Source organism: Eupeodes corollae, chromosome 1 (genome assembly GCF_945859685.1).
Source record: "Eupeodes corollae chromosome 1, idEupCoro1.1, whole genome shotgun sequence".
Taxonomy (NCBI): Eukaryota; Metazoa; Arthropoda; class Insecta; order Diptera; family Syrphidae; genus Eupeodes; species Eupeodes corollae.
In genome coordinates, this window is record NC_079147.1 from 3216408 (window position 1) to 3288496 (window position 72089).

The 72089-nt window shown below is 33.4% G+C and overlaps 2 protein-coding genes across 2 annotated transcripts; one reads left to right on the forward strand and one right to left on the reverse strand.

Annotated features, from left to right (window-relative positions):
- Window positions 1–13748: 13748 nt before the first annotated feature.
- Window positions 13749–31231, forward strand: LOC129941436 (calcineurin subunit B type 1). The gene is made up of 4 exons (XM_056050062.1): window positions 13749–13872; window positions 13943–14200; window positions 14271–14552; window positions 31085–31231. Exons 1-3 carry the CDS (start codon window positions 13800–13802, stop codon window positions 14507–14509), a joined length of 570 nt encoding a protein of 189 aa, XP_055906037.1. The 5' UTR covers window positions 13749–13799; the 3' UTR covers window positions 14510–14552; window positions 31085–31231.
- On the reverse strand, window positions 24249–58257 carry LOC129941435 (homeotic protein empty spiracles). The gene is made up of 3 exons (XM_056050061.1): window positions 56991–58257; window positions 29789–29946; window positions 24249–24831 (listed from the first exon to the last, which is right to left on the reverse strand). Exons 1-3 carry the CDS (start codon window positions 57769–57771, stop codon window positions 24445–24447), a joined length of 1326 nt encoding a protein of 441 aa, XP_055906036.1. The 5' UTR covers window positions 57772–58257; the 3' UTR covers window positions 24249–24444.
- Between the last annotated feature and the right edge of the window lie 13832 nt (window positions 58258–72089).

Genomic DNA, 72089 nt, shown 5'->3' on the forward strand with positions numbered 1-72089 from the left:
CCTATTCGAACGTCTTCCTAAAGTGTGCAATTAACGTTACCTGCTTCATCTTTATTTATAGCCATCTCGAAAACCGAAAACAAACTCAAGATTAATTTATGAATGCTGTACAGTGTACACCTCACCATTACAATGGCAACAAACCCAGCAATGATCATCGTTTGTACTTTTTATCTGGTTTGGGAATACAATTGTCTTTTGATTAAGACTCTTTAAAAAAGATACTTCACTGAAGGACCTCTGACCGATTGCACAATGGCACAATACACATCACAAGTGTGTTTTTGTACGCTTCTGTTCTGAGATATATTATCTTTGTATTTTTTTATGGCATCGTTTCGACGCATAACTAAAAACAAGTAAACTGTTAAAACTATAAAACGGTTGTTGGAAAAATAAAAATTATAACGAACGAAAATGGACACATTTTTACGGCATATAGAATAAGAGGTTGCTTTTTCCGAAAGGGATTTTTTATGCAGACGTCATGGCGCTTGAGAAGCAATCCCGAAACGAAAAGATATTTTTTAAAGAGAAATAAGGATTTTTGTGTTGTTTTTAAGTAAAAGATGTGTAGGTAGAAGTGTGTAAGTAGGTACCTGTTGTGCGAAAGAACACCTGTGGAATATTAATCATAAACGACTCTGATTGTTCTCATTATTTTATTAGGTTTTGCCTCTTTTAGCTTTTTTTCGATTTCAAATTTCGGGAATAAAAATAATTTATGCCTTGATAAAAGTAGCTGCAACTGTGATTATTTGCACACTTCTGGCTCTTTTAAAAACCTTCAAATAAGTTAACTGAAGTGACAAACATATTATGCTAATATAAAGGGTGGTTAAATTTCAAGGGCCGATGTTGAATGTGAATCACACCTAAGCGTCTACATTTCATTTATAATTCCTCATCATCGGGCCGTGTCCGGCCAGACAGTTAGTGTGAATGGTGTTCGGAAATTTGTATAGCCCAAATGGTAAGTTTTGAACGATATGTGGTTTAAAAACGGCTGTGCCACTTGCCAGACAGCTAACTAAACAATCTCTCTTTTGGTCGGCAAGTTCAATGACAGTGTAACCTCTCGTGGTGGAAATGTCAATTGGCCGCCAATATCATGCGAAAGAAAAGGTTTATGTCGATAAATCAGAAAAATTCAAGAACTAAAGAGTGAAATAATTCGGTACATTAATGGTATAGAATCTAGAATATGCCTCAGCCTTATCGAAAATTTGGACCATCGGATGGATTTTTAAATGGTAGTGTAGGGAATAATCTTCGGCAAACGATTAAAACACTTAATTCGAGCTTGTTCAAGTATAGTTTTATTCGATAAAAAGAGGACAAATATTAAGCGAAGGTTGTATTTATAGCTTCAAATAATTTATGTATAACATAGCTTACGGGAAGATCATACGATTAGAGTATTTAACAATTGTTTTGCATGTTGTTAGTACTAAAAAGTAACGAGTTTGCACCAGGACAATCACAGGGTGTTCTTTTAAAATAAAATGCCTACAGCTCGGCCATTCTGACCGTATAATCGTCCCGATTACAAATTTTATAAAAACATCATTACGATTACTTTAAGTCATAAATACATAAATACAAAATTTTCGTTCATAAATGAGGTATACGAGTACCTTTGTAAAAAAACAAAACTTGTTACAGTAAATATTTCATGTTTTTTTTTTAAATAAATTGTTCATATTTCATAAAATGAAAAGTTAAGAAAACTTATTAATTAAATTAAATTGAGTTACATATAATATTATATTCGAAAACATAAATTTTTTTTTTGTTGATTGAATAGTTAAAACATACATTTTTCTTTTAATTAAATAAATTATTCAAGATATTGAATTGAATAATTAAAAGAATTATTTAAAAGCTTAATGGATAAAAGTTCATCGATATAATTAGCGTTTGTGCAGCAAGTGTAATCAGATTAATATCATAACTCATGTAAAAAATATTAATTTTTAGAAACACATTCATGAAGTTCATCACCTTTCAAGTCAATATTCGGTGTCACATATAATTTCATATTACTAGGAGAACATATACCCTTATACGGTAACCTGGTTAACTGTAATCCTTCTATATCACCTATGGCATACCTATGATTTGGAAGTATTTTTTAATTTCATATGGACCACGAAACTTAGCTAACAGTTTTTTGTTTGTCCCTGGAGTAGTGTCTATGTTCTTAATCATTATATAATCTCCTTGCTTATATTCCGTTGGACTTTTATGACGGTTATCGTAGTATAATTTGTTTTTTAATTGCTCTTTTTCATTTTTTTTCTCAGCTTCTTTTCTGATCTCATCTAAATTTATTTTATCAGAACCTAAATTGTTTACCAAAAACTCTTTAACTTTATCCCAAAATTTTCGTTTCTGATCTCTACCAAAAAGTAAAGTGCTTGGTGTAAATCCGGTACTTCTATTTACGCTGTTATTAATGGCGAACTCAACCTTTTCAAGATGCTTGTCCCAATCAATTGTAGTATGCGCTTCACATTCCTTTGCAAGCATTGGTGTAATTATGCGGTTAAGCCTTTCCACCAGACCATTAGATTGAGGGGTGTGCGTTGCAACCTTGACATGCTGTATGTTGTTGTCATGCAAAAACTCCGAAAATTCTTTGGATGTGAATCATGTTCCGCGGTCAGATATGATTCGGTTCGGCCTCGAAAAATTAGCAAAATATGATTTTAAGCATTCTATAGCTTCTTTACTTGAGGTACTTTTATTTGGATAAAGCTTAGTAAATTTGGTAAATCCATCAATCATCACGAAAATATGTTTTTTATTGGAATGCGAGTTGGAAAATGGACCAAGGTGGTCTATATGTAGCGTATCAAAAGGTATGTTCCCTTTTGGAATCGGATGGAGAACACCTTCTGCTTTCCCAGATTCAGGTGAAAAGTAGATGTATTTAAGGCAATTTTCGATAACGGTTCTAATTTTGTCCTTCATATGGGGAAACCAATAAATTCGAGATATGTGCTCAAAGCACTTGTCAACTCCAAGATGACAAAGGGCTTCGTGATGAGTCCGGACTACTTGCTCTTCCATGTGGGATGGAACGTAAAAAAGTATATTATCTTTTGATTTCCTATATATCAATCCATCAACCATATCATAGAGAGGACTTTCAGACTTAATCAACTTGCAATCGCTATTATTTTAGGATCTTGTTTTTGGGCAGCGGCAAGTACAAACTCAAAGGATTCGTCATCAATGTGCAAAATGTTAAAAGATCTACTGAGAGAATCAACATGAGACATTCGATCACTCTTTCTATGCTCCACAGAATAGTCATATGCTTGCAACTCAAGAGCCCATCGCGATATGCGAGGATTTAAAGTTTTTTTGTTTAGTGTTAAAACAAGAGCTTGGCAATCCGTTACGATTTTAAATGGAATGCCAAGTAAATAAATTCAGAAATGCCTTAGAGCATAGACTATGGACAAGGTTTCGAGTTCGTAGCTATGGAGCCTACTTTCAGCTTCAGTCGTACGTTTGGAGAAATAAAACACTGGATGGAATTTACCATCACTTTGCTTTTGCAACAACACGGCTCCAAATCCATGCGTGCTGGCATCGCAGTGTAGTTCCATAGGACTATTCGGACTATAAATTGACAAAACTGGCGCTGAAATCAGTTTACTTTTTAACAGGTTAAAAACGGCTTTTTCTTTTGGACCAAAGACGAATGTTGCATCTTTCCTCAACAAATCATAAAGTGGTTTGGCTTTGTTGGCAAATTGATTTATGAACTTCCTAAAGTAGGAACAAAGTCCAGGAAAACTATGAATGTCTTTAGTTGAAGTAGATAGCGGAAAATTTTCTATGGCTTTTAAATTTGTTTCATTAGGACTTACATCGTTTTCATTAATTTTGTAACCTAAATAGGTTATCTCATCTTTTAAGAAGACACATTTATCCAATCTGAGTTTCAACCCTTTAGTGACAACTATATTAACTACTTCTTTTAAAATATCAATATGTTCCTCAATTGTTTCTGTCGCGATGAGGATGTCATCAAGGTACGTCAACACTTTTGATTGCTGTATGAGTTTACCAAATAAATGCTTCATGTAACGCTCGAAAACAGAGGGGGCGTTCTTAAGCCCAAACGGCATTTTGGTGAACTCATATTGTCCAATAGGTGTCGTAAATGATGTGTATTTTCTTGATTCCTCTTCAAGTGAAACATGATAAAAACCATTTTTCAAATCTAGTGTAGTATAGTATTTTTTATTTTTCAATCGGTCGATGTTATCTTCAATTAAGGGTAACGGATAATTATCACGCAAAGTTATTTTATTAAGTTCCCTATAATCAATACATAACCTAAACTCTTTATTTTTCTTTTCAACGAGTACAATTGGAGACGCGTATTGAGAATTTGACTCGCGAATTATGCCTTTGCTTAAAAGATCCTTAAGAATTTTCTCTAGCTCGATCTTATGAGAGTATGGTAACCTTCTAGGAGGACTATGAAACGGAATATCTTTTGACAAAGCAATACTCATTTTAAATTCATTCTCATCAGGCACAACACAATCTAAACTCGTATCAAAAACTGGTCTGACTACATTTTTAACCCTTTCTTGAACACTAAATGGCAAATCTGAATTAACCCTAATATCTAACTCTGATTCTTCATCACATAAGTTAATGTTATAAATCTGTTTAATAAAGTTAACCTCTTCACTTAATTTACTTACATGCGGACACTGACATTGACTTGAGGACGACAAATTCATGCAAACATGCGTTTCTGGATACGAATTTAATTTAAAATAAAAACGTTTATATCACCTTCACCTTTAGTTTCACATCTTGTAAGCACCATACCAATTTTATCGATGAAATTTCGTCCAAGAACAGCTGGATAACTAATGGAATTGTTTTCAACTACTTAAAGAGATAAATTTGTGTTTAAATTTTCAAAAATTATAAAAGTATTAACACTTCCCAAGACTTGGAGCGGGCTGTTGTTGACTCCAAAATATGACTGACTATTTTTATCCAGAGGTAATATCAACGACGACGGCGGCAAGTATTTTTCCTTGATGAAGCTTATTGGACTCCCTGAGTCCAAGAGTGTTGTGAGTACAGATGAACATTCAAAGCCGCTCTCAATGAATCGATAAGAAATTGTCTTCTCAAAATTGTTGGTTTCTAGGCTGCATCGTTGTTGGAATCTGCTTCTTTCTCGATTAAATATTTCTCTGGCTTCTCGGTGAATTTGTTGGTTGGATATTTGTTGGTAATCTTCATTGCTGTTGCTGTTGGCCTTGAGTGTCAAGATTGGTTTATTTTCAAACAATTTTTAGCAATGTGACCACGTGTACCACATTTAAAGCAAGTGAATTCTTTCTTTTGATAGAAATTGCTAACAGGTGCATCGACTGCCTCTCTTTCAACATTCTTTTTTAATGGAATGTTTCTCTGCTTGTTTCGATAATTATGAGACGTACTTGGCTTGCATGTTAAATTGTCACGTTCACGGCTGTTGTTCTCAAATTTCTCGTACTTTCTGAGTGCGCTTTTGAGTTCTTCGATATTATTGGCATTATAGAGAATACTCTTATTAATCTCCACATCAGATATGCCCTTGATTATAAATTGGATTAAATCCTCCTCCTCGATCGGATTATGTGAAGCAATTTCTTGCATTGAGAGCACATATTGTTGTATGGTCTCGTCACTACGTCGTTTTCTCGCATTAAGCTCACTGAAAATATCTGCTTTAGTTACGATTAGTTTAAACTCACCCATTAGAGCATTTTTCAGTTCAGTCCACGTTCGAGTTTTTAAAGATCGTATGAAAATTCTTGCAGTTCCAATAAGGAGCCTTTTTCCGAAAATGAACTTGGTACGGTCGTCCAGATGGAGGGTTTCAGAATATTCCTCAAAATGTTCGACCCATCTGTCAATTGGAAAGTTGTCATCCCCACTGTTGTCTCCACATTAAGTCTTCCATGTCTTTGAAACTACTAGAAACATGTGGAATTTGACTTGGATTTTCATGAGCGGCGTCTTCAATCTGCAGTTGCTTCAGCTTACGTCTGAGTAGAATAATCTCTTCTTTCTTCTTGCATGCTTCTCGCAGATTATTTAGCTCTTCATCGATGTCATCACTTTGTTCTGCAGGTGGTTCTCCTTCCAGCTCAGACCCATGATCGTCAGAAGATTCTGACTCGTTGCGGTTACGCTCAGGCATGAAATCTTTTGCAAGCATTTGCAGGTCTTCCTTGGTATAACCTCTAACTGCGTCTTGAACTCTCATTTTTAGCATCGCTTTTGTGCCATCGTTTTTTTCATTAATTGATCGTAAAATGTCTTTAAGAATAGCAACTTTTGCTTTATTTAGAAAATTATCAAATTCTTCCGACATATTTATGCGAAACACTTTATAAGTTAAAACTTTTTATTATTTTTAAATAAACGTTTTGAGTATCAGATCCCACTTCTGAAATTTGTAGGGAATAATCTTCGGCAAACGATTAAAACACTTAATTCGAGCTTGTTCAAGTATAATTTTATTCGATAAAAAGAGGACAAATATTAAGCGAAGGTTGTATTTATAGCTTCAAATAATTTATGTATAACATAGCTTACGGGAAGATCATACGATTAGAGTATTTAACAATTGTTTTGCATGTTGTTAGTACTAAAAAGTAACGAGTTTGTACCAGGACAATCACAGGGTGTTCTTTTAAAATAAAATGCCTACAGTACACATGTGCATTCAAGAGGACACAAGCGTCCACAGGTTTTTCTCAAACGAAGCCCAAGACTGCTATAAAGCAGACATCGCCGCCATCCAGGAAAAACGATGGGATGGGTCGGGAAAAAAGAGGATGAAAAACTGCTACCACGAAAACCAACAACGCTTATTTGGATGCGGCTTTGTCATTGGAGCCAGACTTAAGCAAGAAGTCTTGAGCTATAGATGCATCAATGAGCGCCTCATGACCATACCCATCAAGGCTAAATTAGCCAAAATTAACCTAATATGCGCGCACGCCCCAACAGAAGAGAAAGTTGACAACACCAAACATATGTTCTTCGAGCTCTTAGACAATACATATGAGCTACGATATTAAAATTGTCCTGGGCGATTTTAATGCCAAGCTAGGAAAGGGAAGACATCTTTGGTGGAATGATCGGGAAAAACAGCCTGCACGACAACACTTCCGACAACGGATTCAGGCTCATAGATTTTGCTGCGGGGCGAAACGTCATGGTAGCCAGTACAAGTTTTCCACACCTCAACATCCACAAAGGAAATTGGAGTTCTTCAGATCAATCTATACCGTCAACCATATTGACCGTATTGCGATCGATGCCAGACACGTTTCCAGCATCATGGATGTCCGAACTTTCCGAGGAGCTAACATCGACTCTCACTACTACCTCGTTGTAGCCAAGGTATCACTTCGGACCCAAGGCAAAACTAAGAGGTGCTGGGAGAAGGTACAACGTCGAACGGCTACAATCGCAGTAGATCACCAAATCTTTTTACGACCGAGTTACAAGTAACCTCTCTCGAAGTTCCCTGCCACCAACAGAATGTATCGAAAACCAATGCACCAGCTTATCTGTAAGATATGGTCGGAAGAAAGCATGCTCGATGAATGGAACCTCAGTATTGTTTGTCCGATCCTGAAAAAAGGAGACCCTCTAAACTGCACCTAATAGAGGAATTTGTCTACTTAACATCGCCTATAAAATCTTCCCTGCCGTAATATGTACACCTCTAAAGCCTATCATCAACAACCTTATCAGGAAAATCCACAGTTTATCAAATATTCACACTACGGCAGATAATGGAAAAAACCCAAGAACGCCAAATCAACATCCACCATCTTTTCATCGATTTCAAGGCCGCATATGGCAGCATCTATAGGGACGAGCTGTATAAAGCCATGTCTAGTTTTGGCATCCCTGCCAAACTAGTCCGTTTGTGCAGGGTGACCATGGAGAATTCACGCTGCTCCATAAAGGTTGGAAACAACTTAACAGAACCTTTCGATGTCAAAAAAGGTATTAGACAACATCGTGCTTGAAAGAATAGTGCAGAGCTCACACGCCAACACTAGAGACACTATCTTTCAAATGTCTGTCCAATTACTAGCATATGCTGAAGACATTTACATAATCGGAAGATTCAGCGTGATATCAATGGGGCTTTGGTGAGTATTGAGGCAGATGCGGCAAAAATGGGTTTAACGATTAATGAAGGCAAAACAAAGTACATGCTGTCGTCAAGAAAGGACATACAACACCGACGTCTTGGTCAAAGCGTCGCTGAGATTAAACACAGAATAACTCTTGTTAACAGCTGTTTCTTTGGTCTAAGAAAGCAATTGAGTGGTAAAGTCCTCCCTCGAGGGACCAAAGTGTCGCTGTATAAGACCCTTATTAACCCCGTTCTGCTATACGGTGCAGAAGCATGGACATGGACCTTGGGTGGGTTCTAGAGAAAAGTTATTCGTGTGATCTACGATCCCGTATGCATCGAAGGGCAGTGGAGGAGAAGATGGATCGATGAGCTGTAAGAGCTGTACAGCGGCGCGGCGTAGACTTAGCAAGAAGAGCATGATATAGCAATGTCCTTCTTACTATACCTCAGTAGTTCTCCTTTGCACAGGTATATCAAAATGTGAAGAACTCGCGCATCGTTCAATGAAATTTGACTAGGGTTGACAAACTTTCGGTTATGTAGAACAAAAATTGTGTAACTGTTTTTTAAGGATAAGAACGAATAACTGCCCAGAGATTATTTAAAAATTCCCTACAATTGAAACTACTTTCTTTCCTGTAGCATGGACAATGTTGCGAAATATTGAAAAATATATTTTACCGCACCTACCGACCAATAAGGTTTTGGCAAAAAGTTTTCGAAAATGGTAGGTATGCTAAAAGAGAACACTCATAGTCCCCATAGTTCAACTTTGCGCACAGACAAGATTGTGTCTTCTGCTGAAAGTGTGAGATTAAATTCTCGCACTAGTTTGAGGGGAATTCTACACGAAGAACTATTATTTTTTATTAATACGGTTCTGTGAAATAATACAATTAACTGAAATAGAACTAATTTTTAAAATATGATTTTATTGAACTTTACAAAAGTGAAATAATGCGTCATTCCGCACAGACGACGTTATATCCGATCTTCTTCTTACCGCAAAATATTCAGGGCCGGCTTAGATTATTCTTTAAACGCTTAAGTAAGTAAGTAAGTAAGTAAGTATTATAAAGATTAGTTCAATGGTACAACCTTGTGACACTTCTGTTCATTAAATAGATATCGTTCAAAACACAGCAACTAATACAGTTTCTAGGTTTTATAACAAAAATGAATTGCTTATTTGATTTATTAATATTTATCTATACTTTGAAAAGAGCGGAAAGATCTTAAATTGGCAAAAACTTCGTTCGATATGTAATGTTGAAAATTAACCTACCTTTAATTTATTACTAAAACTCGCCAAGAAAACATAACTCTTTTCTCCGATACTATTCTACATATGATCTTAGATTGGAAAGTATCCAAAAAATACTCATTCTTTCATCATAGGTATATCTAAGTCAATATCAATGTGGTTGAAAACCATAGTTTGTTGACATATCAAAATTATTAGAAAATTGATTGGAGAGCTATAAATAGATCGTTCGAAATTGCTTGTCCACTTTTACTCATAATAGGAAATCTAAGCGAACTTCCTGCCGGTCCTTCTGTGACGCTATATCAGACATTTCCGAGGCTTCTAGGCTACAAAAAAATTGTTTCAACTAATCCAGCGATGCTAGGCTCTCTGAAAATGCAGATGGATTTTAAGTGAAGAATCGCTAAACTTGCTACTAGATAATAACTTTCCTAGTAACTCTCTAACCAAAAGTTGTAACAATTAATGTCTTTCAAATTCCAACGTAAAATATCATCATTCCTTCTTAAGACCTTAAAAAGATTGATTGATATCTAATATCTATATAAGGGCAAGTGTTGATACAGGACTTCTGTATATGTCTTAACATGCCTACTGTAAAAGTTAATTGATGGCAACGGCGTTACACACCTTGGTACGCAACATCGTTGTTTTCTTTGACATCGGAGCTGTTTTAAACGACGCACGTGGACGCATCTGCAATAAATCGCTCAAGGTGCTTGCTATCTCTAAGCAGATCGCATAAAAGCTCTATAATCGGTGTTATACTCTCAGCATAGTGTGCCCAATACATAAGAAAGGACACCCCATTTAATTGCGCCAACTACAGAGGCATCAGTCTCCTTAGCATTGCGTATAAGATCCTCTCTGCAGTGTTATGTGAACGTCTGAAGCCATTCGTCAACAACCTGATTGGTCCTTATCAATGTGGCTTCAGACCAGGAAAGTCCACTATCGACCAAATATTCACACTGCGGCAGATCTTGGAAAAAACCCAGGAGCTTCAAATCGATACCCTTTATCGATTTTAAAGCCGCGTATGACAGCATCTATAGGGAAGAGCTGTACCAAGCAATATCATGTTTTGGCATCCCTGTCAAGCTTATCCGTTTGTGCAGAATGACGATGGAGAATGCTCGTTGCTCTATGAAGGTCGGAAAAGATCTCACCGATGCATTTGATGTCAAAAAAGGTTTTAGACAAGGCGATGCACTGTCATGCGATTTCTTCAACATCGTTCTGGAAGGAATTGTGCAAAACCCGACCGTCAACACTAGATGCACAATCATCCAAGGTTCCATCCAGTTACTCGGATACGCAGATGATATTGACATAATTGGAAGATCAAAGCGTGATGTCAGTGGAGCGTTTTTGAGCATTGCGACGGAAGCGAAGAAGATGGATTTAGTGGTCAATGAGGGCAAGACCAAGTATATGCTGTCATCAAAAAAGGACACTGAACGACGACGTTTTGGACAAAACGTCACCATGGACAGCTATTACTCTGAGGTAGTTAAGGACTTTGTCTACCCAGGCATCGCTATAAATTCAGACAACGACACCAGCGCTGAAATCAAACGAGGAATAACTCTTGCAAATCGCTGCTTCTTTAGACTGAAGGCAATTGAGAAGTAAAGTCCTCTCTCGAGCATCTAAAATCACCATGGCACTGAGGCCTGGACCCTGTCAAAGAAAGCTGAGAGCGTCTTATGATGCTTCGAGAGAAAAAAATTCTTCCGTTGATTTTTGGTCCCGTACGCATAGATGGAGAATGGAGTAGAAGATATAACGACGAATTGTACGGGCTGTACAGCGACACTGACCTAGTTAGCAGAATTAAAGTCCAACGGCTAAGATGGCTAGGTCATGTAGAGCGGATGGACATCAACGCTCCAGCCCGGAAGGTCTTCGAATACAGTAAGTAAGTTGATACAAGACTTCTGTATATGTCTGAACATGCCTACTGTAAAGGTAAATAGGTGGAAACGGCGTTATACACCTTAGTACGCAGCATCGAGTACTCTCTCCATACCTGGACACTGTCTAATAGAAAAGCATGCCACGCGGCTAGGGGCGTATTTTCAAATGACTTTTGCAGAAGCTAGGAAACTGCTCTTGACCTCCACTGCACATGCCCTGCTCCAGCTCAAAAACTTAAGAATTACTGAAGAATTCTTCTATAACAATCTAAATGATATCAATCATATTAACATAATCAGTCTTTTAAGCTTTGTAACCGACCCAAACTGGTTTCATTGAGCTTAAAAGAAAGCTTCAAGATTCATGTGGTTACTCAATTGTTCATTAAACTGGCCTAAGTGTGGCCTACTCCATTACGGACAGCCACATTAACCTAACCCATTTTGTGGAGAAAAAACATAGGAAAAGAACCTACATTTGGGGAGTAGACCTAATAATTTGAAATGTAAGAATCTCAAAAGTCATTACTTTGATACACTTTTAAGAGGAAGTAAGCTGCTTTAATCTTCTAAAATTAGAAAAATCCACTTTTTAGTTCAATAACTTAATAGAAAACTTAAACATTTTCCTTAATCTTGTAAAGCTGTCCGCCGATATGTATAACACCTTTCACGTATTTCCATCTCCATTTATTATAATACTATTAAATATTTATGTTTTATTAATTGGGTACTAGCTCACCTGCCTGCCTTCGTTCGGTTAAAAACAAAATCTTTCAATATTAGTACTGCAATAATTGTATTTTCGAGTTCTTACGAAGTACTCAAATGAAAAAAAAATATAAAAACGAGTACCAAAAAGATCTTCCGAGCTCGTTCAAAAATAGGCAAAATGCATACAGCACGTATGGCAAGGCAATGCTGTATGCCAAACCCAAAAAGCAGCCACTACAAAAGTTCATATTTGATTTTTCAAGTCTTTTTTCGTTAACTAGAGTCTTGTAACATGAGTAGCTCGATTCTTTGGAAAGACCTAAAAGTTATAGTCGTTTTTACACTACCTTTATACATAGTTAAAGCCTACTGTGTCGGCAAAGAAAAGTACCACAAAGGAACCCAGGAGCTTGACAAGAGGAGTATTTATGATTAAGTTTCCATTGTGACACCTGCTTGAAGTTCTTCTTAATCTTTTGGGACTTCTTCAGATGTAAAAATGAATATGAGCTGAGCAGAGTAGAGCTGAATTATTTATTTGAGATTTCCTGTAGATACTAACATCTCTCATTAATGTCATCACTCGAGGAGACAGTAGAGTTAATGTTGGAATCCAGATTACTGACTTTAAAACTGGGTTGGCCCTTTGCATACTGGGACTTCTCTAGCAAACGAAAGACAACAGCAATTATCAATGTTTTTTCTGTCGGACAGTGTTTCGATGTCGCTACTGATTCAGCAAGAGGATAACACTCATTTTAGCGCGAATCCTTTGGAATTTATTGCCCAAATGTTTGTGTCGCAACATGTTCTATAGTTTTGCGGGATTCTTTCGTCATTTTCTCTCTTAGAATCTCAGAAACGGCAGCTTGTTTTAGTTGTGCTATCTTTATCGTTCATCAGCATCATCATCATCATCGTCGCGTCGCCATCTCTTTTGCTCATGTGTGTTGAACCCTTTTTAGGATTTTTGTGCGAGGATTTCCAACCCAAGATTTGTTTTTTTTTTAAGTTAACCACACGTCACCGCCACGCCATGCCATATCGTCATCTCCGCTGCGCTGGCCGTTCGTTGCGTCGAAGTTATAATCCGTGCAGTTAATTAATTTAATTTTATTTTATTTTCGCAGCGATTTTTTCGCACTTCAAAGCTAATGTCTACCAATTTGGGACGTGCCCGCAGTTTTTATTGTCCTACACAGATTATATGGGTTTAAAGCTATATTCTCGCAAGATTAAAATCAGTTTACTGATGTTAAATAGTAGTTTGTGGAGAAAATAACGAGCTTCGAGGTTAGCCTTTTCTTCTGAATGTTCTGTTTGGGGGTCTCCTCTCAGAGGATACATTTTGTTTGTTAATTATTTTTTAATTTTCTTGGGTTTTCTATATTTATTTTAAGATATTATGGGCACAATATATATTCTAATATAAATGTGATCTCTTTTCACATTTAGTTTAAGAAGCATCTTAAAATATAAAAGTTTATAGACTTATTTTCTAACTCATAAGCTTGAATAGCCTCTGAATTTGGATTGTTTAGTGAAGAAGTAAAACCATGGAAGCTTGTTTGTTATTTGGAATTTGAGTCTGCTCCACAGCAAATCTACACTTTACTTTAAAATAAAATAAATAGTATCAAAGTTGGCCTTTAATTTAATTTTATTGCCGGCAAATTATTTGTTTATTTAAAAATTAAAAATGGGAAACAAATCATCAAGTTCTGTCGCAGTTCCTAAGGATGATTTAATCGCTATTACAAATTCCACCAAATGTAAATTATTTTAAACGTTTTCTGTTTTAAATGAAATTTTTACAAAGAACATCGATTTAAACTTTTTCAGTTACTCTTGGGGAAATAGAATACCTCTATACTCGTTTCTGTGCCCTGGGTGCACCCCAAAGACGAACTGGATTCCTTGTGAAGAGAGATTTTAATTTTCCTTCATACGCATTACATTCGCTTATTTTAACTGAAATGTTTGGAAATAAATATGATATCACTTTTGTGGAATTTGCAAAGTTCTTGCACACTTTTCGACCTCTTGATTTTAAAGCATCGAAGGAAGAAAGAGCTGCTATGAAGACCAGAAAGTTAAAATGTAATTGTTTTCCAGAAATTATGACCATATTATAAATACGAATGAAATTAATTGATATTACTTTTAATAGTACTTTTTTCAATGTACGACATCAATAAGGATGGCAGCATATCGAAGGAAGATCTTCTGGACGTTGTTCATAGACTGTGTTCGGATTACACAGATATACATACTATGATAAAAATTGTTCAGCTTGTGATAAAAGAAATGGATTCTACAAAAACCAATCGAATTTTGTTTGACGATTTTTGTAAGTCAATGGAAATTTTTGACATGGACAACTTAGCGGTAAAATTTCCAACTTTATAAGAAAGATGCTTGTCTTTAATATTCAAGAAAATGAAAAAGATGGGTAAGTTTTAGATTTTAAGAAGATTTAAATTTATAGCACTTCATCATATTGCACTTTGACAAAGTGGAATTAGGTCAAATTATTTTGAGAAACAAGACGAACTTATTTGTACGGCTTTCGCCTGCAACATGACACTTTACAAAAAGTCTATTTTTCATATTTGGCCTCATTTCACGGCACCAACCATATTTTATTTTATGTTATTTTATCTCCATCCAACTTTTTATCAACCGTATTAAAAATAAACAAAAACTGTTAACATTGATACATCACGATTATTAAACTTGACTTATCGAAGGGCTTTTGAAGTAGATCACACAACCCTGAGCTCATCAATCGATTTTGATAAGCTCCATTTAACTGGAACCTTTGAAAATCATAAAACTGTTTACATAGAATTTTGTATGCTATGTTATTTTAAATAAAATTCAACCTTTTTGACATCGAAGAAGACACATTCTTTGCATTGATTCATACTTAATTCCATAGTTCCATAGCGATTTCAGGTGAAATTGATCCTAGAACCATTTCGTCGCATTCAAAAATTAAATCAGGTCTTTGATTTTCATCTCGGGAAGATCATCAAGATCTTTAATTAATCACCTTTCGAAGCTTAACATGTGGAACCGACCAGAGCAGGACAGGTACAAAGAAAGTAAATCACAGTTTGTCTTTCATGTTGGTCTCAATAGCTACGGCAGTGGATATTGTGAGGGATACCCAGCTTTGTTCCATTCTTTCCAATCAGCCAATGTCTGGTACATTTTGCAGTGACCTTCGCCATATTATGCATGGGTCTGCATAAAAGATCAAAAGAACGGTTCTTTTTATAGGTAGTCGATATCTTTAATTTTGCCCTTCATAGCTTCAAGAGGAACATTTACCCTTTCCACAAGTGTGCTATGAAGGGCCGATCTCTCCCAGGCCAACTCATCAGCCCATTTATTTCCATGAAAGCCACTATGACCTGGAACTTGGAACCTAAATAAGAGGATACGGGGGTTGATGTTGAGGCTGGATAGTTTATCCCTACATAGTCGGAAAGTATAGAGGATGTTGTGGCCGAATTGATAGCCATAACAGCCGTCTGATTGTCAGTGCAGATAGCTGATGGTGGTTTGAGTTTGAGTTTGAATTGAGTATTTTGCACGCTTATCGGATTGCCAGTAATTTAGTTTTCTTTTTTTTTTATAATAAACGGGCACCCAAAGGGTTGTTAATACCCTTAACGTGTTTAAAGTTTAAACACAGTGCAAGCTTTAGGAAAATAGGGAAGGATTAAAGAGGAGCTACCGATGCACATTGGTCTTAAAATTTTGAAGAGATGGGTAAAGCATTCCACATTCTCGATGTATGGTTAAAAAAGAATCCCTATACTTGACAGTACGTCCGAAATCAAGCTCAAGGTTAAACTGATGTACATTCCTTTAAGTATGAGTATTACGGCTGATTTGTTTTGGGAATGCAACTGGCTAATTCGATAGAACACTGTTTATAAAAATATCGGTAGAACAACGAAAGGCATGAAACATTGCGTTTAAGTGACGTAATTGTTTCTGTTATAGTTATATCAACTATCATTTTCAAAGATCTTTTTTGGATCCTAACCTGTACTTAAACTAGTTTTAGGGGCACCTGCCTAAATATTCGAGTTATATTCAAATTTTGGACGAATGAAGGCTTTGTAATTTACAGCCTGATCAGAAAAGGTGACAAATTTCTTGCACCGTCGGAGAAATCCTAAGCACCTAGCAGCATTTTTGGCAATATCGAATATGTGATCATTCAATAAGAGGTGATGTGTGATATTCATACCGAGTACTGAAAGTTGATTAGTTTCCTCGATGTAAGTGCCGCTCATGGATATCGGCATCGGGGGTGGGTTACGCTTTAACAACAAAAGAGAGCATTGAGTTTTTGAAGCATTAAATTCTAAACGGGTTTTGATTCCCCATTGTACAATGCTGTCGAGATCAGAATTTAATGAGCTTATCATACGCTGCCGTTGAAGTTCCATATCCGAAGGACAAGGATAATAATCTAAAAACGAACATGAAAAGCTAAGGGTACTATCATCAGCAAACAATTTAGTGGGTTAGAAGTTTCAGACAAAGGATCATTTTTAAAAATAAGGAAGAGCGTCGGAGACAAAACGGCGCCTGGGGCACACCAGCGTTTATTTTGTGAATATCAGATTTGAACCTGTCCAGCACTACTTGAACTAAACGGTTTGCTGCACTGGCACTATCAGGCAGCCAAAAAGACTTAAAGACATTTAAGGAATCAGAGAAGATTCTTAACCCAACTCCACACTATATCTTTGACCCGTCAGTAATTAGTTCTTTAGTTTTGAAATTCTAATATAGGGTCTGGTAAACCAATAGTATGTATCTTTTTTGTTAAGCGAAGGCACCACACTAAGGACAAAATTTTGTAGGCAAACAAAATCATCTTCGATTGAAGGCCCACTTTTTACCAAATGTTTTTCTTCAGGCGTAAAAGCCAAGGAAGGCCTGCTTAATCCGTTTTTTGATTTTTACTCTACAATTTAGTTTGGGATCTAAAATGACTTCTAGATATTTCGAAGAATAAAGGCGGGATTTGATTTCGTTCAGTCGGGTTGGTGTGAAGGCAGGTATTTCAGTTTTGGTCTCAAAGTGCATCAATTCGGTTTAGCTCTAAATAACGCCTAGTCCCAGCTGATTTCGCTTGTCACGGTGATGAACTATTCCGACACCAGTAAAACCAAATCTTCAGCATAATCTAAAACTTTTTACTCTAACTTATTTTTAAGAAACAGAATGAAATAAAATTAAAAAAAAAGAGACTGGGAATGCTACCCACACTGATAACTTCCCATCCCGTCTATCGATTCGTCTTGCTTAAAAGTGTGTAGGTTTTTGTGTTGAATTATTCTTAAAATCTTTAAAAATTACCAACAATATTTTGCATGATAATGAAATATTTTGATTTTAAAATCTATTTTTGTTGACTAGATTTTTAGATTATACAAAAAATCGACAAAATAATGAAGGCAATATTTTTAATTTTTGAAAAGATTATTGAGTAGAAAGTTAATTTTTACCAAGTTTTAATATTGTTTTTTTTGAGTTTTTTATTTTTTGTAGGAAAACAGTCAATTCGATTATTCTCAAAATTGTACCGAATTTTGAAAAAAATATTTCTTAGAACACATAATTAGCTTAAAGCCATAATCTAAAAATTTTAAAATGATATTTGAGTAGAAAACCAATTTTTGAAAAGATGTTTGAGTCGAAAATCAATTTTTGCCAACTTTGAGAAATATTTTTTAGGTTTTTATTTTTTTATAATAAAAACTATCAATTCGATTTTTTTCAAAATTTTACCAGATGTTAAAAACGTTAATTTTCGTTGCACAAAAATTATATTGTTTTCGAGGTGACAAATATTTGTTGTAGTTTTTTTAATTTAAAAAAAACCGTTAATTGGATTTTATTCCAAAAATATATTTGTTTGGAATCACGTTACAATATTTAATACAAAATTTAATTCAAGTCTCTAGAGTTCGTGTGATATTTAGGGTTAACCAAAATTTTCACATTTTTTTTAAATTGCTATAGTAAAAAAACATCCACAAAATTTGTTTAAGAGTCCTCTCTGCAGCTCTCTGCATTATTATCTGTATAACAAAATTCATTTGAAGTAAATATCTCCACTGGTTCTTGAGCAATTGACGCAAACGTACGAACGTAAGGACGTACGTACACATCTTTTATTTCGACTCTAGGGACCTTGAAACGTCGAGAAATGTAAACATTTTTTAATTAAAAAATCCTATTGGAAGTTAAAAATAAGTGATTGGAAAAATTGAGAAATCAGATTCTTGGCCGTAAAAGTTAGAGGGAAGTCACGCCAGAGATCTGGCTTTCTGTCTGCCGTATTACAATTAATTAGTTTTGGTTGCATATAGGTTGTTTTTTCGAAGAATTAAAAAATCCTTCAAGAGTAATACTTGTCAAGAAAGAGTACATTTTTTTAAAGTTTTGAAGTTTATATGGTTGGTTGTACTGACACGTGTGTGAATGTAGCACTTAAGTTAGTTTAAATTCAATTTAGAATGCGAGCTAAAGTCTAACTTGTTTAACGTTTTCATGTATTTCTACATAAAACTATCCTAATGCTATTTCTCTTCTGCAAGACTCACTGTTGACTTCTTGTTTCCTCCATAATATTTATATGTTTACATACACACCGAAACCTGACCACTTAATGAAGCACTTAAGCTTATTGCTCGATAAATTAATAGCGTCAATTCATCACAAATTTATTCTCTTGCAATCGACCACAAGAAAAAAACGATATTGTACATAATTTCTAAAAATTACTTCAATACGTTCTCAATTAATGTGCGGAAAAACGTGAGCTCTGACGTGCAACAGAAGGAGAAGTCCACATTGTATATACAATATACTGTGCTTCGATATGTACATATCGCAAGACGATGACGACGGAGATGGTGCAGACAAATTGCCCTCAGATTAATTTCCTATCCTCGGGAAGTAATGAAAAGCTCTTTCAAAACAGGCTAAAACTTAATTTTTCATCTGCAAACGACAACACCGTACATTATGTTGATATTGAAGTTCGATATATCAGGGCTTGGGGGAGTTAAGCGGGGTAAGGATCCAGACACATTGAATTTAATAACTTTGCCATAGCAAATCCAACCGGACACACATCATGGAACGGAATACAAACAGCCAATTTAGATTATCGCCATTGATCGAGGAGGTTATCCCAAGCTGAAGACCAACCTGGGCCAGCTATCGTCTGCCACAACCACCAACCGACCGACCGACGACGCTACGTTATATTGAGGAAAGACAAGAAGAATATCAGAACACGGGGTCCTAACCAGACAATAATAAAACTAAAAGTCTTTATGTTTGGCTTGCTGGCAGTTGGCACTCTGAAACTTGGACTGAGGTCGCCCTGGTGAGGAGAGACGTTAATCATCGTTCATTATTTGAAATTTCGTCGAGGGAAACATTTTTATTCAGGCGGGCACAATATCAGGAGCTATGATTATTACAATACCTCCTCAGGTGGACTTGATGCGCGGAGAGGGGGGAGGGATACACTAGGAAGAGGGCACAAATTGAGCAAAGAAATTACCTCAAGTTTGCTGGAATGCCGAAGCCACTTATCACCTCGTGTAATTTATCTGCCCCTTGTTAGCTTCGATTTGCAGCACGGATTCGAAGACTTCGTTCGGGTATTGTATGAGAATTTATAGTTTGCATTCGATTATATGGCTTAGAAATGCTCACGATCTTTTCAGGAAATCTATATTATACCTGATGGGTCTATATTTGGGCTATGTAACTTCGACGAGAGGAGAGAAATTTAAGAAGCTACTTAATGTACTAGTAGACACAGATGTTGCTATTTTTGTCCGTCTACCTTTCCAATGTCATTGCAATGGTTTGGTTAAATGTATAAATAAAAATTGTATTTTGAATCGCAATTATGAAGCTTGATGACTTTAGGCAGTTAACTTTCAATAGAGTGCAATCTGTTATGAATGAAATATTTAAAGCTATAATTAAATTGAAGTTATTGGGTGCATTCATTGAATTCAGTTTGAAACTGGAATTTGCTATCATTAATCATTTGACATCAAAAAAATTGTAATGTTTGTTTCCTACAATCATTCTAATACAATCAATTTATGGACATTTTTTGAAACTTTGTATATTCTTAAATTCATAACAAGTGTCAAATTCAAGCAATAGTTTTGCAAAAGAATGCAACTACTTCAATTAAATATGAAGCATCGCTGATTTCAATTCAATCGGGTTGTTGCAATATTTTTTGATTCAAAATGATTGGAATGAATTCATAGAATGCAAACTTAAATTGAACACATCAAGGATTCTCAAAAGATTACACTCACTAAAGATTGCATTCACAAAAGATTGCGTTCACAAAGGATTGCATTCACTACAGACTGTTTTCTTCCACAAGCCTGGTAGATACTTGTCTATTATACAATAACAAAATATAAGCGTCAACAACAGCGTGATAATATTGAAAAGAGCGCTTAGTTTTGGAATTATAATAAAAATAAGTTTCGAAGTGAATTGAAAATATAAAATCATCATTCAACACGAGGAATCATCATTTGTTTGTCAGTTTTTAAAAGTGAATATGACTCCCTTTGAAACTACAACACATATTTCTGTAACCTATTATGAGAATTCAGCTATAATATATATGTATAGAAGTGACCTTATATGCACTTGATTGCATTGTAAATCTTAATTAAGGGGTACCCACATTAGTACTTTATATTAAAAGATACAAACTAATGTAAAATAAAAGATTTTCCTTTCTTTCTTCAACTTTCATACATTGTAATGTAGTTGAGTATTATGAAAATGAGGCCCTCAAAGGGAAACGTATAACTTAAACTAAATGCATACTTCAGCTCCATACTTATATACCCAGCCAATCTAGGACAATACCTGTCCAATTATCGTGGATCTAATGGTACCTCAAATACCATCCACGGCATTATATTAATTTCAAAGTCACGAATTCCGGAAGCATTGCTACCCTCTGTTTTTGTTGTATCCTTCTATAAACCCTCTGTCTCTAGCAGCCAAACGAAATACTTAACAACATTTAGTAGGAAATTTGTAGATTTATTCATACCGCACATCACGTTGAAAATGCCCTTCGGCTGAGGGGGGCGGGGGCGAGTGGTAGCATTCTGCAGACTGCAGAGTGTATTCCCTCAACTGACAGTTGAATTTACTACAGGCACATTATTGCAATTTCACGATTATGCCTTCATGGATTATCTGGGCGTAGTGCAGGGCAGGGAAGCGAACGGATACAAGTACCTATATTGGTAGGTACATAAGTGGCTTTTATGCACGAGGATTATACTACCAGATTCCTGCAACGAGAAGAGTGTTAAAAGCACACACATGAAGTGATGATTGCTTAATTGAACTTTGCAATAAATTTTCACTTGAATAAGTGGCTGACACTTGTAAGGAAGTTGAGCGCCCAAACAATGTTTATGACGTGACTGTGGCATGCAGCAGCGTTGTGATAGTGCTTTAGTCTCTACTGTATGCACCAGGGCAGTGATGCAGGGCGACCGACCGGGCGGTTATGTGGAGCTGGTATTTGTTGCAAATAATATGTGTTGAGTTTAAATTGGCGAAATGGAGTGTAGACGAAAGAGGGCGAAATGGCACCTTTTGAGCATTTAATAGGTTATAAGAACGTTCAATAAAGTGATGAGGGCTTCAATTATAGGGTAAAAGCGATATGTCCAAAGAATATAGCACTTCCACTTTTCAAAGGTGCAATGATTTATCAGATATATTTAAACATAAGAACTGATCAATATTTTGTGTTCCAAGAACAACATGAAACTAAGAAACTATATTGAGTACGACTGAAAGCAATTGATTGACTTCATTTATATCATAGATTTTTCAAAGACCTTTTGAACTGAAGCACAAGTAGTTATTGAAGAAAAGAAGTAAGAAGTGTCTACATCCAAATTGATCCCCTGAGAAGTATTAAAATATACTCACACCTAAATAAAGTAGAGGGCAAAAAATCCTTTAATTTATTCCACACTATAGTTACTATTGAGTAACTTGCTATAATACTTCATAGGGATTTGACAGAAGGCCAGTACTCACAATTACTAGTCCACTTTGGTGATCAAGTATCGATCTCATATTTTGTGAAAAAGAACTTAGTACTTGTGCGATAACGTTAGTAAATCGCTGCTATTTAATGCTGGAGGAAATAAGGTGTATAGAAAACTGAAAGAAACATTACTTTTAAAATGACTTATTTAAATGTTTGTTTTGAAATTTCAACAAATTTTTATTGGTGTATAAATGACAGCCAACTTTACTCGGAAAAGCTGTTTTGGATGACATTTGAAACAAGACGTTACATATCCTATTTGCTTGAAACTATAAAACATAAGCGCAACATTTAAAACGATTTAGTAAAATGTTTAAGCAATTTTTATCAATTTACTAATCTTAAAAGCCAATTTAACTTTTAGCAATTTACTAAATTCATATGACATTTGTACAATTATTCTTATAAGAGCATTGGATGTAATGGGTCAGTCAACAGTAATGAATTCTAATGAAAAGGTCCGCCTATTTTTACGAACTGTTCATTTTTACGAACTGTCACTTTTTAGACATGCTCGTTTTTATAAAATGCAATTAAGACTGTACTAGTTAAATTTTATAGTTATTTATTACATTGGCAACTAGTAAATTGTTAAACCCTCAACAATAGGACATTATTATCAGGCTTACTTTAAGATTTGAAACCTTACAAATATCTCAGAAACATAACCATTAGAAGAAACCACACAAAAATAAACTATTGCAGGAGACGAAGAGGAGACACTGTTGCACGAGCTTGAAAAGATACGGAGTGTGCAGTTTTTAGACCCGTCTTGAATTTTGGCCATTCTTACTTCGGTCAAAATTGTGTCGTTAGTTTCAATTATTCAATAATTTTCATAAAAAACTTGTACTTACTTTCTTTGCGCATTTATTGTCGATTGTTGTTCATAAATATCAAAAGTTTAATAATTTTAATTTAGCCAATTACAAACCTTGAAAATGAAGGAAGTCAATAATGATCAATTAGTGGTCTAAGAATCTTAATATTTATCAACCAATTAAAAGTTGATACTCTAAAATAATGTTGTCTAGCCATTTGTTAAAGCTTGTGCTATTCTTTTGGCACTTATGTTAACTGTTTTTCTTTTTTACGAAGATTAGTTGCATTTTTTTGTAAGCCGAAACTTTCAAAACCAACAGAAGACAAGTCGATGCGCTGTCATGTAGCTGCTATTGTTCTTGAAATAGTGGTGCGCAACAAATCTTTCAAAAATCCACACAATATCTTGGATATGCAGATGCATCGACATTATAGGAAGAACCAAACGAGCAGTGACGGGTGCCTTCTCTAATATCGAGTCTGGGGCGAAGAAAATGGGTCTTGAAATTAACAAGGACAAAACAAAGTATTTACTGCCGTCAAATAGAGTCGATTCATACCGGAGACTTGGCCAAAACGTGACAATTGACAGGTATAACTTCAAGGTGGTAAACGACTTTGTTTATTTGGATACTGCTGTTAATTCTGCATATCAGTGCGGAGATCAAACGTAGAATTATCCTTTCTAATCGCTGTTTCTTTGGCCTAAGGACGCAGTTTGTGTCGACAGGCAAAGTAACATCCGGCAGAGAAGATATAATCATGAGCTATACGAGCTGTACAGCGACATGCCACTGGTAAAAACTGTTCAACGCTTAAGATGGGTAGGGCATGTCAAGCGAATGAACATAGAAGCTCCAGCCCGTAAGGTATTCAACGCCAAGCCTGAGGGAACAAGCAGCAGAAACAAGCCTCATCTCCAGTGGAGTGATCAAGTTGATACCGACGCATGTCAACTTGGTATTTAAACTGGAGGCAGCAAGCTAGATATCGAGTAAGCTGGCGAAAGTTTATTACTTGATTTCTAGGAGCACAATAGGCTGTAGTGCCAACTGTAACTAAAGTTAAGTAAGTTGGGATTTTCCATTCCATTCTGAAATACGAACACTTGCTCAATTTATACCTTAATAAGAAAATACAACTTGATTTTACTTTATGAAACGCAATCGACTTATTTTGGCATTTAATTGATAAAACCTAACTAAAACACATACATACATACAGTTAATTATCTTAAATTTACTTAGTTTTTGTTTATAAACAAAAGGAACACAAACATTTACAACTATATAAACCGAACGACACGCGTGAAACCTTGGCCCCGTTCCAATTCACTCCACTGTTTTTCTTATTGCTGGCCCTGCAGTTGCATCTGCTGCTGCTGCTGTTGTTGATGTTGTTGTTGTTGTTGTTGCTGCTGCTGCTGTTGGTGATGCAACAAATACGAATGCTGCAGAAATTGTTGATGTTGTTGATGCTGTTGAAAATGTTGAGCAAACTGTTGCTGCTGTTGGTGGAAGTCTTTTTCATCTGTCTCAACATCGCTCGAGCAATCGTCCATATCAATGACTTCATCTTCATCCTCATCAGCCTCCTCGGCGTCTTCTTCTTCAAAACTACTCTGGGTGTTGTCGTTCTGTGAGTTCTTTTGGTCACCATCGTTTTCGCTTTTACCTTCACCCTCTTGCTGCATTCGCTTATGCTTAGTTCGACGATTTTGAAACCACACTTTAACCTGAAACAAACAAGAAAACAAAAACAATAAAGAATCAAATGAAGGCTTTAATTAAGTGCATACTAAAGTGAGGATATATAGAGAATAGGGTGGCTAAGGTAAACTTCTTGCAAAGGCACGTTGCAAGTGCTTACTTTCACACAATCATTCAATTAACCCGCCCACACGGAATTTCCATCGACTGACTTTGAGAAATTTCAACCCTTTCGAAGTGAATGCTTAACGCCCTTTCTTGTGGTGAAGAAGGGTGGAAAATTGTTGATATTTTCCAGCAAATAAAAAACCAATAAATAAACTTAACGAGTATATTTATAGGGTGGTTATGTTTTGTAAGATTGAGCAACTAACGCCATACACTTCATAGGGTAGTTGAAGCAACACCCCAATTCTTCCATGACTGAAAAAAGGACTCGAAATGTTGGCGAAAACGAGGATAGGCAGAGGGTATATATGCAATACATGCTTTCGAACTATAATGTCTTTTTCGATGGAGGTCAAATAATTGAGCTAAAAGAGGGTGATAAATGGTTTAATGTTAACTACTGTTAGACATGCAATCAATTCTCTAAGATTCAAAGGAGAATCAAAAGCGGGTTACTTATTTTGCAATGTGTGCGAGAGATTCCTGTGGCGGAATAAACATCCCGGGTGAAGTTTTGAAAGCAAAAAAAATGGCAGCAAACTTCAAGTTAGCTCTATTTGGAATTGTCTCCTTCAAATAAATTGTCTGCATAATTAAAAAACTTGTTATTTCACATTGATATAATTAATGCAATACCAGTAATTAGATGACATTAATGGTAAAATGCCGGCCCCTAGGTGATACAATAGTAAATATAAATAAACAGGCAAATATTAAACAATAAAATTCTGATCTTGACAGAATTGTCCATTCAATTATCCGTCAAAATAGTGTAGAATTTAATTCTTTGAAAACTCAATGGTGTCTACTGAAAGCGTTACAATCCCCCAATGCCACTATCCATGGTTGGTACTTTGAGGAGACTGAACAGCTTTCAGTTCTAGTTATGTTCATCATAAACCACTTGTTCCGGAGTGATCATATTTGACATCGCAAAAAATGCTGCTAGTGTTTAGGTTTTCTCCGACGATGCAATAAGTTTTTTACCCCCTCTTTACAAAGCTTTAACTCATCCAAATCTCGAGTATAATTCTTAAATTCGGACTGGTGCCCCAATAACGTTTTTTTTTAATTGAAAAAAGGGAGCTCCAAACAAGATAGGAAATCATTCTCTTACCGATACATTTTCTTCTCTTGAAAACCACAGGGTCTCATTTCTATCATTGCGATATCGTTATTTTTAAAAACCATGCTCTAGTGAAGTATCCAGTTGCATTCCTTCCCTTAAACAATTCAACCGTAATAACATTCTTCTAGGAATTCTCATCAGTTTACACTTGAGTTTAAGTTTGGATGTATTGTTAAGTACAGGGATTCATTCTTGAACCACACTACACGAATGTGGAATATGTTACCATACTAAATATTTTCCACTCTTTGTAATGTAAAGACATTTCAAACAAAAAAAACTAGTAAAATTGTTTTTAGGGTTCTATCTTTTGATCGAATTCATAACTTCGAATATTTATCGTAATCCCTTCAATTAAAATTTTTTTTTTTGAATGTTTCTTGAAAGTTTTTGAAAGTATATTTTGGCGAAGATGTTTGGTGTGCTGAAAAAATCAATTAAGAAGCTTTTTTCGTTTCCTCTTAAACAAATTAGAGGCTGCAACTTCTCATGAATCAAGAAGGCGAAGTAAAACTACTACTATTTTCACGGTTTCCTCTTGTCGAATTCAAATCACTTGAAAGTTGCAAAAATCGAAATGTAGAACATGCAAAATCTCTTCGTCGTTGATTTCGAATAAGATTGAATTCTAAAACTCCAGTTTATATTTTAAGACGATTTTTACTATGTGTGAAAGCAGTACCGGACTAAGCAAGCGCGGGGCCCGTAGCAAATTATTTCAAAGAGCCTACTATAGTTTCGACAGTATAATGTGCTAAAAAAATAATTCAAAAACAATTATTTGTTATCTATATGTTACAATTTTGTGGTTAATTTATAGTGAAGGAAATTACTATAGGCGCTGTTAGGCTCTGACAAGTACAAAAATACTTAGATGAGATTTTTTGGGAATTTAGAATTAGAAAAGAAACTTACAACCAAAAACTGACGAATTTTTTATTTTCAATACATATTTCAAAGTTTATATTTAATACAAGGAATATTATATTTGTAGGCATAGTTAATGTTATATTTTATCAATAGTATACTTTAAATAATGTTTATATTTTATATTTATCCGTTTTCTTATTACTTTTTAAACTTTTATAAAGTAATTTTTCTAGCATATGAGCAAATTTAGAAATAATACTATTCGTATCAATTTCTCTGAGCAAATCATGTTCTATATTCATCAAAGCGAGAATTCAGACTTTCTTGACTCGTAGTGATCCTTAACTCATGCTGTATGCGCTTTAACGTCGAGAACGAGCGATCGCCACTGCAGTTCGTGATCATGAGAGATAAATAAATGGGCAAAGATCTAAATTGGGGAAATATGATTTTTATGAATTGTCCATTAGGAATTTATAACATTGAATTTCTAGAGCGTTTGTGTAAGGTAGATTGTGTGTTATCAATTAGACAATAAATACCTCAATTTCAAACTGTTTTCCAGGTGTTGCTTTCTCAACAAATTCGTCAATTGTCCTAGAACCGGTAAGATCGTCGTACTTTGTGTTCCGATTGCGTCATCTTGAAGTCTTTTGCTGATATTTATGACAGCCTGTCAGCTCTTTGGCTTCAATATTTGAAAATTTAGATCGCATTGTTTGGACAATGCATCCCGTATTAAGGTCTATTTCAGACGATTGCCGAGACGCACTAGTTGCGTGTATGCGTTCTAGGATTCCATTCTACGTAATTATCATTATTCCCGTTGTGAACTTATTCATTTTTGAAACAAGTCCGCACGCTTGATTACGACACTCTACATTTTGATCTACATTATTGGAAATGGCATGCAAAACTTGATTGATAATTGTCAAACCACATAAGTGCCCCTTCGTAGCATAATATCCCACCACCTTTTCAAAATCGGATTTTTCGAAGTAAGAGTTTCCGAAAGAAGACTTAAACGATGCATAGAAGCGGGAAAAAATATAAAGATTTTCAATAGAATCGAAAAAAATTTAAACTTTTGTACAACAGTCAGCAACGCGCTTAACAACTAAATTTAATGAATGTGAAAGACAGGGAATGTATTCTGCTTATTTATTTCTTTAATTAGTGCTTGCAGGCCGCTATATTTTTCGCTCATGTTACTTTGTCCACGACAATCTTTAAAATCAATGCCATTCTTACTTTGGGCGAGTTGGTCAGCAGTATGGCCTTCCATATCCAAGAACGTGACGAATCTCTCAACTGACACAAATGACACTGAATAGTACTTGGATCTCTTAATTTCGCAAATAATTTGATCTAGCATGCTTGATGTGATCTTACTAAAGGGTGGTTTTTTAGATATTACCTTTTTGGCAACACTGGTTTAAACAGCTGAATTTCTATCATGGTCTATAATTTAACCATCATACATCATCATTGGACCGTACTTCTTCAATCATGATGCGAATCGTAACGTAACTGTGAATGGTGAGCGTTACCGCGGGATATTATCCATCTTCCATCGCGAGGCGAGTTCGGTAAGCATTTTATTTCACGTTCAGGACAGGTCAATAGGCGGCTTAGACCCTGCGATTTAACGTATTTATATTATTTTTTGTGGGACTATGTCTATACAAACAATTGACTGCAAGACAATATATAGACAATTGACTGCAAGACTATATTGAAGCATTTGTTCGTGAGATACCGGCCTAAAATTGAACACTACTATACTTTTCTATAGTTTTTTAAAAAATCACCCTTTATATCAGGATTACGACATGGTTATGAAAAGTTCAAGTGGAGGAAATCTCTGCTACACATCCACACTAAGTGGCGGGTAAGAGTGCTTGCATACGTCAGAATTTTTCTAGAGCTGATTATCAGGCCGACTAAAATACTACACATTTATACAAGCAACTTTTTGTAAAACTAGTGCGTTTACCGAATGAAAGTACCGAGTGTCTGACGTGCATTGTCTTAGTAGGAAAAAGTTGTTTTTTACATCAAACAAATTCAATACACCACATCTTAATAAGCTTTGCTCAAAAAATTACACTCAGACAGATATATATGAGTGGGTTTGAATATGTGAGGCCTATTTTCCGCAGGCCCGTAGCAATTGCTACTCTTGCTACGTGGTTAATCCAGCACTGAGTGAAAGTGAAGTGCAGATCCTAGCTGTAGAAGAATATTATAGTATTGATTTGAATCAGGAACTCAGAAGTCATTTCATTCAAGAAAATTAGAAAAGAAATTAGCCATTTTGTAAGATTATAAAATCGTTTAAAATTGTAAAACTCCTCTCTTTAATTTAAGAACTAAAATGGATTTGATATTACAATTAATCATTTAACATTTAAGCCACTAGCTTTACAATTTTGTTCGTTCAAACTTCCGGTTGGAAGTGAAACATTCAAAATCATAAAATCGTTTAGCAACCAGTCTCCCGACAAATAAGTATGTACATACATATGCTAAGAACTGAAGAAAAAAAGACAGTGAAAGTTAACCCTAAGACATAACAGTTTGCGGGCTTTCTGTCACATATCATTTCCTTTACAATATTATTTCTTGTGCACCTCTTTTAACATGGACTTCCGCAGAGCCACCTTGTGGTTGGATTAAACTATATTGTAAGCTGATGCTGAAGCAGCATTTAGTGTACCCCGAAGAAACAATAAGATGTAACTCAAATCGATTAACCCATCTCACAACACAGTCCAACCTAATTAAGGCTCACTCACATCTCCAACAACACTCACCTGTGTCTCTGTTAGGCTAAGTCCTTGTGCCAATTGCTTCCTTTCGGCTCCGACCACATAATGATTGCCCTCAAAAGCATGCTCCAATTTAAGTAATTGTGTCGGCGAGAATGCCGTCCGGATTCTTTTCGGTTTGCGAAATGGTTGCAACAGGAAATCTACAATATAATCAAATAAAAAGTAAATTAAATCGAATGCAAAATGTCTGTCCATTTGTATTTCTTGTGTTAAATAGCAATAAAACTGTACCAACATAATTTTTTATAATTGATTGTGGTCTTAAAGTTAAACACCGAATCAAAAAGAAAGATTTGAAGAACTGGGTCACATCAGACACAGACATTGGACATTGCAAAGGAGGAAGAGCTTCAATGTTTTGTGGGTTGTGTATAACGATGTTCAATGCACAATTGCTCATGATTCTTGAAAATGTAAGTAAGATGCACGTGACCATTTTGGAATATGTAGTATCCCCTCCCGTGACCAATGATTGACGTCTGCCAACAGACAATGGGTAAATTCTTTGGCGAGTGAAGATGATTTTCGATAAAAATTAGATATGATTCGCAATGGTTGAGGCTGGCTTAACTAACTAGTTTCCCATGACCGCATTACAATAAAGCTTTTACTATTCAACAGTGGCGTTACAGAAAAATCTGAAAATCTACTGTTTTTTTTTTGTCAACAAATTGAAAACTAATTCTTCTATATTATGGCCATTTCAAAAAGATTTAAATTCATCTGACGATTTTGTTAGGTCCGTTTTTTGCTGATAGGCTTAATTGTTTTGCGGTTTTTACCTCATTAATGTATAACTAAATCAAATATTAATTACACACATTTTTACATATATTCTAAAATATCTTAGAAAAAGAAGCCTGCACTTCAAAGCATTTCAAAAATTAAATAAAGGAGGCTGACCAACAGCGTTTGCTAAGAACATACCATTTACGCCTTTAAAGGCTTGCATCTGATTTGTTTAAATAATTCAAAAGGGTTCCGTGAAATAAAACCAAGTGAGATAAGGCTAAAATTCAAGAATTAGCCTTTTCCCACTTTTGTAAAGTCTAATAAAGCCAATTTCTATATGTTGGTCTTGTTACATTCAAACAAAGTGAAATAAAGCCACCTTTTTTTTCACTTTCAAAAAACTTTGCATACCTCACCGTAAAAATAAGTTGGTATTATTTCTGAAAATATTTTGGCCTTTGTCAAAGTGCAATATAATCAACTGCTGAAAATTAGCCTTGTTTGACTTTTTTTAAGTGGAAAAAGGCACATTTTTTATTTCAATAGGTCTTATTTCACGGCACCATTCAAAAGAACTTTGGAAAAGAATGCACTCCGAAATTGAAGCTTGCTCTGAGATGTAAGATGTTCGCAAGTTGAATTAATTTTGTGGTATCCTTTTTTGTATAATAGCGTTAATTAGGTCTTCATGACCAATTATACAGATTTACAAGGTTTAAAGTAAATTTGTTCTAAAGATATTGGGATATCAATAAGAAGTTAACAAAATTGCAAAAAGCTACAACCTTCGTTTTTTTTTCATTTTGATCGTTAGCTATTACCACAAAAACTGATGACAAGTAGGCTCTGTTATAAGTATTTAACATAACTGTCATGATTTTATTTAAAAATAATTGATGAATTTTTTAAAACTGTTTTCATTATAAGTGGCATTACTTTTATTAACAGAGGCAGAGAGGCCAATAAAAAATCATTCACTACTTTCCTCTGCTGCTTAAATAAAAGATTTGTCCACAACTAAGTTACAGAGCTTTCGTCATTACAACTAAAGATTTGAACAATACTAACGAAAGAAATATTTTTTAAACTTAACATCGAAGAAGATTACTTCTTAACATTTTCCCGCCCATAATGTTTATTTGAAATGTTTTGAACACAAAAAGTCAATTGAGCGAATCAAAGGAACCCCTACTACTGCACAATACAAACTCTAACACGAACATAACATCATGACAATTTAACTGTCATCTCGTCCCTCAAACCAGACTCGAGGCTTCCTCTATGCTAGAGAATATAGATAGTCACATAAATAACTAGTTTGGCGATAGGATACGCATGACAAAGCCCGAAGTTAAGCCAGGCTTGTTTTTTTCATGGTTACCTATTTTTGAAAACTAATAAAAACACGTGCTTATTTTCGGGGTTCCTGACGTTTTTGAGATCCGAGAAATAAAAAACTAAAGTTTTAATTTCGAAATTTCGGATCTACAAAACCTGCGAATCAAACATTTAAAAAAGCGTTATACTATAATAGAATTGATTTAGAAGAATTTGTAAGTGCACACCGCTCTTAAAATATTTATAATCAAAATGGGAAACACAAATTTCGATAAAGCATTTCACATTCTTCAAGTGCGGCTGAGAAATCAACCTCAAGGGTTTTTTTTCTAGAAGTGAAAGTTTTAATTCAGATGTGTCTGAGAGGGCAGTTGTATATTTCGTTTAAATATTGTTTTTAAAAATATTGAATAAATCAACGAATGATATAAAACATTTCCACAATGTTCAAGGAATTCAACCTTTTCTAACGGCTATCATTTTGAAAGTACTTTCTTCAAATCTATTTAATGGACTTCAGTCTTTTTAGTAGTTTTTTCCAACACATATTAGAGCTGTGTACTCAAGGTTAACGGCAAAACTTGATGTAAGGAAGTGCTAGATTTTAAAATGTTTCCAAATGTTATAACTATTCAAACAATCTTATGATTTATTTGCAATCCCTCAATCAAATGATTGATGGAAAACAAAAAAAAAATTAATTCGTCTCATTGCCCTTGGAGCGTCACATGATAAGACTTCAAAATAAGTCACATCAAAACAGTCCAAAGTTAACAGTGCTACTAGTTTTGAAGTGGAATAGTTTTGAGGCACTCAAAGGGCTTTATTCCCCCTTTTTTTTGTTTTGTTTTTTTAATAAGCACACTCTTAAGGGGATATTACTACCCTTATTATGCAGACACAGTGTGAGCACTAGGAAAGGGAGAGAGAGGTTGAAAGGAGGTGTCGGTGCACATTGGTTTTGAATTCCTGAATATTGCAATAACTGGGAAAGACAGTGTGATAAGGCATTCCACATTCGCGTAGTACGGCTAAAGAATGAATCTCTGTACTTGACGGTACGACCGAAGTTGGGCTCGAGGGTATACTGATGAGCATTCCTAGAAGCGCGAGTATTATGGTTGAACTGTTTAAGGGGAGGAATGCAGCTGGCTATTTCACAAAAGCATAACGGTAAAAGAGGGTGAGACAGGTAACTTTACGACGGTGTTCGAGCGACGTAAATGATCCTACTATAGTATTATCACCAATCAATCTAAATGCTATACGTTCAATATTGTCCAAGAGGTTTAAGTCAGTTGCAGGAGTGCCCTTTTTATTTCAAAGAAGCATTATTTTTTGGAGTCTTGAATATTGCAGTGACATGCCTCAAACTAAACTTTCTGTTCTGATGCGCATAGAGTAAGATCAAAGAATAGCAACTAAGAAGTACCCGTGGCATGATGGTTAGTGCGTTGGACTGGATATTGATATTAGTTTTTTGTTAAAATTTTCTAATAAATACAAAAATAAATAAAATTTAAATGAAGTAAAATAGATCTTAGGGCCGAAAGGCATTAGTTTTAAGTGTTATAGTTTAACTAAGAGTGTCCGTATGGGACCATTAAGTTAGTTGTAAGTTATGGATAATTAGGCTAGTTTTATGAAATTTTGTCTAGCTTAAAGATAGGTTTAAGAATGAATTAATAAAAATGAATTTAAAAAAAAGTGCTTTGGAATGTCATGCTAGAGGTCTTGGGTTCGATCCCTGCCTACGTCATCTAAAGTTTTTTTCAAGGGTACTGCCTCTTGCGAGGAATTGACAAATTCTCCAAGATTTATTCTTATTATGAAAAGAGCCGTTCAGGTTCGGCTTAAAACTTTAGGCCCCCTGAATCCCTGAGAATATTACTCGCACACAGGAATAGTAGAGAGTTGTAAGTCACTAGGGCCCGAAATGAATTAAAAGTTCAAAAAACTTATTATGTTCAAAAGTTATACGTAGTTATTTTTATTATAAAATTGCAATTCAATTGCAAACAAATTTGTCAAGTAATTAAAAGAGAAGATGGCAACCATGTAAGAATGCTGCATTGCTGTTGTTTCTGTTGATATCTCTTCTCATCTGGCTCTGTGTTAAAAAATTTTGTTGTTGAACATTGAAGTTGCATAGAGTGGAACATGAGTGCAAATTAAAAAGAAATTACGACTAAATTATCGTTAATTTATTAGGACTAATTTTCTCATAATTTATGACGTTCTAATGTGTGTCTCGCCTTTATCACAAACTTCTTTTTTACCTACATACATATGGGCATAAACGCTTTATGATCGTATCTGTATTTCAAATATCTGCCACAGGCTAGAATTGGTGCCTGATGTCTGATCTCTGATGCCGATGCTGGCCGGTTCTGCCATGTTGATAGATTCAACCAACTACCATCAACCGGTTGAATAAGAAATTATTAATATTTAAAATTGGATGCGTTCGGAGTTAACAACTATTATATGAGTTTATAGTCTGTCTTCGTCTTCGATCGTCGAGAGGAATTTAATTGAAATTCAATAGCTACCGTTAGCGTTATAAAATTTTGCAATTATGTATTTCTTTTTTTATTTCTTGAGTTTCGTTTGATACGTAAGTATTAAGTTTTTATTGGCAGATACAATTGCTTTTAATTGCATTTTGTTACATTGCAGTTGTTGACATTTATGATATTGATAGATAATAAATATTGGTAAGGGTTTGTGCAATTTCCATATCTATGTATAATGTATTCGACACTTGTTTTCGATGCAGACATATGACAAGTTGGAGTGGTTGATTAACGTAAGTGTTACTAAAATGTGGAGTAAAATTTTTCTTAGTTCATTCTATATCAATAAAGGTAGGCCGTTTTCTTTAAGCCAAATTACATGGGCAAAGTACTCATAAAACTTATTCATGACATATGCAATGTTGAGAACATCTAGAGCTTTATAACATAGTATGTATGTATGTATATTAACAATTTCCTTTGATGCCTTTGACATTACACCGCTTACATTTCAAAAAATACAAAAATAAAACGACAGCGTCTCTGTTTCGTGGCTGATTACGAATACCTCATTACGAAACAATAAACAAATGCCATGATCCGCAACGGGCGGCAAAACCATTCAAGGTGCCTTTGCATCTCATCACCAAGCCAGCGAGAACAACCTAAATCAAAGATAAGACACTGTATAGGAGCGAAAACGCTTCAACCGCCAGCTATTTGCACACTTTAACCATTGTAGTGGCATGCCTGATGGGGTTTCCAACAACAGCATCAACATCAATGAAGTGCAGTATCATCTTCCAAAAGGAAAGAAAACCGCACCGATCGGTGGCTGATGTTGGATGGCGGATGATGCTGGTGGCATGCAACTTTACCACCACTGCGCATCATCTTTAACGTTGCTCTTTAGCTTAAGACACTGCCGCCGAAGCCATGGTGCATGCTGCTTTGCTTTAGTGATGCATATATGCAATCTTTGGCATTCATCGCAATTCGCAAAGGCTTTTATTGTTGCCATTGTTGCTATTGGGAATCATGCACTAACATATAACCTACTTTAAGGGGTAAAATACAGCTGGCGAAAGATTTGACATTCATCCACGTTTAATCTTGGAAAAATGGATGCTAAATAAAACACAAAGGTCCAGAAGCTTAATTTAAACACAAATAAAATAAATTATGCATACTTTGTATGAACTTTATCAGTTTTACACTTTTTCGTTAAGGGCACATTGTTGATGATTGATTAGTTCAAGTGTCCCAAATATCTCTACCTTACTCCACTTTACCCTATTTAAAAGTTGTTTAAAAGTAAAAAACAACGTTCGAAATATTTTTAGATAAATAGCTGCCAGTGTTTTGTAAATGATCCTATGAAAAAGCTATTTAATATAATTTAATATAAAAACTCAATAGACTCCAATTCAAACTGCTAAATATTAGTTATTAGCCAGAGTTAGATACGGTTGAAGGTTTCATAAGAAAATACGTTAACAGAGGGGCTTAAAAAAAATACATTCATATGTGTACATTTATCTTTCTCGCTTATAGATAAATATCTTGTTAATGCGATTTTAATTGAGGCATGCGGATATATGCAGCATGTCCCATGCCATTCTCTTCCACAGCCGCTCCCTCCATTCTTCCCAATTGCAGTGTAAAATATAACATCAAATCGACAGTTTTTATCCATTAGAATAAAAATAACATGCACGGCACGACACTCTATCTTGTTGCACGAAGTTAAAAACATATTCCTCTATTCAACATTCAACAACACAACAGAGTAATTTGAGCTAGATTTAAAAAATTCTACACCTTAAAAATGTGTATCGTTATTTAAAAAAACTAATTATGGGGTACATTTGATGTTTAATAACTTAATATTCAAAATGGTGCCAGTCTGTCTCTATTTAATGCATTAATTTAAATTAAATTGAATATCTAAAAACATGGTATTACAAGTACATTTACAAGTTAATGTTGATATAATTTCCTCGTTAATTATATAATGGATAATAAACATTATGAAAGAGTAGGTACATTTGTGGCTTTGAGTGCATGTACGATGGAATGAAAATGATATGGAACTATGTAGGAAAATAGTAAGGTAAGGTACAAAATTGTCCGTCTAAAATACAATGAGTACAGCCCTTCTTAAATTGCCTCAAATTGTGACAGTTTTAAAGGAAGTTCTATTGAAGATTGTCACTTACATAATTTGTTTCAATATAGTTATTAATTTATTTATAAGCGAAAGTATGTTTCCCGCTTAATTGAGCTGTTCATTTGCATTTCCTTATTTTCATTAACAACATTTAAAGTATTTGAACTCACCATGATTGACTTTTTGTGTAATTAAACTACACAAGCCTTAATTATCTGTAATTTACATTGAAATGAAAAATTCATTAGACACTTTACAGATTCACTTTGAACTTAATGTATTCAAAATTATATGAGCTGAAATATTGTGCAGTGTTCTGCCAAATCCCCCTAATTAAAGCATTATATAAATTGTAGTGTTTTATTGATGTAATTATTCACTTTTCTACATATTTAATCTATCAAATAACATCGAAAAGTTGAAAAAACGTTTTTACAAAATAGCTGAAATCTTTTATTAACCTCTTATTTATAAAAAAAAAAGAGTTTGCACAATAACTAATAATTTCCCTTACTACAATTCTCTATTGATACCCAATTTATCGATGATCTATATTCTCTATTTGGTTGTTTTCAAATTTCAATAAAAAGAGGTTCAAAGTCTTGAAATACCATCATAAAAAAGTAATTTTGCAAATATGTGGTTAAGTTAGAAAGGAAAGAATTCGTATAAAAAAAATTGTATTCAAATACTCTTAAGTGTTGCGTTTGTACGCAGTTAAAACAAATCTTTTCTGGAAAGGCTATGTGAGAAAAGCATCTGTTTTCAGAAAATAAACTTAATTTATTAAAAGAACTAAATTTATAAATTAAAATAAAACAAATCTATTGAAGGCCAATACTTGATCTCGTTCCTTGTGAACAATTATGAAAAGAAAGCTTTTTTAAGATATAAATAAGAATAAGAAAAAAATTATTAAAAAAATTGACAACTTGAAAAAAAAAAACATGGAACGATTTGCAGATTCGGATGATATTCGTAGATCACCAGAAAATGTATAAAAATATTTGTAACTTAACTCTTTGACAATAAGGGATGCCAAAATTCAGCAATCAATTAATATTAACATTAATATTTGAAAATCTAAACTATAGTGTGAAATCGGCCAAGGTTATTATTTATAAATAAAAATCAAATGAACGAATTTGTTCTATGTAACTTGTTAGTCGAATTTATAGTTAGTTAGAAAAACTTTATTAAAAATCTTCTCACTCACTAAGATTGCAAAGGTCGCGTAGGATCTAGTCGATGCGGAATGTAATTTAAATTGAATAGTTCGCCAGTTAACATTTATCATACTTATGTGGAAGCGGTTGAGGAGGGTCATATGTGCATTCTTGAAGATCTAAATTTAGTTGACTGTAACTCATTCCATTCCATGTTGCGAAGATTGAGCTTCCTCTTTAAAATTCTATACACGACATGGCTTAACTTCTCTATCATTGTTTTAAAATTGTCTTTAAGACCTGAAAGGCTTATTCCGGTTGAAAATTTGATACTTTCACCTAAGCTAAGAGCCAACTCCTCCCACTTTTTGACTAGATTACTCCTGGATGATAAAATCTTTTTAAGGACTTGTCTCTGCAATCTTTCTTCGTCCATTTCAATTACCTTAATAATGTAGTCAAAATGCAGCTTTAAGGTCTTTAAGAACAATGGAGGTTCAGTTGTATACCTGAGAAACCTTTTCACCTCCTCGTATTATGGCAACATCCCCAAACTTGCCCGCCATAAAGGATTATAAAAGCTGCTGTCACATGACAAATTTTTAGCTTTGAACTATGGATGCAACGTTTCAATACAGAAGAAACTGCTCTTTTCGATTACACTAGCTTGGACTCAAAATGCTTATGTTGAGGTTAGATGTTATTAAGACCCCTTAGTGTTTGTACTCTCGAACAATTGCAACATATTCATCTTTGTATATCCACTTTTCATTATTTACATACCTTCCTCTTCCACCCCGAAATATTATTATTTTAGACTTCTCATGTAAATTAACTGACAGATTCCAATTTTCACAGTATGTCTCCAATCTGTTCACCATACGCTGCATTCCTTCCACCGATTCAATAAAAAAAACAATATCATCCTCTAATATCAGTCCTGGTATCCGAGTACTTCCGAACTTTCGAATTCCTCCAAGATATCATTTATAAACAAAACAAATAGTAGTGTGCACAACACACAGCCTTGTTTAACTCCCATTTCTGTTGAAAACTCTTCGGGTATATGAGTACCTATATCCTATATCCATCCCATACGTAGGCCACATTATTTTCATAAATCGCTCTGACAAGGGTAACGACTTTACTTGATACTCCCAAGCTTATAAAGCTTATCAAACGCAGCACGAAAATCCACAAAAAAGGCGTAAGGTTTTTGTTTCCATCTTTTGAAGTCCTCTGCAATGTTTGTCAAACTGAATACTTGGTCTATAGTCCAATAGCTCTTTCTAAATCCTGCTTAAAATGCATTAATATTCCTTTCTTCGGTCCAATGTGTAAGCCTATTAAAAATTAGAGTACTGAAAAGCTTTACGGAACAATTCAAGAAGGAGATTTCCCTATAATTTTCCGGTACATCATAAGACCCTTTTTTGTGTAAGGGGTAAGGTGCGCTCTCAAAAATCCTGTTTTGAATCCTCTGTCAATACGGATAAGAATTCTATGGAACAGTTCCTAAAAACTCTACTGTAATTCGGTCTTCACACAGAGTCTTACCCATTATGGCATTTTCAATTACATTTTTTAGCTCAGTAGTCGAGAATGTAGCATCAAGATATTCACCTTTGAAAAACGGAGCCGTGTATTTTGGAAAAGTTGCGGCGCATTGAGTAATTTCTTGAAAGAAATACGGAGTTTAGACGCTTTCAGTGATGCAGCTAATAAATTGGTTCTTCCGTTGATATATTTTGCGGCTTTTCAAAATTCTGCGAATGATTTTGTCGTATTTAAATTGTTAATGTTTTGACGCTCCAGACTTTTTCGTTTATTGGCATCTGCATACATTATTTTGAAAAAAAAAGATGTGTTCAATATCCTCAGAAGCTTTAAGAAAGCGAACGAATTGATAGTTTAAAAGGTGTAACAACAAAGTTGTGATACGTCATTTTGCAAGAATAGAGCTACCATACGCTTACACAAACAAATGGACGTTGTTGTCAGTTACCCTTTTTTTCGTTAAACTTTAATTCTAAATATTGTTTATCGGATATAATTGATAGGTAGATATTATATTTATACATAATTACCAATTTAAACCCATCTTTCAACTCTTTTATATTTGGCAATGAATTTTTAAAATCATGATCATAAGAAAAAAACAAATACATATATGATTTCAAATTTTAACAAATTAGAATGCAAACTAAAGGAGAAAACTCAACATTTGTCTACAGCATAATTCAGCCTTACCTTTGGAGAACGTACAAAGTTTGTTCAAGTTGTTGCACCTCTCAGAAAAGCATGTCAGATTGAAGGTTATCAAAGCAAGATCCAACTTCTGAGAAGCGCAATTAACCAAATATGCGTTTTGTACAACAAATATAAATCTTCAAACCTGAATAAAGACCGGTCATAACCTAAATTGCTATAATTATATATATCAAAATCATTCCTTTTTCTAAAAATCAATCTTAAGAATCTGGAGCTTGCAAGCTTTATCATCTTTATTTATGTATTTATTTATTACATATTATTTAGTCTTGCACAGCAAGATACAATATCTTTTAAGGTAGTACTAGATTCAGTTTTACAATTGGTTTACATGAAATGAATGAATGCTAAATTTTAAGCAAGATGACTTGAAAAAAAATATTAATATAAACAAAACTGCTTTATACTATTTAATCAATGAAAAAGACTTTACTATAATACCTTATTGTATTGTATTGTATTTATTGTAGCAGAATATTCTTACATTTTTTCTTAAACTATATTGCACAATTTACAGAGTTACGGTATAAATCTACCTTACTACTGACAAATAATAAATTTTTTAATACAAGTAATGAAAAGCAACTAACAGTATATTGAAGGAAAAGCTACATAAAAACCTTCATTAAATTGTTTTGAGGATTTAGAGAGGAGAAGGGTGGGCGGTGAGGTATTTAAATCAAACCCAACTTAAAGTTTTACATATATTCATTATATAGTAAATAGTTAACAAATGGATTAATAAATAAATAAACAATTAAATAAATAAATATACAAACAAAATTAAATAAATAAATAACAAAATATATATAAGACAGTTCAAAAACAAACAAAGAAAAAAAAAAAAATTAATAGTAAATAAATTAATGAACAAACAATAATAAACAAAAAAATAATAAATAAACAAAAAATCAAATAAATTAAATAAATTAAACAAATAATTGATAAATAAATTAATAAATTAGCTATCAAATAAATAAATAAATAAATAATGAAATATATAAATAGATAAATAAATAAATAAATAAATAAATAAATAAATAAATAAATAAATAAATAAATAAATAAATAAATAATAAATAAGTTAATAAATAAATTAATAGATAAAGAATAAATAAATAGAAAAATAATAATAAATAACTAAATTTAAAGTAAATTATAAAATTAATATCACAAATCAGTCTTAAAAAGGAAAATAAGAAAAAAGAACGAAAATGTACTTTCAATAATAATTATATATAACTAAGAAGCTAGGTTTGAAATCAATATGTTATCTGAAGATAAACAAGATAAATTATAGCGTACATTGATTTTGTCAATTCTTTGCAGAACTGGTTCTATGTTTGACATAGCGTGAAGTTCAGCTGTTGAAAACGACCGTGGAAGCTTCAGAATCATTTTTAAAACTTTATTTTGAGCTATTTGAAGTCTACGAATATGGCTTTTTGCGCATATCCCCCAACACGGTGAACCATAAAACATAATTGCTTGAAAAACTGCTTTAAATATCAGGAGCTTATTATCATTACTCAGTTTAGATTTGCGGTTTATGAATGGATAAAGAGTTTTGATAGTTATATTAACCTTCTTGATTACTTCTTGTACATGCAAGCCAAAAGTTAAAGTTTTATCTAAATGAACTCCAAGATACTTAGCACTTGAACGCCATTCTGTACTTATTCCACCAACTTGAAGATTATTGCTTGGCAAGAAACAGGCTTTTCTTTTTCTTGAGAAAAAGATAGCCTGAGTCTTTGAGGCATTTATTTTTATCTTCCAATCAAACAAATAATCTTGAACTACATTAAGAGCAGATTGCAGATTTGTTTCAATAATGAAACCAACTGAATCTGATGAAAAGATACAAGTATCGTCAGCGAATATAGCTTTATCACAGTTTGTTAAACATGGAAAGTCGTAGGTAAAGATAGTGTATAAGATTGGACCTAGCACCGAGCCTTGAGGTACACCTGCCATTATATTGTAAGATTCAGAAAACCAATTATTTATTGAAACCTTAAACTTCCTTTCAGACAGAAAGGATTGAATGGTCTTTATAAGGTACATTGGGAAATTGAGTCTTAAAAGTTTGTGTAATAATGCATTATGCCAAACAGTATCAAATGCTTTTTCAATGTCAAGGAGTACCATGCCCGTACTTTTACCCATTCTAAAATTATTTTTAATGTGTTTGGTAATTCGATGAACTTGATGTACTGTGCTGTGGTGAGCCCTAAAGCCAAATTGCTCAAGCGGTAAAATATTATTTCTAGTCACTTGAGACACAAGTTTACTTTTTAGAATCTGTTCGAAACATTTGCTTAGTGAGCTTAATAAACTTATTGGTCTATAATTGCTTGGTGAATTTGCACTTTTACCAGGCTTCAAAATGGGTATTATTTTGGCTGTTTTCCAAACATTAGGAAAGTAGCTCACCTTTAAACAACAGTTAAATAAGAGTTGTAAGAACTTAATTCCCGATTTTGGCAAATTCCTTAAATACAAATTTTTAATACCATCAAAACCCGCAGATTTTCTTGTTTTAAGTGCCATAAGTACATCTTTGACGTCTTGAAATGAAACATGCCCATAAATATCGTTTGCAGTACTTGAGTTAATAAAATTGATTGAGTCACTGACCACTGACTCAACTGTAGTATTACAAGGGATACCTGTAGTAGTCAAATGGTTTACATAAAAGGTTTCAGCCAAGGCATTCGCTTTTTCAACACTTGAAATCATTACATTATTCCCAACTTTGAAAGCTGGAATATACGTATTTTTCTTTTTGATTATTTTGACTAAATTCCAAAAAGGTTTACTCCCTTTGTCTAATCTCTGTAATTTTTGATTCCATGCTTGGTTCCTATAAGCTAAAATTGAATCCTTTATTAAGATATTAAGTACCTTAACTTCTGAATTATAATGAGGGTCTCTTGTTCTTATCCATTTTCTTCGGTTGCTGTTCCGAGTTTTTATTAGACGTAAAATGTTAGGTGGTAATAAGTTGGCCCTGTCATGACATAATATTTGTTTTTTAGGAACTGAAATGTCAACACTTTCTTCAACAGCAGTCGTGAAACAAGAAACTGCAAAGTCTATTTGTTGCTGATCGACGACATCGATTGAAGGTGCATGTATACATGTCAACTTGGATCTAATTTCTTTTTTATATCTAGACCAATTAGCATTTTTAATGTCTAATATTTCATTTTTGTTTTCCATAGGTGAATCAAAAGATTTTATAAGAACAGGTAAATGATCTGAACTAAGCTCGTTTATGACCATAGGTTGGTTAAAAAGATTAGGCATATTACTTAAATAAAAATCTATAGTTGATGGGTTTGATCTATTATTAGTAGGATAGTAAGTTGGGTGAGGAGGGTACAAAATTTCAAATTGATGCCTGGAGTTAAGGCTAGCAAGAATATTACCCCATGTATTTGCTCTTAGACAACCCCAACTTCTATGCCTACAATTAAAATCACCCCCAATAAGATATTTATCATTTATACCTATCATCTTTCTCAAGTCGTTATTCAAATGAAAACGTTTTTCCGCACTAGCTGAACCTCCCGGAAAATAAACAGAAAATATTTTTAATGCACTTCCATTAGCAAAAGGTATTTTAATTCCCAAGTTTTGAATTATTTTTGTATTTACAATTGGAATTAATTCATGTCGTATTGTTTTTTTAACTAACACGGCAACACCGCCCCCCCTTCTCTCATCTCTATCAAGACGATAACAAGCATAATCTTGATTATTTAATTTGTCATTAAAACTTAACCAAGTTTCAGACACTAAACCTACATCTACATTATGCTTTTTAAGAAAAGCAAAAAATTCAATGGATTTGCATCGAATGCTTTTAGCATTCCAACATATTATATTCATGGATGTCCTATTCATTACTTATTACTACTATTATAAAGATACTTAATTGCTAATTGTGCAATAGTATTAAATTGGTCTTGTTTGGTCTTGCATTTACCCAACAAAATTATCATCTCCGCAGTAAGCTGGTTGATTTCATCCATAGAGAAGAGAGCACTGGTGCTATCATCAGTAAAAGTATTGTTGTTCGACCAAGCACCACTGCCAGTGGGAGCAGAAACAGGCATAGAAACCGGTTTTACTTGCATGGGTGCTCTCCGGTGAGTTGAGAGAGGTGGGAAATCAGAGGTGTTTGGTTCATATGATGACTGATGCGTGTGGTGCATTGTTTTAAGAACTTGAGTTTGACGTTTGTTCTTGTTAGAAAGCTTTTCCCTCATATCAAAGAAGGTTTTACGGCTCAAGCATGAGAGGTCATTGGACTTGTGTGTTGCACTGCAGTTTGCACACTTGATATTGGTTGATTTGCACTTACTTGTTTCATGATTTTCAGAACAGATCGCGCAGTGGGTCTTGATGTGACAGTTTTTTTCTCCGTGTCCGAACATCTGGCAGTTAAAGCATTGTGTATACTTTTGCTTTTGACGTCGGGCAAAGTCCCACTTCACTTGTGTTTTAAATACAGATGGAATTTTTTTTTTGAGATCTGCAAGCTTAACTGAACCGCGTTCGAGAAAGACTATATAGAAAACATCAAGGAAATTTTCATATTGTTTTTTTATTAGTTTTATGTTTTCACATTTTAAACCAAGTACGTTCAATTCAGTTTTTAATTCTTCAATTGGCATTTCATCGAGCCCAAAAAGAACAACTTTAAATGACCTCACTGTTTGAATGTCATGAGTAAAAAATTGCCAGTTTTTATATTTTAGTTGGGAACACACACTTGCATGGTCTTCACTTTTGTTGCAGTTTATTTTAATGCCAATGGACATTTTTTTTATACAATAGTCATGGACTTTAATTTCTTTAAGCATAGCGTGTATACTTTGGGTTGTTTGTTGTAATACACAAATAGAAGGTATTTTAATTTTTTTAACTGTTGGAGTAGCTAACACTTCTTCACATTCAATATCGGTGTCTGAGTCGGGAAGACATTGTAGGGGGGTAAACCGCCCATATTTAAGATTATGGTCATCCGCACTCATTTTACGATTTTTAACGTTGAAAGACAAATGAATGTCTTCAACTAAAGTTGGTGATCTATTTCTTTTTTGAATGTTTGCTTATTAGAATGTACCGCACAGAGAAACGTCTGATTAGATCACCTTATAGAACACCTTTAAAGCATACAAAAGAAACAAAAGTTAAAATCATCGCAATGACTCAAAATACTGTCTAAATCATATTCTAAACCGTGTAGTGCAGCCTATCATCTTTATAGTTTGAGGTAGGGAATTCCACAATTAAACTGCATGAACGATAAATTGACGGCTCGAAAAAAGATAGGAGTAGCGTATTGGTATCAGATCTCTGCTTCGATTAGAGCGTGGAAAAACGATTCTAATGTAAAGGTACGACGGTTGTTGGCAACTGTACCTAAGCTAAACATCATCGGCATACATATGTATGGACGAGTTATAGCTTAGAGACGGGAGCTCATTAACATACACTGTAAAAAGTAATGGTCTCGAAATAGACCCTTGGGGAACACCTCGAAATTCCAAAACTTGACCACATAAGTGATCAAACATAGATTTAAGATTATCCGTCGGTAAGAAAGGAACACCTTATATAAGTGCATCGCTACTAATTTCAATTTGTTGGAATTTTTCCTCAGTTTGTTCCTAGGTTCCATTATGTTTATTATGGCTTAAAATTGTTGTTCAAGCTGTTCTTTAAGTTTTTCATTTTCGTGTTTAATAGTGCGTAGATCGTTTAATTGTGTTTTAATAATATTTATTTCTTTGTTTATCTCTTTAAATGATGAGGAAAGGGAAGATGTGATAGACTCACTTTGTTTGAGAAGAGCCTCCTCCGGTTTGGCCCATACTTCCCTGTGTTGTCTATAGTTTTTTGTTTCAGTGTATTTACGATTTCGCTTGTCACTTTAACTTTGCGACTTTTAGTTATGTTACAGTTTATGATTGTTTATGTAAAAGCTTATAGTGTATGTTTCAAGATTCATTCGAGTTATATGAACGTATTTTAGCGCTGACAACAAAGAAATTATGAACTTCGAATTACAAGAAGTAGCCTCACAAAAATTCAATAAAAAGAATATAAAATATGTTTTTTTTTTGTATTAATTTTCACAGTCCAATTTTAAGGAAAATGTAATAATTGTTTTGTACAGATTTTAAATCTTGTAAAGTAATTTAGAGGCTATGAAAAAAGAAACTTTATCTGGCTGCTAACTCACGAACGTCTACCTAACTTAGTATCATTCATTTATGATTTCTATGATTTTTATGATGTTTAAGAACAACAAATCAAGAAACTATTACCAAAAAAATAATATACTAGTTACTCGACATTTGTACGACAATTTCTACTTTAGTTTAGCTATTGCAAAGTCGTTTTCTTCAAAATAGGTTTCTTATTGCCCTCAATAACCTTTGAAATGAGTCATTTTTCATGAATATCCGAAAAAGTGTAGCTTAAATTTTAAAAATTACTTAACAGTGAAAAAGATTAATTAGTTAAGGGATTTGGCTACTATTTCTCCGATGTAAAAGTCATTTTAAAGATTATTAAGAGCACTATAGCAAAAGTTTTAAGCATCAACTAAAAAAAACAAATTTGTTTAAAATTGAATATAATATCGAACTTTTAAACTTTCACTTGAAAATCTGTATTCTTCTATTCTTGACCAGGTCCCTTTATTTTTAATATATAAATAACATAAATTATTAATGATATTTACAGATATAAAATAAAGAATATTTTAAAAACGATTAAAACTTAGTTATGGTATTAAACATAATTATGAAAATATCTCTTTTAAAAAACATAACGATATCTTCCGTTTTTGAGAAAAATTTAAGATATAACTTGAAAAACCTATCAACAATTTATTTAGAACTGTGTAGAATATGTGCTAAAAACAAAAACAAATGTAAAACAAGAAAGAGATTAAAATCTAACTTAGTAAAATTTGAATAAGTTTTTCATAATGAATTGAAGACAATAGAATAACAAATGTCTTTTTTAATACTATCTACTGCAATTTCAGATTAATATCTTCTAAGATATTTCTTTAAGAAAAACTAATTGATATATACTCATTAATTAGTAAGGAATTTTTTATTTCAGTTCAATTCAAGAAACTCACTAATCTAATGCATAAATTTGTATTGTTTACTTTAATGCTACGTGTAATGATGAAAATATAGCAGAAATGAAGGCATTAATAAGTTAAAAATTAATTTCTTCGTTGAAATTTGTATAATTGAACTTTACTTTCCATTTTAATTAAAAAATTACACAGCAATCAGTGGTATCAGTGTTTTGTTTACAGTAATGCTAAAATTTGTGAAAAATATGGGAATATTGCCTTAAATAAATAATAAAATGTATTTTCTTGTTCTTTTTTTATATGAAATAAACTTTTTAATTCAATTGAAAAATTATTCTTTCTTTTAAGGAGAATTTTTATAGTTCATTTAATTCCAATATTTTTGAATTTAGCTTAAAAAAACTGAAGAACAAATGGAGAATTAAGGAAGGACAAAATAGCAAAGCGCCCTTCAGTCAGAGAAAACGAAGAACATTTCCGGATTTTAACAAACATCTAGTTCGACTTTAGAAGTAAATGCTTTCTTCAATGTCTTTTAAATTTAAATGAATGTATTGTATACAAAACTTAAATTATTGTCATAATGGGTTTTTATTGAACGGCACCGAATGGCTACGGCAGTTTTGCAGTTTTTTGTATTTATTTTTTGTATATAAAACTTCCATCGTCACCTTGAGGCTACGTCGAACATAGAAAAACCGCACCATGATAATACTTTTTCAAGTAAAACAATCCAAACCCAGGCAATTTTTTTTTAAAAAGGACTATAATTTATCTAGTTCTTTCTAATTTCTGAACTTAAATAGGTGAGGTAGCATCTTAATGCCTAATATGTGCCAATTAATAAGTGCGTTTTTTGGTATTCCATATATAAAACAGTGAGAAATTGCCAAAAAACTATTCGCAGAAGCCAGATTTTTGTATTTAAAAGTTGGTACAACTGAAAGAAGATTTGTCAGAATTATAATAAAAAACATAGCAAAAAAACTAGCTAAAACTAATAAAATGGACAGTTTTCAAGAAGAAATGTTAAGAAAACATCTGGAAATTGAGATTCTATACAAAAAATTTAATTTAACAATTGCTTCAAGCAGAAGCTTTGTTTGTAGACTACTATATTAAAATGTAGTGTTGAAGCGAGCTTGAAGCTAGCCTCAATTCTTTATATACCTGATTAGAGTTGAAAAGACACGAATCAAACTATCTCACTTGCACTTCATAAGAAACATCGAAACAAAATAAGCCAAGATAGTCCATTTTCACTAACAAAACTAAATAATATCAACAGTAATAGATTGATTTTTTCCCCCAATGGAAAACGCACATGATTATGTTTCCAAATGCAAAAGTACTCAACGAACACAGCCATCGAGTTACAAATGCAATATCAATCGTACCAACATTTTAAAACTAAATCACATAAGATCCATTCAAGCCTCGTATAAATGTCAAAAACCCATCCATTTTAAGATTCTACTCTAACTTTTATCGGTGTTATTCATACGAGGTATATTGTTTTTTTATTTTCATGTAAAATCCTACTATAATATTGATAGATTTTCCAACAAAACCCGCGTAATCAAGCAAGATAATAAACCGATGCACTCATACAAATTTGTTAATTAAATAAATATATTAGGTAACGCAACAGCCCGGAGAGAACCAGAACTTTTGACATATGTTGACAGTGAAGGTTGGTTACTACAGTTTATATGCCAAATTAGAACGGCTCATTTAAGAAAGCAAGAGGTGGCACAGGTAAAGATTGAACCCAAGACTTCTAGCATGACAGCCCTACGCACTAACCATCAAGCCATTCCATACATAAAAGTTTGTAGAAAGAATATTATTACCTCCACAGAGGACCCGTAAAAGTTGTTTGATTTTAAAATAATGAAATATTTGTGGGGTAAACTCAAAAGAAACTCCAGGACCAAAAAGGGACATGTTATGTTTACAAATTTAAAAAATTAATGGTTTTTCACAAATATTAAAAAATATGTTACAGTGGTTATTTCTATGGTGCAAGATACACGATTGTTTTACCAGAAATGAAAGGTTAACGTAATTGCATCATTTTTGATTGTCAATTTCTTTTGTTTTAGTTTAGACTAATTTAGTAAAGTGTTTCATAGTTTAAGCATCGAAAATTGATGATTGTTTTTAATTTATTTATAATACACTTTTAATTGCAAAAGAAAACTACAGACTTAGATCGTTTTCATTATTTGTAAACCTTTCTAAATGAAAATAAATGTAAGAAATATAATGCATGCCTTATTATTACTAAAATTAACTAATTTCTTAAGTTTGATGTTCTCTATTTTTAATTATTACAACCTTTCCTTCTATGAAAATCTCATTAACCAAAAATACTGAAAAGAATATCCTTTCCAGCTTAAACTGCCCAGTTTCATGCATATTCCTCCTGGTCTATGATTAACCTAAATGTCATTAATCATCATCCCATATTGTGTACATGTTATAATTTTGACAGCTGTACATCGTTATTAGCTATAGAGTCAATGTACTCCTACCTCTAACTTATCTCCTTTGATGAGCCAAACTGAAATGTCCATCACCTAATTTTCCATTATAATAGACGAGTCCGAGAAAACTAGTTTATATTTAAAGATGTTGTTGCTCCTTTTGACTGATGTTCCGTTCGCTATTGAATGCGTTCGTTATGAATTATATTTCTCGAGCGCCACTTTCTTTGGTAGTTTAACAAACACAAAACATATTTATGCCATGTCCACTTCAAAGGTAGATTATTATTCGTTTTAATAATAAAATTCTTTGTAATTCCAAGATCGAAGAGTGCAAGAAGAAGAGAGAGAAAAGAATCCTTAACCCATCATCGGGTAACACATCGTATACTCTGACAGCTGACAAGGGTGTCCTGGAGTCCCGATGCATTCCAAGAAGCCACCATACGCTCTCTTCCATAATAATTGGATGGCAGCAACTATAAAGGAGCAGTGACAATGACAAACAATGACTTTTAGAGTAGCTCAGCTCGCAATATTCCGCCTAAAGAAGATTCAATAAACCAACGATGGTATCATCCATCCGTTTAAGTTTGGTTTGATGTAGAGGTACAGATATTTGGTCGGGAACGGGATGGCAGACAAAAATAATTAACTTCTATTATGTGCCATTTGCTGTGAGATGCACCACATAACTAACTACAGGAGGAGGGTCACCCCTAAGTCTTGATACCCGCTGTCGATAAACGGAACGTCAGAAATCTGTAACACGGATAAGGCTCACTCATAACCAAGAGTAAATCAAAAACAAAACAAGGGACACATAATCGTACGTACAATAAAAAAAAAAACGAACAAACCTTTTATTAAGTTAATAAAAAATGGAATCAAAAAGTGATCAAATATCACACTTGGATGCATCTGTCAGTTAGGCAATCAACATGAGAATGGGCAATGCCATGACACGAGGGGTGTTGCATTGAAGAGCGTCGAGCACGTCAGATTCTTGTTTGCCATTTTGTTTCATATTTATTTTCGTGTCACTTTTTTAGGGTTTGACGCGATCAGTGCGTGTTAAAAAAATAATAATAAAAAATAAACATGATTTCAAAAGAAATTGTTTTTTGTTTTTGTTTCGTGTATTAAGGTCCGTGTGACGGAACACAATGAATGTAATTTAAAAAGGCATCTTTTAATTTTAATGGTGTCAAAGTAGGGCGTTTTGCTTTTGTTTTTTTAGCTGCCCTCGTTGCACGAATTTTTATTTAAGTCTTAAGATGAAATAAATTAAGCTTAGATTAACTTATGTTTATATTTCGTCAGTTTCAATTTGTATAGAGTATAATTAGTTAAACGTAACTTAAAATCAAATCATAATTAAAAACTTATTTTTTTGTTGTAAGAGTATCAGTCTTTTGCAATTTAGAACTGATTCTTGAATCGTTAGAGTATCAATCTTCTTTATTTCAATATTATTCTTATCTTTGTAAGAAACAAAAATTAATTTGTCAGTAAATATTATTTTTAAGATTCAATTCCCGAAAATCAAGTAAGAAACAACTACTATTATTTTCAATAAATAAATATTGACATTGGAAATTTCTCTTAGCTCTACTTCTGGAAAGGTCGTCTTAACAGTATAAAACATTTAGACTAACCTAATTTAATTAACAGAAGAAAATATTAACAGCCCAATTGACATTTTTCCCTGCGAAAACCATTTTTATTGTAATATACTTTTTAATCAAAGTTGTTTGCAAGGATGATAAGATAAGATTCTTTACACCTATTACAAGTTAAGTTGTATTTTAATAAAAACAAGCCCTAATATTCAAAATTTCTTAATAGGTGAATTTGAAAACACTGAATACTTGCTTTTATTTCGTATGATCCTTTTTTATATAAGTAAAACTGTCAGCTGGGAAAGTATAACTGTTGATATGATAAATTATGATAGATTTGTCCCTCTTATTTAAGGAGTCTTAAGACAAGTTTTATACAAAAGTAGGTAATACTCGTGGAGTTGTTGTTAGTGCGCACGACTGTCATACCTGAAGTCTTGGGTTTAATCCCTTGCCTTGTCAATTAAAAGTTTGTTTCACGGGTACTGCTTCTTTCGAAGAATTGACAAATTTTCCAAAATAAATTCTTGACAAATACTTTCTGAAGTTGTCGTTCGGATTTGGATAAAAATTATTGGTCCCCTTTATCTCCAAAAGAACAAAAAAAAGGCACGTTTTAGATTTGCACTAGGCCATAGTTTTTCTAATTTTTTGTATTTCTATGAAAATTAAGAATCAGACAAAAAAAATGACTACTAGTTGTAAAATGATAACGTTGTTAAAAGGAACACAAAAGTCACATGCTCTAAAAATAATTTTAGTCAATTTTTTTTGTGGAATTCTTTTCTTTATTCTGAACATAAACTAAGCACATCTATAAAATATTGACTTTACTTGAACTAATACTGGCCAATTTCTTGACAAAGTTCGAAAATAAAATAAAATCTCGATCTAGTAATTATCGGTTTATCTAAAAATAAATAAATTGGGTGGCGCAACAGTCCATTAAGAACCAGGGCCTAGTGACTTAGAACTCTCAACCATTCCTGCGTGCGAGTAATGTTGTCAGGAATGGAGGAGACCTACAATTTATATGCCGATTCCGAACGGCTAATTTGAGAAAGCACTTTTTCATGACAAGAGTTACTCTTGGAGAATTTGTCAATTCCTCGCAAGAGGCAGTACCCGTGAAAAGGCTTAAGATGGCATAGGCAGGGATCGAACCCAAGACCTCTGGCATGACAGCATGATTCAACGGGTCTACCACGATATCTAGAAATTAATTATCTAGAAAGTAAAAATCTCGAATACGAAAATCTCGAAAACAAAAATCTAGAATGGAAAAAATCTCGAAAACAAAAATCTAGAAAATAAAATCTCGAAATGCCAAAATCTAGAAAAAAAATATCGAATGCAAAAATCCAGAATGTATGTTAGAATTTTTGAGGCAATGTTTAAAATTCGCGCGAATTTTAAACATTGTCTCATACATACATACATACATTCTGGATAACTTACTTCTCCTTAACAAACTTAAAGTTGACAAGTAAAGTTATCAATCATATAATTACACATTTCCACACATGCACCTTTCTTATTGTTTGCAAAAAATGTTGTTCTTGCTCAGAAAATAAAATATTGGGTAAACTGGTGTATTTGTGTTTTATTGACTTTTAACTGTTAAAAATACAAAAAAAAATCTCGAATTTATATTTTTTTCGAGATTTTTTCTAGATAGAGTCTTTCGAGATTTTTGTTAATTCTGGATTTTTGTGGATTCGAGATTTTTGCGTTCTAGATATTTTTGTTTTATTTTCGAGATTTTCGGCATTCGAGATTTTAGGCATTCTAGATTTCGTCATGATCCCTGATTCAACGCACTAACCATCATGCCACGGGTACTACTCGGTTTATCTATGGAACTTTTATTTAAAATTTTTAGAACTCGAGCTTGTTCTTACATCGTTCGTGAGTTCTAGGAATTTTAGATCTCGGTTGAATGTAACTGCACAATGTAGATAGTTCTGACTCAAAATTCTCAAATTTTATGAAAAAAATAAAAAAGAAATATTTCTTTTAATTGGAGCGGATCTTTATGTACATATTTTACGATTTGGTTCTAATATTCAGTTTTTTTCCAAATAAAAGTTGTGTCTTCAAGTTTCAGATTTGTGTTATTTAAAATGATTGTTCTTTGATAAATGTATACATTTACATATACAAAGATTGGTGTGGCAATTAACAAATTACTTTGATAACATGGTTTCGAGTCCTGCAATCTCTAAAATAATCGAATGATATTAGCAATTATAGAGATAGATAGAAATTATAGAAAGTACAATTAAAAAGTTTCAAGAAATCATGTTTAGTAGATTTAGCCAAAAGATAATTGTCGAGATGAAAAATGTAACAATTCAATATAACTTTAGTATTTCTACATACATATTTCTTCAGATTCACATGATGTCAAAAAGGATCATTCTAAACAGATTTATCTTCACTTTTATCTGTATTGTCTTGATGTCCATTGAAATAATGACTATTTTAGATTGGATGTCCTTGTGGTCTTAAATACAATCCAAGGCTGGAATTTAAATATAGTAAAAACTTTTTTGAACCAAATTTGAGGGTCTAATAAATCATTCTTATCAAAATTCTCTTTCGAACTGGAATCTAAATCAGGTTACTAACGCTTGCGAACTAGATAAAGAAATGCGTAACACCTCAATCGTGTTGTAATTTATCAATAAACTGAATCTTAGGGACTAGAACTTTGTCAAGAAATTGGCCGTAATGTATGTAGTGCTAGGTTGATGTTTTAGTTGACTATTATTTGTTGTATAAATTAGTTGTTGAAAGAAAAAAATTCATAATCATAATCATAATTTATTTCATAGATTCGGAATCTAAAAGACCTTTTGGTTTAGCTGAAAGAATACAGCTTTAGCTTGAAATTTTAAATATTAGTTTTTTCGTTTTTGTGTGCCTTTAGCTATATTTGGTTGTGTTTTTGGAATACATTTTGACAGGAACTGGGGGAAGAATGTTTTGACTTGAAACATTTTTTGAATTTTTAATTTTTGAAAAAGGAGAGCTAAAATAATGCTTACAAAATAAACAGACATCGAGATTTTGGAGTCGGAAAAGATGCGACATTTAAGTTGCCTCAATCATCGGTATCCAAGTGCATAAAAATAGTTTAAAATAAACTAGAAGTCAAACTTTGCACAGAATGGATAAACTTCAAATTCCACCACGAGGAAAAGGAAGAAATGAGACATTTATTCGAAACATTACTCAAAAACCGCTCAGCATCTACGAGGTTTACAGGAAAACCCTTTGCTACCTCCGGATTCTCCTCCATCAACCTTATCAGGACTTCGTTTTGCTCCCTATTGCTCCAAATAGAATGTGACTGTGCCCTTTACAAAATAACAAAAAAAACTCGTCAATGTCCAATTTCGTTTAATTATCGTATATAAATTGTTAAAACTTACATAATTCTTTAGCTACTCGTATTTACCAGAAAATATTTGAACGTGAATGAATGAACGTGAATAATTCAAAAGTTAAAGTTTACTTAGTTTTTTTCTTTTAAACGAACTTCCGATTGAATCAGCAACTTCCGAATCGATCGAATCTCAAAATAAAATCTTCTCGAATTCGAATAACTTTGGATCGAAAACGAATCTCAAAATAAGTGTGAATAGTCAAGTTAGCACTACATACTGCCTTTTTTAAAAAAAATGGAAGTAAAAATAATGCTTGGGATTTTTTTCTTCCCACAACTAATTTAAACAAAAAAGCGCCAATTAACTGCATTCTCCGTTTTTTAAATTTCGAAAAATGTAGTGCTAACTTGATTGTCGTATATAAAATAATAAAAGAGTTAACACTTTAAGGCAATGTTTTTTTCCACTCAGAGTCTTAACTGTCAGTTTCAAAGGAATATAAAGAAGATCCAGCTTTTAAGCAAGTAATAACAGAAAATTAAATTATCTGCAATGAGTAATGTAAACGCACTCATATAGTTAACAAATCACAGGGAAAAAGTACCTAAATAGTTTTTCTACAAGGCTTTCCAATTTAATTTGTATTTAAGAAAAAATTGTGTATTTCTAATTTCAAATAGGGTAGGAACCAATAATTGTATCAAATTCTATTATTATTTTCTCGTATGATAAATTTAGAAAATGCATCTGAATCAATCATATGAAAGTTGTATTTTCTATGTTTTCATTATAATCCGATTGTGGTATCATTGAATATTGAAAATTCGTGCTTCAAGAAGTCACTTCTTATGAAATTTTATTTGAAAACTATTTATATTTACCTATAAAGATGACATGTTTGTAAATATGTATATTTTGTTCAAAAATACAAAGTTATAATTGTTGTTAAGTATTTCTTATAAAGTTTCATATAGTAGAGTAAAATAATTGTTGCTTTTTTTTATAGAAAATGTGGCTGAGTAGTGATTATGAATAGTGAAATTTTAAAAACATTTTTGCTTAGATGGAATTATTTTTCTTCATGATTAAACAAAATAGTTTTGTTTAGCTTCGTGTGAAATCAAAGTTCAATTATACAAATGTTCAACTGGGCGTATACGTATTTTTTTTATTTAAATTAAATTATAATCAATTTTTTGTCGGAATAAACCTTCAATAGTTGGAAATGTTATCAATCTCTCTTATGTAGTCAAAACCTATAGATCAGCAACAGAAATATTCCAAACAATACAAATCACCTACGAAACTTTGCAAGCATGAATTTATGTTAGAGAAATGCAAGTGTGTTCTATTTTATATGTTTAATTTTTTAATTTTTTGAAATCCTTGCAATGCAAACTTTAAGGCTGGAAATGGTATCAAAATCTAAGTATGAGGATTTTAAAGATGCTTGCAAATGCAAGGGACTATTTAGTTTTGGTGCAACTGGTTAAAACATCGGAAACGATGCTTCACGATCCGTCACCTGTGGCCCAATTTTCCTTAAGGACACTATAAATAATGTATTAAGTGTAAGGTATTTCTTAACTACGTAAATGGGTACCCTATTACATTGTAGTTACAAAATGTCAAAGAACAAATGTTTTAAATTAAAAAATATTATTTTTGAACGTCGAAGTTTTTGTCGTGAAAAATTATTGATATATTTTTTTTTCTTATATTGACTATAGTATTTTCAAAATCTTTAAAGCAGTTAAAAAAATGTTGAAAAATAATTATTGATCTTGGTTATATAAATTCAGTTTAATTTTAATGTTGACCTGGTATTTTAATTCACGTTCTATTCACTACGGGTCCGTAAATAATGAAATGTGGTATTTTATGTAATATTTCATTCGTTTCATATCTAACTTTACAAGAAACAACTTTGAGAAAACCTAATTTGGTGACAGTGCAGCTTGTAAAGGCAAAGTCACCAAACTTTCAAATGTTACAGAAATGTTTAGGGATGAGAGGGACCTACAATTTTGTGTCGCATATTTGCGGCTAATTTGATAGGTACTTTGGAAACTACGTAGTTCTAAGCAATATCACAGTCATTTAATTTCTTATTTAAAATTTGAGACGAAGTTATTTTAGTATCATCAAAAATTGGATTATAAATTCATAGACCCTAATTTGAAGATTGGATTAGATGATTTGAATAAACAAAAACATTCTTTGAATTTTAAATTTAGAAAGATTGTTCTAATTAAAATTCTTGCAAGCTAAGTTAAAATTTTTAATTTAGAATGGAGATATCTAATGTATTTAAGTATAGCAAATATCTTAGCAGACATAATTCTGTACTTACTGCCGGGAAATCTTGGTGGGAATATTCGTCCGTGTCGACTTAGCAGCCATGGATAAAGCGGGTAACTGTCTCTGACTATACCTCCACCGAATTGCGGGTGCGATGCAGGATGAAACATTAATCCAGGTCCAGCTTGCCCATGCTGATGGGCTAGAGCTGCAGCCATCTGGAACTGGGCAGCTAGAAAATGAGGATTCGGTGCTCCATGGTGAGGTAATCTTAAAATGCCAGCATCCTGGTTATTCATATATCCCGGTGGAAGCGGCGCAGGATGATGTGGCTGTGTATTCGCCTTGTTCAAATCATTCGGTGGCTGCAGCGGAAACGGTCTTATCAGTCCAGCTGGTAGACCGGGCACCACAATTGGCCTGCCATTCAAAGTAACCGAAGTTGTTTGCGGTGCAGACGCTGATGTTGCCGGTGGTGGTGGTGGTGTTACAGATAACGGTGGGGAGGGATTGGCATTTTGCCTGTCCGCATCTCCATCGATTGGCCGGAAATCCTCGGTGTTCCTTAATTCCAATGGCTGATGATGTTGAGGAGGTTTCCGCTGATGATACTGTATTTGGCAATTACTTCCACTACTATTCGAGCTTAATGGCCGTTCCGGAGGGCTGTCGCAACGAACAGATGACGGAGATGTTGGCGCGTCGCCCACTATCGAATCTATGCTAAATGCTATTTTTGGTTTTTTTGACGACGCGAATGTGTTGCCGCTGACAAAAGGATTTGTTACCGTTGCCATTGGCACTATTACACGCTGTTGACCGCAAGTGACCATTTAAGGGGGACAGTATTAATAATAGTTAGACAGTTATAAACAGTTAGATTTTATTTAAAAGGTCAAAGAAAGAAATAACATTCAATATTTGGCAGTTTGTATTTATAGAGTTTGGTTTGTTAAATTTCGTCAAATCACTTGCACCTATGAACTTGCACTCGTGGTTCCCATTTGACAGATGTCAAAGTATTATTAATACGACACCAAAGGCGACGACACAATAGCGGCGGCAAATTTCGAAATTTCACCGAGAACGGGAATCAAAACACAGAATAGCTGTACTGTGTGCACAACTAACGAGTGTTAAGCACACAATGAAAACCATTGACGTGCGATTGTGAATTGCTATCGTATATACATTGACAAAAACACACTTCTCTCGTGATTGTATTTGTGCAATCACACAGAACCAAAGCAATTTTCAACCAGACAGCTGGGCGCAACTCAACTAGACAGAGGCACTACTCACTACACTGCTGGGGCACAGTCAAGTCAAGCAAAGAGAAGAAACTTGAAATCGTGTAAACCTGATTTCCAACTTGAATAAAAATACATTCATTCCAAGAGAGTTTACATTTTATACCACTTTGTTTTTTTTTTTATTTTTCTTGTGTGTTATTTGGTGCTGTCCCACCACCATGCCATGCCATGCCATGCCAATAGGGAGGAACTGACAAAACTTGCTGCGGATAGGCGGATCCAGCCGCCATCGGATGTTTGAAAGCAATTCTGGTATGTTATTGAGCCCCTTGCAACTTGCAAACCGAAACGATTCAAATTCAAAGACAATAATCATCGTGTTTGGTGCAATTGGGCAATTAAGTCGCGCTGCACACCTCTGGGCTTAAATAAACAACCTGTATGCTGCATGCAATGCCACTTTGTTGTTTACAATGGGCCATCAGGCCAACGATGTTACCAGGTTAGAAAGAAATTAAAAAAAAATATATGTTTAAAAACCTTTGCTATCCAGTTGGAACTAGCTTAGAGTTATTTCAACTTCACATAAAGCGTGTAGTTATTACCTAAACAAATAAATGTATACGCATAGCCCAAAAAGTCTCCGCACAGAGCTTAATTTTAGTGTATTTTTGAAAAAAAGTACTAGGAATAAATGTAAAAACAAAGTGTTAATATCGTAAAAAAAGTTAGTATCCACCTTCAAATTTTTACCAAATTGATATTGTAATTTTCAAAATACTTGTTTTAAGAATATTGTTATAAAAAATATTTTATCTCAGAATGAACAAAAGGAAGCTGCTGTACGGAGACTTTTTGTACTATGGACTATGTGTATGTCGTAAAATATTTGATTTTTTATGCTAGAGAAAAAAAAATAAATAGTAATTAGATTATTTAAGTATTTACAGCATAAAAGCGCAAACATCTAGTTTTATGACTCCATTCTGCTAATTATTTTCAAGCCCTGCCTAGTGACAGCAAACAATTCACTTTACCATTTTACATTTGTCTTAAACAGAGCTAGGTAAAGTATTCCACATTCTTGATGTGCAACTGAAAAAAAGTTTATCACGAAGCAAAATTCGTTCGATGAATATCATTTAATGTAATTCTTAATTTTAGGTTTAAACGATAAGACTTAAGATTCATTTTATGAAACCATTTTTATGTAGAGTTTTACAATAACAGAATATAATCAAAATAACCATACACTTTTTCATAAAATGCTGATGATATGCAAATATTTGTAGAAATCGGGTTAGTTCTTTGTTTTGATATTTAAAAAGCTGCTTGGAGAATTAAATTTGTTAAAATTTGTTGTAAAGTAGGAATATAATATTTGTCAGATTTTAAAGGAAAGGTGGTCCTACTTGTATTAACGTTTTGATTATTTTCCAGCCACTCTTTTTCTATCAATGTCAAATTTAACTGCATAAACATGTACAAATTATCTTGAGCTAGAATTAATTAATTTAATTAATAGAACCAACAAACACCTTTATTGTGAGTTTCAATCATGAATTGATAGCATGTCACAAAAGTCTACATACGATTTTAAATTGTATTGTTTTTTATTAAATAACAAAATAAAAAAAATTAACAGAAAGTTCTTCAAAACTGGAAGTCTGAAATAGAAAAAGGTTATACGAGTCTGTTTTTGGTATTCACAAAAGTCTCCATACGGTGTTACTTGGTAATAAATTTGTAGCTATCAGTAACGTGTCACTCTCAGTCACCTTTCCTAATCGTGATGGCATAGAAGAAGCTTTTGGGTAAACTTAAACAATTTTGAGCATAGGAATCGATGTTTCTCTAAGCTTCTGCTGAAGGTGGGCCCATAGATGCTCAATAGCATTAAGGTCAGGCGATTATGGGGGATGTTAAAGTTTTGATCGAACGTTGTAAAGCAGCCACTCTTTGACGAGAAACGAGTTATGCTTGGGGTCGTTGTCTTGCATAAATATAATTGGACTCAAGGTCCGATTTCTGTGTGCTCCTGATTAAATTTGTCTTTAATATGTTAAGATATTTATGCCGATCCATTATCCCGTCTATGAAGTGCAACTCCCCAACTCCTTTCGCCGCCATGTATCCCCATACCATAACAGATCCCCATCCATGTTTAACAGAAATGTTTTTCAAGGCGAGCGCTGTATTTGGCTTTTGCCATACTTTGGACATTCCATCTCGTCCAAAAACATTAAATTTACATTCGTACTCCAATCGTTTAATTCTGTTTGGGGAACTTATCAATGGCTTTTTTCTTGCTACTCGTGAGCTCAAACTAGACCTCTTTAGTACACGACGAACAGTTTCGGGATGAACTGTTATATCTTCAAATGATTGTAGTTCAGACGCAAGTTTTATGGCACTCTGTTTTGGATTCTCCACATCTTTTCGCACAACTTTCCTTATAGTCCGATCATCCAACTTCCTCGGCCGTCCACTTCTTGGCCCACTATCGTAGTTACCCTTTTCGAAATACTTTTTTATGATGGTCTGAACTGAGGCCTTAGTCAAATCCAAGCTTTTCCCAATTTTCGCCATTGACATTCCTTCGTTTTTAAGTTTTATAACTATTTTTCGCACTTCGGATGAGATTTCTACGATGTAAGTACAATTTTTTTAAAATACTAATTAGATTTTTTTACAAAAAATGTTTCGTACAAAATCATTTTGACATGGCATTTGCCGTCTCCCACATTGACAAATATAATATCTTGGATTATGAAGCAAGGTTATCACAATTTTATTTAATTAAAAATAAAAATATGTCTATACTTACATACCTACATATATTAAAAAAAACATTAATTAGCTGTTTTAAAATTTTGCAATATTTATACAATTCGGCTACGTTCATTTAATTCTGTAAGAACTTCAACTTGTGAAAAAAATCACTTTCAAGGATGCTTCTTCTGGTTTCTCTTAGAGCTCAACACCTCCCCACGAAATGAAAACTGTCTTCCATTTCCCTTGCAGATACTACATAATATGTGGTATAAAGCTTAGAGTGAGTAATTTGCCGCTTTTGTAACTTAAATATTCGGGGGAGAGTACGATAACTTTAGCGACAAAGTTTGATGACGGATTTGTATAGAACAGTTAATAACAAGCATTTTTTACTATGGGAGGGGAGTCTATCTCCCCCCGTTTAGGCGGTAGGGACAATTTAAAAAAAATATGTACATTAAATGGAAAAAAAATAATTAAAAAATAACGGTAATACTTACAATTATGTATTATACCTTTTTTTAAAGCCAACATTTTTGTCTATTAGCTTGTTTTTAAAACAAGTCAAAACTATGCATAGTTTTAAAAAAAAATAGTTTTAAAATCAAAATTTGTGCAAAAAAAGGGTTAAAGTGTAATTTTTCAATACTTCAAAATTAACTACCACTGTTTTTATTTCAGAATTTATTGCCCTTATTTGTTTTGATCAAAAACTGGAACCTAGATGATTTTATGTCTTTTAGTTTTTGAGAAAATTGAAAATTACCAAAAAAAATGTTTCAATTAAATTACTTTTTCCTTGCTTGCGTATTAACGTAGGGTTATTTTGATAGTAATAATCGAATAAGGATTAAGATATATTCATCTTGCACGCACTCCAACTTGCACCCACCCCAAATCCTATAGTGTAGCCAAGGAGGGGGTTGCAGGGGGGCAGTATGACCCCCATTAGGCATCTCACTTTTTGGATCGTAAATTCAAGTTAAGCAATTCATTTAGCATAACCCAGAATGCACCACGAGGAGGTAGAATTGCATTGCATTCCGCGTCCCAGTTAGTTAGTCTTGAAGTAAGTCAGGAGTTAGTAAAAAATAGTCACGTAAACTTTCAATGTGTTGAAGGTATGTAAGTCTCGTCGGTGAATTCATCGTCCGTACTAGTGTCATTGTGGAGTTCGTTAAGTTCGTCATCGATGGTCAAGAGCCGAGGTTGTTTTGGCGGTAACATATCTTCTAGGTGTTCACTGCGAACGTCGGGGGGGTCGAAGTGCTTTAGTCGGAGACCCACACTTTTTTTCCATCAATCAATCATCTTGCACCCACCGAAACTTACTTCCTCCTTACATTGCAGGCACTTTAACTTGCAGCAGGGGGGTTGCAGAGATCCCACTGTTGCATACCACCAAACTCGCACCTACCATTGTTACTATCAAAATAAGACCGGTAAATAGTAGTTGTGGTTATTTTCAACTTTCTCAAAAACTCAAAGACATAAAATCATCTAGTTTTCAGTTTTTGATCAAAAACAAATAAGAACAATAAATTCTGAAATAAAAACAGTGCTAATTAATCTTGAAGTATTGAAAAATTACACTTTAATCCTTTTTTTTTACTTTTTTTTTGCACAAATTTTGACTTTATTTTTTTCAAAAACTATGCATAGTTTTGACTTGATTTAAAAACAAACTAATAGACAAAAATGTTGGCTTTAAAAAAAGGTATAATACTTAATTGTAAGTATTATTGTTATTTTTTAATTATTTTTTTCCATTTAATGTACATATTTTTTTAAATTGCCCCTACCGCCTAAACGGGGGGAGATAAACCCCTCTCTCTAATAGTAAAAAATGCTTGCATTAAGCCCCTCTACCAAAAACCGTTATTATATCTTGTCACCAAAGCTATCGTACTCGTGCCAATATTCGTCATGACATTTAATTTCGCACACATCTGGCAATTACCTCGAAAAATCATTTTACGTTTGATTTTAGTGCCAATGATCGTTTTATTTATCAACAAATGACACCTCTTAAATCTGCCATTCCAATTCCATGGCAGAAGAAGTTCATCCAAACAGCCCAACGACATCCAAATAGCGCAACGTCAAAAGAAAAACAATACAAAACCCACACATACTCGAACCGCGCACACTTTTCCAATTAATGTGCATCTTTACCGTTGTTATTCATCTTTGTCAGACATTTCGCGCAGAGCATTTGATTGGCTGTTGCCCATCCAGCTTCATTCAGTCATTTAGGGTGTTAAACCACGCCTCATCAACGAACTCTTCATAGACCGTTCACTTCCATTCCATGTGAAAGAGAAGGAAAATAAAAGAACGAGACTGAAATATAAGAAATGCGCCTGTGTTAGTTTTGCTCAAATATAAATTCAATCACTGGCTTGGAAAATTATTGTCATTTTCATGCCAACTCACAGAAGCAGTTTGTTTTTCTTTTGGAATTGCGAACGCGAAGGCGAGCGTGTGCGAGACGACGACGAGAATGAGTGCGAAGAGAGTGGCAATTATTAAATTTTATAGGAAGGCATAGAAAGAAATGGCTCGCTAACCGGTCTCGTTAGCATTTTATTAATTCCACTTTGGCAAAGCCCCGATACCCGATTGCCGATTCATTGTTTCTTCTCCTACCGCTACCTCTAATCCTTGCCATTTACATCCAGATCCAGCAGCAGCAGTACAACAAAGCGACGGACGGCAGTACAGAATACAGATACAAATACAGTAGTGTGTCTGTGTCCCGTTCCGTCCCGGTCCAGGGAAAGAAAAATAAATTCAGGCAATGGGTGTCAATTAGTAGATAGATAAACCCGCTGATTGTGAACGCGATTCCGTTCGGTCGGGCCTTAGAGTGGGTGAGCAGAGCAGAAGAGCACAGAAGTTGGTGGTTTAATTTCCAAGATGGAGTCTCACGTTGTTTCGTGTGGATTATTTAGTTGTTTTATTTTTCGACCAGTTGGAGTCGGTTCGGTTTGTGTTTGTTTGTTCATTTTTATACCAATTGAGTTAACAGCAGGGGAAGAAGCTGCATAGAGATTTATATCAAAATGGTGGAGTGTGGAGAAGTGGAATATGCTGGTGTTTTGTGTTTCTGTTTGGGCTTTTTTCACCTCTTGCGTCCTGCCAGCACGATGTTGACACAACTAATTGGAATTATTTGCTCAACAAATGAGCGTCTGGCTGTTCGAGTCCAATTAAAGTGGAATTGCTTTGAATAATTGTGATGGGGCGTTGTGAGTTTGTTTAAATAGCTATGTAAGGTATACATACATATCTACTAAAGGGTGATTGCATAGAGGGTGGGGGTGTATATTTACTGGAGGATTTGTCACATTTAAGGGTTAAATTAAACAATTAAAAACTAAAATTGAGGGGTTTGAAATAATTGGGTACACCGTAGATATGTACAATAAGTTATTTTTTACTGATATGTTAGGTTATGGCAATAAAGTAGATTAAAATTGTTAAATACCTACAATAGTTTCGGTTACATTTGATTGGAATATAAATTTGGTAGCAAAAGTGTTTTGGCGGAGGCAATGCCGTCTGCCAGCAATGGCGGATCCAGGGGTTTTGGTATTTTGAATTATTTATTTTTTGTATACCTATGAAAACAATATTTGCATTTTAATTCCTTAAACTTTGCTGTTAAAATTACTATTTACTTTAAACTTAGGACTAGACCAAAAACATAATATGAATCGGAAATTCAGCATAATTCATCAACTTTTGACCAACTAGCGATCCAGGAGGGGGGTCATATGAGCCAAAAAGCTTATACAGCTAAGTTGTATAAGTAAAGATTTCATCTATAGATTTATGAGCAATTTAACGACATTCGCCAAAAAGTGGTTTTCAACTAAAATTGTTGCTTTCACTCAATTCAGAATTTGAAAAAAAAAGTTAGCAATGCTTTTAATTATTTTCATATAAATTGTTTCTACGAAAAAACAGCAAATATTCAGGTTCTTAAGAAGAAACCTTCAATAAGAGATCATCAATAAGAGAGCCTTCAATTTTATTATTAAACTTTTTTTTACTGGCAACATATAGGAACTATATTGCAAATTTAGCTTTAGTAAAATTTCGAACTAGAGATTTAATCAAATATGACATTACGACGGTAGAGAAGTCGAAAAAAGTGGGTAGGTACCCCGATTCCATCCGTCTGTTTGTCTTTCCTGGCTCCAACAGTCCAAACAATTGTGTTGATTGAAATTAAAGTTTTCACCCGATTAGCGTAAGGCGTTTTTTTCATTTTATTGATACGAAAAATAATAGCAATCCCTATACAAATTTGTTGGTTAAAACATGTGATTTTTCTTTAACTTTCTCTAAATTTTGTGTTCTTAATTTGGCTTCTTTCTACAAGAAACACATATTTTGGTATTGCTTCAGAAGGGTGCGACTCAAAAACCTTTATTTTATTTTTAAGTCTTCTCTTTCTGTGCAAGCTCTTTTTGATGATCAAATGATCAAATTGATGATGATTTTGTATGATCAAAAATGTATTTTTTGTTTTGATTTTTAAAAAAATATTAAATTTGTTTACAAAACTCGATGTCTCAGAAAGAGGTAAACATTTGCTGACGATATTTGAATGTAAAATCTACATATATTTATAAGATCTTTATTTAGCGCTTACCAAAAATATTTTTTAGAAAAAATTTAAAATTTAAAATGATTTTCGAAAAAAAAATAAGTTAATCTAGATTGTTTGACAAATAAAATCGTATTTACATTTTTGAGAACAACTTATTTTGCAGATACATTTTTAAATCTTAAAATATAAGAAATATTTTTAAACAGACTTTTTGTAAAAAATCATTAAGTTCTAGCGACCCAGTCGTGCATTTTATTTATTTCAAAATTGGATTTCTGTTGAATACAAAAGATCTTAAAAGATATTACAAAATTAAATGAATGAAATGTTCTAGAACCAATATTCAAACACGAATTTCAATAATATAAATGTTCCAAAAACAGCAAAAGTGATACTTTTGCTAAGCTAATGGCTAATTGAAAAACATAATAAACGGGTCATATCTATTGTTATACAAGCTTTTAATCGCTTGAGATTTGAAGTGAAAAGAGATTCTGAAACGTGTAATTTGTGAGTGCCACACAAAGGTTTCATCCCAAATTATTTTTTTTTTTTACATTAAATTGTTTTAATTTAATATTTTAGAGAAATTATTTACTTAAAAGCACCTATTTCCTTAAATTATAGAACCAAATATTTTTCACTCTAAAATTTTTAAGTTTTGTTGAATCCTTTAAGATCGACGAGTAAGCAGACTGATAGCGATAGTAATTATAGACTCTTGAAAATTGAGTTCGAAAAAACTTCGTCAAAAAAAGTCCAACATTTCTTCATATCAGATCCTCTCTCATTTTCTGGATTTTTGAATTTTCTTAGCGTCCTTGTGTATTAGCTCTTAAATATGGCATATTAGGAAAACTTTTGGAATCTAGGATTGCTTTCATATGTAGGGAGTTATCCAAATTAAATAGTTAGACCATACCTTGCTGGACCACAGTGTTCTAAAATACTTTGATAACTTAAGTTGTCATTTTAGCAATTGAAATGTGTAAAGGTTAGGTTAATATACTCGTACACAAGATGCTATTTAAATTTTGTTAGATGAGTAAAAACTCATCTAAGTGTGTGAATTAACAGCTTTAGTTTGGCAAAAACAACATTAGAGTTGAGTAAAACTTGGATTTAAGATTACAGAAATGGTATTTGAACTTATTAAAAAATAAGTGTTATGTAAAGACTTTTAGTTTAATTAAAACAAAATTTCAGTTATTTAAAATAATAATATAATAATAAATAATATAAAACAATAATATGTAATAGTAATTAGAAAAAACATGATTTATAATTGTACTGTTTTTAATTTAAGTATTAAGAAAATTCAGTTATAATCATTTCTCTGTAAATAATTAAAATTGTCAAAGATTGCTCCATAGTTAGAGTAGGTTTTAGGACTCTAAACTGGGCATATTGATAAAAAAATGAAAAGTATCTTCTTTTGAAAACAAATTGCAAAAGATGCAATGTGTAGTGGATGCACCCTTATAAGGTGAGCCGTTTAAATTAAGTTGTTCACTTCTTGCTTTGCAGATTAACGAAATTTCCTGTGTACTGTATTCATCACTAAAATAGTTATATGTACGAGATCGTGTCTCAAATCGGAAAAATGATTATGTTGATTGAAGATGACATTTTTTGTAAATTTTCATTCCGCTGGTAGATGTCGACAGCCTGAAATAACCCGCAGAGTTGTTCTTTTAGTACTATTAAATTAGTAAGTTGGAGATTTAGCTCAATTCTACACTTCGTTGCCCGTTGTCCCATCTCCTATCCACTCCACTTTGTTATCTATGATGTACTTTGCTATTGACAATTGAATTCTATTTGGTTTATATGCCAGTACTTTCAAGATGTAGTAAAAGTGGAGTTTTAGAGTATGAATAAAATGAACAGGAAGGCCGGTTTAAAGTAGTAGAACATAGTTTTTAATATTGGATGGTAAGTAGAAAAGCAGTTTGAGAAAGTATAACGTTGATGTTTTTATTCTTCTTCATGTGACTTATATCCTCATATTTGACACCCATAGCACTTAAAAGAGCGCATTACAGAGTTAAATACCTTCTAGCTGAGTTTGGCACAAGTTTGCTGTTCATAACGTCTTTTCATGACCATTCCAAGGCATTTGTTTTCTGTCACAATTTCAATGGCCTCACCATTAAAGAACCACTTTTCATTCGATTTAAGTTTTGATTGTGTATTTCTTACTATCATTACTTTAAATTTTTCTAGATTAACCGTTAGTTTCCAGACTCTACAAAAATCAACTAGCTTATTTACCATTAGTTGTAAACTTTGGGACGATTCTGCTAAAAGCACAATGTCATCTGCATACATGAGTACCTTAACGTTTAGACCTGCAAAATTATTCCAGTAAGTAGATACATTGATATATCATTAATAAATATAGCAAAGAGAACTGCACTTAAATGACAACCTTGTTTGACGCCAGATGTAGTCTCAAACTATTTCAGACTTATCTAGTCCATTCCAAACCGCTTAGCGAGTGTTTTTGTTCATATTTGCAGGACCAAAAGAAGTTTCGTCGACAGTCCCTTTTGTGACAGTGACAGTTTGTTAAACAATGCTTGTCGGTCTATCGAATCGATAGCAGCTTTAAAGTCCACGAAAAATATGAATAAACTTTCTTTTTTGCCGAAGGAAATATTGAATTTAAGGTGAAAATGTTATCAGCTGTGGAGTAGCCTTTACTGATATGTTAGGTTATGCTGCAAAGTAGTTAGGTACTGATGCCTATGTATGTATATAAATTTTGTTATCTAAAAGAGAAACATGACACCAAAAAAGTATTATTAATTATTACAAACATGTGAACTAATCAAGGTGTAAGAACGTATTGTCATTGATAAATTTATTGTAAACAATTTATATTAAATAGCAATCAATATTTCTTCCACCAAACCTATCTATGAACCACTTTTTGCAGAGCTACTTTTGCCCTTATCAACAACGATATATTGCGAACATTTTGTGAATAGATTAGTCAAATCGATTGATCATTTGTCATTTTATTTGAATGATTTTTGCTGCAAATTGCTTCGTAATAACTATTTAGATACATAGAGTCCAGAAACATTTTAAGGTCCTTCAGTTAACAAACTTTAGGTCATATAATTATATCTAACTAAAATACAAATTTTAAATTTCTGTCACCCTATAAATTATTATAGCAATAAGGTGTATTTCGGGAAATACGGGACGGATTTTTTAGACTTAAAATGTAGATAAAATTTAAATGAGCGATAAAAATTGCTTGATTTGATAGTGATGATAACACTTGCGTAAAATGTTCACAGCGTACAAAAGTATGTTGTATAGACAAAAAAATCAGCTATTTAATTTAAATTCGGTATTGGCAAATATCTTTTTTAATAAAACTATAAGGCATAGAACTGAGGTATAATTTTTGGCGTGAAATTAAACCAGTTTTAGTAAAGTTTATAACCAAGGGCGGATCCAGACTTTTCATCCAGGGGGAGAAACACGCTTAGACGAGTTTTTGCTCTCCGCTTAAAAATGTTCTAATGTTTTGTAAAGGAGGCTAACAAAATTTAAATAACTTAATGTGTCCGAGTATATTAATCTAACCTTTACACATTTTATAATTTTAGAACACTGTTGTCCAGCAAAGTATGGTCTAACTATTTAATGTGTATATGACTCCCTACGTATGAAAGCATTCCTAGATTCCAAAAGTTTTCGTAATATGCCATATTTAAGAGTTAATACACAATAGTTTAAAGGGTTTTTGGTGAATTTTACGCAGAAATGTAAGAAATTGTTTTGAAACGTAGCTTTTTTTCCAAAAATAAAATATACGTTTTTTGTATCCATTTCTATTTATGCTAAGAACGCAAAATTATTTAAAAATCCAGAAGGTGAGAGAGGATCTGATATGAAGAAAAGTCGTGCTTTTTTGACGAAGTTTTTTCGAACTCTATTTCGGGAGTCTATTATTACTATCGCTATCAGTCTGCTTACTGTTAAAGGAGTCAATAAAACTTACAAATTTAAGAGAGAAAAATGTTTGGTTCTTGAATTTAAGTAAATAGGTGCTTTTGAGTACTTACATAATTTTTCTAAAACAAATTAAGGTAAACAAATAAGTTGGGAAGAAACGTTTGTGTGGCACTCACAAATTACACGTTTCAGAATCTCTTTTCACTTCAAATCTCAAGAGATTCAAAGCTTGTATGACCCGTTTATTATGTTTCTCAATGAGCCATTTAACAAAAGTCTCACTTTTGCTGTTTTTGGGGCACTTATATTATTGAAATTCGTGTTTAAATATTAGTTCTAGAGCATCCAAAGCAAATTTGCTTTAAAAGTAGATTTATTTAATTTTTTAAATCTTTAAAGATCTTTTGTATTCAACAGAAAACTAATTTTGCAATAAGTAAAATGCACGACTGCGTCGCTAGAACTTGCTAATTTCTTCCAAAAAGTCTGTTTAAAAATATTTCCTATATTTAAGATTTAAAAATGTACCTGTAAAAAGATTTTCTCAAAAATTTAAAGGCAACTTAATATGAAATTGAGGAACTCTTATTCAAGGTTTCTTCTTAAGAACCTGAATTTTTGCTCTTTTTCTTAGAAACAATTTTCATGAAAATAATTTAAAGCATTACTAAAGTTGTTTCAAACTCTAAATTTAATGAAAACAAAAAATTTTAGTATTGTTTTGGACAGCAAACCATGTTTTGGTGAATGTCGTTAAATTACTAATAAAGCTATAGATGAAAACTTTACTTATACAACTTAACTGTATAAGCTTTATGGCTCATATGACCCTCTGGATCGTCAGTTGGTCAAAAGTTGATGAATTTGTGCTGCGTTTTTGGAAAACGCTGAATTTCTGCTTCATATTATGTTTGTTGTGCAGTCCTTATTCAAAAGTAGTACTTTTAGTAAAAAAAGTTTAAGGAAATAAAAAATAAATGTTGTTTTTATATACAAAAAATAAATAATTTATAATATAATGGCGGTCATATCCATTAACGCAATACGACTAGTTTTGAATTGAAGGGAATTCCTACCAAGATGCAAACAAATTATCTCCCATCATGACCCCTACGACCCACCCCCTGGATCCGCTATTGGTTATAAAGAAACGTACGCGTTTTTGGGGAAAATTCAATCAAAATTACAACTTTTCCGAAAATTCAAATATGAAGAGAAACCTTTTCAATATATTGTAGCTTGACGCCTCCGACTTGGTGATCTTACAAACGGTTTCGACAGACGTGTATGGGGTCGCATTTGTCCTGGGGCCTTACTATGTAACTCGATTCTACTTTGTATTGTATTAGAAACATAAATGCGATTCTACTTCAATTGGTACTGGGCATAAAAATAGAAGCGGATACCATTAATGCCAATTATTTTCAACAAAATTTCCGAATTTCGAACAAGTGTCGCATATTTTCTTTTTTATTTATTATTTTTTTATTCTGATATTAATAACATCCTATACCTACTTGTAAACTGTTTTTAAGAAATTGCTTAGGGTTTTCCAGTCACACTCGTTTAGAAGTTGGATAGTTCCCTGCATAGTTAATGATTGTTTTCCAAAGGAAATTTGCCTTTGCGCTTTGGGCATATTGGGCATATACTTATGATATGAAAGCAATCTCCTTTCGATTTTAGGTTGCAAAGCATACAGAATTGATTAAAGCTTCCATTATAAGGGTTACCATTTAAGGAAATAACCTTGCTTTGAATATCACGGATATTTCATCATAGCTAAGTGAGTCGTGATAGCAGTTTTTCTTGTTTAGATTATAATTAAGCTGACTCTATAAGATTTTACTTTCAGAAATCCGATCCTTTACGATGAAGGCATCCGTATAGAGTCTTCATTTTTCTGAATAATGGGGTAGAGTTGGTCTTTCAAATTATCCAAACGCGAAAGGTTTTCGTTTTTTTGTTCTGCCAAAAAGAACACTGTTATTTTTATTAACTGCAAAACTTAATGACCCGGTCATTCCCTCGATCGCTTGACCTAAGTCCAAAAGTTCAGCGACTTTTTCTTCTAGTGGAGTTAATGGGTGATATTTCGGCGGACCACAACAAGTTCCCAGACAAACTAAATTTGTTCTTTCTCAGCTTGGCTCTTGTGTCCACTTTGAAGTCGGCCCAAGATTTCATACAACTCATTTGAAATGCTTTCCCTCCCTGTTTTGATTTATAGAAAAGTTGTACCTTTGATGGTCTTTTTCTTGAAAACGCTACCGAAAACTTTCCTTTCACGACCAAAATTTCCCCTCAGCTCTTAGACTAATACATTATGCCAAATGTTTAAATTTTGAAACATAAAACATTTTAAGTATTTTCTACTTTCTCAGTTGGTAATAATTAAAAAAGTTTAAAATTAGTTTTAGGCTTGACTTACTTTACATTTTTAAGAAATTCGAGCTTGGAATTATTGTTTCTTATAGCATACATTTCTCAACTTAAAGAAATTAATTTATTTGAAAATGATATACTA

Bases quoted from the DNA above. Each gene is read 5' to 3' on its own strand.
- LOC129941435 (XM_056050061.1), bottom strand. From the start codon at position 57,771: ATGGTCACTTGCGGTCAACAGCGTGTAATAGTGCCAATGGCAACGGTA. The intron at 29,947-56,990 runs GTAAGTACAGAA...ATTATATTGTAG, and splicing joins CCCACCAAGATTTCCCGGCA to ATTTCCTGTTGCAACCATTT. The intron at 24,832-29,788 runs GTGAGTGTTGTT...TGTTTGTTTCAG, and splicing joins TTAGCCTAACAGAGACACAG to GTTAAAGTGTGGTTTCAAAA.
- LOC129941436 (XM_056050062.1), top strand. From the start codon at position 13,800: ATGGGAAACAAATCATCAAGTTCTGTCGCAGTTCCTAAGGATGATTTA. The intron at 13,873-13,942 runs GTAAATTATTTT...AAACTTTTTCAG, and splicing joins TATTACAAATTCCACCAAAT to TTACTCTTGGGGAAATAGAA. The intron at 14,201-14,270 runs GTAATTGTTTTC...TACTTTTAATAG, and splicing joins GAAGACCAGAAAGTTAAAAT to TACTTTTTTCAATGTACGAC.